General features: G+C 31.4%; 1 protein-coding gene and 1 long non-coding RNA gene across 2 annotated transcripts; one reads left to right on the top strand and one right to left on the bottom strand.

The window, feature by feature from the left end:
• Positions 1 to 11194: 11194 nt before the first annotated feature.
• Positions 11195 to 12898, bottom strand: LOC139514841 (uncharacterized). The gene is made up of 2 exons (XR_011662721.1): positions 12572 to 12898; positions 11195 to 11265 (listed from the first exon to the last, which is right to left on the bottom strand). It is a non-coding gene; the product is annotated as an uncharacterized lncRNA (long non-coding RNA).
• A 20555-nt stretch (positions 12899 to 33453) lies between these two features.
• LOC139516281 (uncharacterized) lies at positions 33454 to 37639 on the top strand. The gene is made up of 3 exons (XM_071306285.1): positions 33454 to 33618; positions 34230 to 34371; positions 36595 to 37639. The coding sequence occupies exons 1-3, from the start codon at positions 33607 to 33609 to the stop codon at positions 37620 to 37622; spliced, it is 1182 nt and encodes a 393-aa protein (XP_071162386.1). The 5' UTR covers positions 33454 to 33606; the 3' UTR covers positions 37623 to 37639.
• Positions 37640 to 70045: the final 32406 nt, after the last annotated feature.

The raw sequence follows: 70045 nt of genomic DNA, 5'->3' as shown, positions 1-70045 counted from the left end.
ACCTATTTTGTCTCTTATATGAATAAAACTATATCAACAAAACCTCACAAAGAATAACGAACACCCAAAAAAATCTAAGAAACAATAAATATCAAGTCCTAACTATATGGGGAAAACTAAGTTCTCTGCCCAATCAGGTGCCGGACAAAACATTCCGGAAATTATTCAATGTATAATAATTAATGATTTGATAGTAGATCTTTGAAAGTTTAAAAAAAATCGTTTCAAAGAATAGTATTCCATAAAAAACTTGTGTATATGAAAAGAGAAATTTCAGTTTTATTAATTCATAGTAGTTACGATACAATTTATACATTAGTATTATTATATGATGTTTGAATACTGTGAAACACGAAAATAATCCCGTTTACAGTACTTTGTACCTTCGTAACTTGTCATAAAAAGGCTTTTATGATAACTATTTCGATTAATGCCAAGAGCATTTGTTTGAATTAAATAAAAAAGAAATATATTATTGAGTGCAGCCTTTGAAAAACAGGTCAAATTGCATGCAACTCGCGATCTCAATTTTTAGTAAAATTTGCTAGCTAAACAATAAAATTTTAAAAAACTGCACATACGACTTTTTGCCGACCAATCTTAAATTCAAGTAAAATAATTTTTGTAAGACTGTGTCAATTTTTAGCCGTGTACTATTAAACTCTTCAAATAATCGACTTTTTTTTATTTCGTCACCGCACTAAAATAATATAATATACCAACAGTTATTAGTACATTTTTTTAATAAAAATTAATATGTAACATTCGTAAAAAGTTATTTCGATCCCTATTATGTTTGACTACCAGCCTTGAAGAGTTGTACTTTTAAAAATCAGTACATTTATACCATTATTTATTAAAAATATTCTATTAGCATATCAAAATTAAAATTGATATGCCATTGAAACCATTGAACCGACACACGAAATTTTTAATCGCAGTGTTCATATCATTACACTTGGGCGCTGGTTTATAGAAATGAAAAGAGAGAATGTCAATAACTTATCACAGCTGAGTTACCAAAGAGAAGCTCGTGCCTGTAGGTTTAGAACTAATGATTTTTATATGACCTAATGTTGTTGCAAAAGTACAACACACGTGTTTATTTTTTTATTTTTACACCGTGAGTTCAAAATGATATTGATCATAGAATAGAAGAGACAACGCCGATATTTGACAAAGTACAGTAAAGAGGTGTGATAATTGGACATGAGATATACATAAAACATATGTATTTTGAAATAAAACATGTACCAATATAGATTGATTTGCATTAAGATGCATTTACAATGTAAGTTATATTAGGCCCCGAAATGACAGATGTAAAACAATTCCAACGAGAAAACTAACGGCTTGATTTATGATGAAAACAATAAACGAAAAACGAATATGATATACAGCAACAAACGGCAAGCACCGAATTACAGACTTGGGACAGACACATACAGACTGTGGCGGGGTTAAACATGTTTACGTCGTGTTTAAAATACATATAATACTAGAACACACCCGCGAAATTGCGGGCATTTATGTTGGATCAGTTCTCATAGTACCAGCTGTCTTCTGATGAAGTACCCAGTTTTGACCAGGCAATAGCAACAAGCCAACATATATAATTTGTCTGGAGCAATGGAAACGCATTAAATATAAGCGGAGAACAACGACATAACACCGAAACGCAACACACACAGAAACGGACCAAGCATCAGACAAAACACCACGAGAATAACAAATATAACATGAAAACCAAATACATGAATTTGGGATAGACAAGTACCGTGCCACGCCTTATCTCAATTTCTCAAAAATAAGAGAAAACACAAACGACTCAACGTTAAAATGCAACACTCACAGAAACGAACATTAATATAACAATGGCCATCTTCCTGACTTGGTACAGGACACTTTTAAAGGGGAATAAAAGTGGTGGGATGAACCTGGTTTTGTGGCATGCCAAACCTCGCACTTTAATGGCAAAGTTAAATATAACATTGAAATGACAACATAATATTACAGGACTACAATACAAATTAATAGAACATATTAGACAAAGAAAAACATGATTAATAGATAACAAAAAGCATCAGGTTTAAAATTCAATACGCCAAAAACGCGCCTTGTCCACACAAGACTTACAAGGGACGCCCAGATATAAAAGATCGAAAGTGTAAAAAGTACAAAGTTGTACAACACTGAAGATCAAAAGTTGAAAAGGTTTCGCCAAATACGGCATTGTTTTTATGCCCGGGATAAGAACATTCTTATTATATAGAACAATTCATGCTATTGCAAACAGTAAATTTTATCAAATGAATATGAAAGAGATATTATGATACATAAAGAAACTGAAGTATTAACTAATTACAGAAAATTAAACCCGAATACATAACGCCCAGATATAAAAGATCGAAAGTGAAAAAGGTACAAAGTTGTACAGCACTGAAGATAAAAAGTTGAAAAGGTTTTGCCAAATACGGCATTGTTTTTATGCCCGGGATAAGAACATCCTTATTATATAGAACAATTCATGCTATTGCAAACAGTAAATTTTAACAAATGAATACGAAAGAGATATACATAATGAAACTGAAGTATTAACTAATTACAGAAAACTAAACCCGAATACATAATGCTATTAAAGTTTAACACAGAATAGACACACCCGAATCAGTCCAGGCGTATGACATTCTTTCAAAGCTTGCTAAAGCTATTTTAGTTCTGCGAAAAAGCAATTCTGACTGTGAGAGAGCATTTTCAATTATAAAGAAATTTACACTGAATTCAGATCAGAACTTGACTATGATATATTATGTGCCATGTTATTATGTACAAATGTAACCAAACTGGCAGTTGTTTTGAATATGTGCAACACAGGCCAGTGTTGAATATAATAAAACTTTGCAGTAGAATATTGTTTTTTATATTAACAAATTTGTATAATGTAACATTATGATTATGAATATTGTTCATATTAAAAGGTCTGCATCTACGTCGCGCGTTTTCACACGCTTTTTGAGATGTCATGTCATCTCATGACATGAATTCTTATTGTCATAGGTTGGCAAGTATGCCATATACCAGCTTCAATAGGTAATTTATGATTTTATGTTCTAAATCTGCAAAATTCTACAAGATTTTTGTTATCTAAAATATCTAGAAAAAACTTCCAAACTAAAATTATCTTTAAATAATGTGTTATTTACAGCTTTAGGTGATTCTTCTAACAATAAGTGCTAATTCTGTTCAAATTGATCTTTAAGGTTTATTCTAACTGTCTAACGCAGCCAATTCAAATTAATAAAAGTTTGTGTATTCCAAATATATATTAAGCCACATTCATTTAGAATATTTTTTATGTGATCTAAGTTACCATAAAATCGATCTCCTTTCACATATGACAATTGAAAACATAAGTTATAATAAACATTTTTTGACAATTTTGACTCTCTTCCAAAACGATGGTTAGCCCAGAATGATATTATTTTATTTTTATGTCAATTTCTAGAGGATATCTTCTAAGTTCACCATATGTCATATACGATGATGTAGAAGATTTTAAATGAAGCAGCAATTAACAAAATTTTAAGTGGACTTTTTCGATTATTTCGATATTGCTGAAATTTACCCCATACTTCGCAACCATACAGTACAATCGGTTTTATCATTTTATCAAATGATTCGAGCTGTTTTTTGATAGCAAGGCCGTGATTTCTGCCTAATTTTGAACCTCATAGAAAGCCTTAGTAGCTTTATTGGCTATCGACTGTTTCGCTCTCTTTTAAGTTCCCACTCCTGGCCAATTCCATCCCTAAATAATTAAAACTATTCACTATTTCTAACTCTATTCCGTTCAAGTTAAAAGTAAGGTTCCTTGGAAGTGTTCCTCTAGAAAAAACCATAATAAGTCAAGTTGCCTTTGGAGATCTGCAGGTTATTTTGCGATTAATACAGACTATCATCAGCATATAAAATTACAAATAATTTCAAATATGTAATACGTTTGAGTTCAATTTCGTTAGAAATCGTTTTCAGTCCATTTAAGTTACAGTTTGATAAATATGACTCAAGGTCGTTCATAAATAAGGCAAATAGAAATGAGGACAAATTTTCACCTTACACCGTTACTACAAGGGAAAAATTCTTACTATATATGAGGTGGTGGAGGGTTTAGGATGAAACATGTTTTCCTGCATTTTTTTTTAGTTGTAATATCTGTCCTGCCTTTTTATTTTTTACTCTATTCGGTCCTGCCGTTTTTTTAATTAGTTTAATATCCTGATTTGTTTACATAAATTGTCATCCTGCCTTTTTTCTGCAAAGTTGCTCATCCTGCCTTTTTTACTCATGTCCTAGCCCCCCCCCCCCTTAAATTCAAATGGTAGCTACCTTAGGGGCCAGCTGAAGCCCGCCTCCAGGTGTGGGATTTTCTCGCTGTGTTGAAGACCCATTAGTGGCATTCGGCTGTTTTCTGCTTTTTGGTCGGGTTGTTGTCTCTTTGACACATTCCTCATTTCCATTATTTATTACTTACAATCATTACAAGAAATACAAGACTTTCTACCAATATACATATTTACAATTATATTATACATGTTACCATTCATATTATTCACTAGCAACTTGTACCATAGTCCATCTCGCCAAACTTTGTAGAAAGCTTTTTCAAAATCAATAAATGCGCAAAACACTTTTTCTTCTTGTTTTTTAGAATTTCAAAAAAGTTAAAACTTATAAACAAATTATCAGTTGTTGAATAGCTCTTACGAAATCCATATTGATTTTCATTCAAGATAAGAAAGTCGTCTAAAACTCAGTTAATCGCTCACTCAAAATTGCAGTAAAAAGTTTCCAAAGACAACTCAGAATTGTTATAAGTCTATAATTTTTTGGGTCCATTTTGTCACCTTTGTTTTTGAAAATCGGTTTAATATTTGCAATAAGCCAACTATCCGGGACAACGCCAGTTACGAAAATAATATTAGATAGTTTGTCGATAATACGATAAAGATTTGTAACAAGTATAACAAAGACGTGCATACAGGACTTAGTTTAGTATATGTGCATGCATTGGTTCAATAATTTCGATAAAATTAAATTTACAAGTTGCTTTTCTTTAAAAAAAGAAATGCAATCGTGAACCTAAATGCCTGTTTGGTATATGAAATCAGATAATTGTTATAAAGATTCATGATTTTACCTCTTTTTATATAAGATGTAGAAATCTGACATGGATTCTGAATGAAACTGCTGTTAGTTTAAACATATTTTATTGTTCAAAACGACAAATGGATCAGACACAAGTTTTATCATCTCCCATCCTCTCTCTCTTTCGATAAATAACATTACAAAAATAAGAGACAACCACTGTGTGTTCCATTCGGAGGTGCTGTTTTAGAAATATGAGGTAGCTTACACGCTAAAGTCGACATGTAAATGTGAAAACAGTCTTGTGTTGTGAAGAAGTTTAATGAATGGATCAATTTTTATAATTATTGTTTTTGTTTTTGTTGCCATTTTGAAAATAGTTCAGAACCCTAAGCTATAAAAAAAAAGAAGATGTGGTATGATTGCTATGTTCTTATTTGTTAAATCCGAATTAATTAAATCCGTTTTGGAGAACCAATTAAACTGGTTTATATGGTTTGGTCACTGGCTATCATATTTAAGATATTTTTTTACACTTGATCTCAATTTATTTATACCCAAAGCAACAAAATCCAATCAGGCTTTTAGAGTTGATACAGTTTGAAACCTCAACTCTATACTTAAATCAAACAAATCTCACTTTTTCATTTCATAACTTGTCCTTCTGTAAATAAGCCAAACTATAATAAAGTTGTTGATTAGTTTGTTCTTTGTTTATGATTGTGTGACAGACAAGAGGGAAGCAGGAATAACAGTGCCAATTCATTATAGCTCATGCCCAGTACGCAATTCGCCGTGTCAGAATCTAATGCATTCTGGGTAATATTTTCAAAAGTGAACACTAACACATGCTTTTTATAAAACTATATATATGTTCATTGTCAAATGGTTGTCCTCGGCTTTGACACATTCTCCATTTTTATTCTCAATTTTATTAGAAATAAGATCTAAAATGTCTAATTTTGTCAAAACAGATACTGCTCAGATGCCTGATATATGAAGATCTTTAAGGGCAGACGTGTTGTGTTATATTTGTATTGTTTTAACCATTTAATTGTGATATATAATTTATTGTAATGCATCGTTTGTCACGATAACATGGGTATTTAACTCACTTACAATACCTTCTAATTAAGAATAGGCTTTAATTTTGAAAAGACATTAACACAATAGTTTAAGTTATAGATACAAACCAAAGACTTTAAAACTGATTCTCCCCTAAACACAAGGCGTTCGGGAGTAAGACTGATCGACTCGGAGTCAGAATGAAGTGTCCGGTAGAGTGGCAGGTCTTCCTGCGGACTGCAACCTTATGATATTGTGGAAGAGTCATATTTGATCGATATATTAAATATGATATAGTTAATAATTAATTTAATTATTTCATTATACTAATTTTAAACGTATTCCTTTATGAAATAGAGATCCTCAACACACACAATTAGCTACATTTTCACTAGTACTTGTAAAAGAAATTGTATATTGAGTAAACATCAACGCTAGGTTTAAACTGGTTGTAGATTGATTAGCCCCTAATTAATTTATGTTTTTATAACACTTAATCTGTAACAAATTATTCAACCTATGCCAACATTTTTTCACACAATTTTATACCTAAATTTCAAAATGTTGGCATACTATTAGGTTGAATGAACCCTGAATATATATACATACAATTTGCCGCTGGGCGTTAAGCAGCCATCCATCAATCCATTTTTAATTTATAGGTATATTGCAATCTCTAATGTAAGTATGTGTTAATAACGTTACATGTATAAGATAGCATCGTGTTTTGATAAACAGTTATAATAAGTAGATATTAAATTATATATATATTGCCCATCCATATTTATGAAAGTCGAATTTAAAGGAAGTCATTTGTCCTCGTAATTGGCTTATTTTCAAAGTGCTGTAAAAAAAAACACACATTGATTTCAATCAATCGAAAAAAAGTGCTTGAGAACGATGTAAACATTTTTAATACTGGTGTACTTTGCATGGTGTTAGTACGTACTTAACGGTACTTTTATTACCTTTATAACGTGTTAACATAAAAAATGAAAACATTTTTCTTATAGTGACTCATAAGTTGAAGTTTCGCCTCCACAATATGCACTTTTCTTGTTGTTAGAAGAATGATGAAATAGTATATGTAATTAAAGTGATATCTAATCTGAAATAAAGGATTTATATAGTAAGACTTATTATCAAAATCATTGCTGAAATGAATTTATTAGAAAAGATCAATAAAGGATGTTCGGTAATGATGTCTTCTTCAATTGATAATGTTAAATATACATGAAAATTTTGGAAAATAAAGATATCTGTGTTTGTTCGTCAGATATATGCAACTAGTTACTGGGAACATTGTTGCTCTGTTATATATGAAATGTATAGTTAACAATGAATGTTCAATTGTATGTAAAGCATAATACAAATAACAAAAAATTCAAATACATCGACAGATTTATATGCGTGATGTTATTTGTAAAAAATGTATAGAGGAGTATATGACGATGGAAAAAATATATTAATGTTTAGCAGAAAAACAGTCGGAGGAGTTACAACAAATCAAGTTAAATTATTGATTGGTTGTTGTTTTTAACTTAACGTCCAGTTGCAAATAGTTCATTCATATTTAGGACGAGAACAACTTGATTAACAATCATAACGCAATAGATAAATGTTACCACGTGAGTCAATCGTGTGAGGGGCTGGAAATTTAGAATATACACTTGAAATTTTTTTTATTAAGGATAGCTGTATATAAATGATTTTCATTTTGATAAATACAAAAAGTTAGCAAAAAGCAGAACTGATATCATTAATACTTTTGTTTAAATTGGTGAAGAGAACTGAAGAACTCATATTTCTCTATTTGTTCACTATTTTCACATTTCCCAACCGATTGTAAACAAAGTTTTCTCCTCACTAGTGAAATAACTGTTCTCGGCAAATCATGCCATGAAAAATGGCGACCATGCCTGATGACGTCACATATAAAGAACATATCTTTTTGCAAACTTTGAAAGAGAAGGATAAAAATCATTAGAGAAACAGATTCCACCACTAAAACTCGTGTATTACGATATTTCTTCACTCTCAACGGTTAAATTTTAGTTATTTAAAAAGCTCGGAAAGCCTCGCGCTTTAAATATTAAAATTTAACTGTCTCGAGTGGAGAAATAACGTAACACATTTGTCAAGTTGTTGTGAAATCTATATTTATAAAAGTACATTTATAATAAATCTGTCACAAATAAACTTTTTAAGAAGTTTCGAGTTATCAATTGGTACATGCATCTGTTGATATCATATGACTTATTTCCATGATATTAAGTTTATCTAAAAGGGATGTTCACAACTATAATATTACGATATAAGTTCAACTATCCCTTTGTCAATTCGCTGTTTCCGAATCTAGAGAAATATGGGAAATTTCATTGTTGAAATACTTGTCATTTGGACTCTGAGGAATAATTGTTTAAATCCTTATCACTTGGACTCTGAGGGATAGTTGTATACATATATTCACTACCTACGGAAACAAAAACAAACGTTTAGATTGGAAAACAATAATCTTTGTGTACATCACTCCACTGTGCAGGTCAGAGTTTTCCATTGATTATCTATTTAAAGGGCATAACAGCTCATCTAGTATTGTTTAACTTTTAAAAAACAGACGGATTTTGATGTCCTATTTATAGGTTGGTATGCTCTTTTTGTTTTTGTTAGTTTTTTTTTAGACTAGTATAGTGAGCACGCGATATCTGTATCTTATTTTACTAATAGACGGATTGAGAGCCTTTGTACACATCGTACATTTAAAAATAATTAATAAGATGAGACAATTACAAAACATTGAAAGCAAATGTGAAAATTTTAGAATGTTTACTCTTCAATGGTCTACACTGAATTCGTAATTAATTTTGCTTTCAACTGGTTTGATTCTAGCGCCACTAGTGTGTCTGATCTAGAAGTATCCTTGTTCCCGGTACTACGTTCCAGGTATTAGCTGATAGCCATACGCTGTCACGAGGTATATTAGTCTCGATAACCCAGACGCATATTTAAATATAGCGTCTGGGGTGATTAACCGGACTGGTCAGATATTTATAGGGGGCGTAACAAATAATTAAATATAGAACATATCTATAAATAGCACTTCCGTTATCCCCATTATATTTAAACAAAAAATAACAGTAAACAGTGTAACGTTCCATTTATATGTGACTATTAAAACTGACATTCTTGTAGCTGATCCTATGTTGCCCAACTTGCAGATGGGCAATGTTAAAAAAAAGAACGATAAAAAAACTGTAATTAGCGGCGATCTTTTTTTCTGAATTTTGTACACATGTATAAGAAAATTAAAGACATGATTTTTTTCGTGGGAAAAATTTGGTTGATTATATCATATAAGGAAACACTGTAGCATGACTGTATAGTGCCCTCCTTATAACAAGTTCTGGATCCGCCACTGGTCGTGTATAGAGGATACCACGCTCTCTGCGCGCTAAGAGAGGGATCCGTAGGTGGAGCGTTGTACATAAAGCAATACAATATACCTTAATTTTCTGGTGAGTTATCATTTCTCGAACATGTATCCCCAACGGGCTATAATTTAGGACCTCATCTTTATAATTATTGTTATTTTTTTTCGTCCTGAACATTACACTATTTACCACAAGACGATAACAAAGCAACTCAAAAGAAAAGTCAATCTATTTTTATATTTTAACGCACCACGTTTAATATTCTCTTATCTTCATGCTATAAACTACCATTTTTCTCTATTTTCATAGTATAGCACACCACTATATATATTCTCTATTCTTTATATTGTATCACATCGTTCTGATCATGCATGAAATATTTGCCATTTTACGTTAAGCAACCAACAGTCGGTATATTGTAGCCACGTTAGTCTGTATTCCTTATTTTGAATTTTTATCCATTTTTCTTAGTTTTGTCTCATTCTTATTTCTGTAAATTCTTGTTATAATTTATGCTTTCCTTTTTATAATAATCTTTCAGATATCTGACGCACTTACCTTACGCGAAAAGCACACATCAAGTTACGTTTATGGAAAGAAAAAACAACTCATACAAATACTAAGATTACAATGTAGAAAACCCTGCTTAACAACTTATCACTGCAGATCAGTGAGATCACACAATGAGTCAACTCAATTTTTATTTACAAAATTAACTGATCTTAAAATTGCTAACGACAGAATAGTCTGAATGTTTCACCAATAATCTATATCGCCTAATCCTTTTGGGAAGAAAACATTTGTGGACCAACCTTCACACAATACCACTTTGCCAGTCTCCGTGTCTATGAAGAAATACAGAAGTTAACCAGTCATTCATGAAACCCAATACTCTTTGAATGCATGTTTTAATCAATCACATGGAAAAGAATTAGATGAAATGGGATTTATCCCATACTGCATAGTAACTTGTACAAAAAATAACTGAAAAGTGTATTCTCCTACTACAAACTATTATAATATCCATCATGACTTTTGTATAAAAGGGCAGCTTCACAAAAACAACAACTTCGAATTCTCCTGTACATGTGAACCTTTATATACAATAAGGAAATTGGTATGATTGCTAATGAGGCAACAACCCAGCAGAGTTCAAATGACATGGATATTCGCAAATATAATCACTGCTCGGCCTCAAATATTAAGAAAACTCCATACCATATAGTTAACTGAGAAGGGTCAGACATGTAAATGAGATACAACGCAAACGTGAAAACTGTTAAATTGTTTATATGATTTTTAATTTGTTAATACAAATCTTAATTCTCCGGCATATCTGACAACAATGTGTTTCTTGATGTTTGTTTTATTTACTTAATATATGTCTGTGTACCTTTTTTCCCTTTGTGGTTGCTATCAAAATAATGTTAACCCAACATTTTTGATACTGTGATTTATTTAAAATGATTGCTGCTTCAGTAATTAAAAAAAAATCTTTGAATCTTTTTTCTTATAAAATTAAAGCTGTTTATGATACAATGAAAATTCTAATATTTATATAGATTTTTTTAATTCTTCACATTTTACACATAACATCTGTGTCCCGAAATCATCATTGGTTTGTCTACAAAATAAAGTAAATGTTAATAAAATCATATTAATGTTTGGTCACCAGCATAGCATATATGAAAAACAAAATGTTTGGAAAAAAACATCATACAGAAATATACATTTAGAAATGTCTTGCTGCAAGCTGAATACCGCTACGGGGTGCGATATTATTTCGCTGTGGTGATGACACGACCCATTGGTGGCATTGGGTTGTTTCCTGCTCTTTTGTCGGGTTGATGTCTCTTTGACATATTCCCTGTCTGTATTTTCTATCAAAATCATGCATGCATTTTTATCATTGTTAAAGGCCACACAGTTGCCTATACTTGCTCTCATCCACCTCATTTGAACTTGGGGTGGATAGTTGTCTCATTGGTATTCATACCGCATGTTCTTGCTTGTATAATGTTGACCTTTTGGTACTTTTATTCTCAATTTTTGTTTAAGTCAACAAGATGTCCTGTTAATCATGTTGATGTCTACTTTTGGTAATGTATGTCATTGGGTTCACCGGTTGCTGCCTCATTGACACCTCCTTTCATTGATGCTGCATCTATTGTTTTACTGTCTTGTTTTGCATAAAAACAAATTTTCAGTGTATTCCTCGTGCCATGGTTTTGTTTCAAGGTTTAGATAGCCAATTGGTATATATTCACTGATAGTATTTGTATTCTTTTATGGACTTTTTTTAGTGTGAAAAAATGCCTCTTAAAAGTGCAAAAAAGTATTTTTCTTTTTTAAGTTGACCAGTCCAGACTTGGTTTACTAACAGTTTATTTAAATTACTTTTCATAACAACGTGTCCCACTCCTTATATGTTTGTATAAGCTAAATGCATTTGTTTAAAAAAAAATCGAGCATAAATCATTTTGACCGTTTGGTGTATGTACAAAATCAGTGGCATCTTCTAGATATACTTTGTTTGTTTTTCTTCTGCTTATGGTTTTGAATTGCGTTCCCTCCTTCAAATGTGAACAACATTGCGCATCTCTCCCCCCCCCTTTTTTTTTACACATATCAAGATGCAAACTCCTTTATACACTACATATAAATACAACAAACTTATGATCTTGGATGAAGTTCATATTTCGGCGTCATATCACTTTTCCATCAAGTATTTTTAAAGTTAACAACCCCAAAATGTATTTATAGCGGACACACGACTGTTCGAGTGGTCCCAGTCAATATAAAAAATGCCATTTATTGTATAATTATTAACTTGCTTACGTAGCACGGACATGCATGAAAGAATATAACTACTTGATGTTTCAGTTTGCATTAAAATTTATGTAACAGTTTGTGTTGTTATGTCATCTTACCAAGGTTTGATGTGCTGTTATTTTCCTTCGCGGTCATGGAAGCCATGCTGTCTGGTGTTTTCCACGACTTCTATGTCGTCACAAAAAAAATATAAATAGCTTTAAACAACAATCGGTACCACTCGGGCTTTTCAATAGTAATATCGTAATATAATTTCTTCCGAAGTCAATAACCAACTTCTTGGTTATTCGTCTTGGACATTATCTTTAAAAACAAGCTAAAAAAGCCGATACTATTCCGAATGTCATAAATTACCATTTTTATATCACTTGTCATCCAGACGCTCTACTTTGAAAAATAAAGCGGCTGGATGATCGAGACTAGAGGTATATTGGTATAATGTGTGTAACATACTGAATATTGCGATCGGGAACCAGTCTAATCTAGAGGCAACTCCCGTCGAGCCTTCTAAAATTCATTTTTTGTTTGTTTATGAGTTTAACGATCTTTAACAGCTACAAATAAAATGCAAAAAAAATCACAGCATAAATAATCACAATGATGAATGTAAATAACAGGCAGCAGTTCAAATAAAAATACGTTTCAGATCAAAGTAAAATGATAAGGGAGCTACCATTTGATTTTTATGGGGGGGGGCTAGGATGAAAATTTTTTGTCCTGCTTTTTTTTTTAGTTGTAATCTCTGTCCTGCCTTTTTATATTTTACTCTATTCGGTCCTGCCTTTTTTTTTACTAGTTTATCCTGACTTTTTTTACACAAATTGTCACCCTGCCTTATTTTTTACAAAGTTGCTCATCCTGCCTTTTTTTTTTTTAACTCAAAACTCCTGTCTTGCCTATTTTTTCAAATTTCACCCCCCCCCCCCCCCCCATAAAAATCAAATGGTAGCTCCCTAAGTTTCGTTCAGTTTCAGATAAACCATAAACAGTACTTTATTTTATCAAAAAGAAAAGTACAAAATATGGAGACTCCATTATGGCAATTGAAGTCATTTAAAAGCTTAAACAATGCTAAAAATGTAAGTATTATAATTATCTAAAGAAGTTCATACACATGGTTAGTCATTGAGAAATATGAAGGTGTAAAGTACTTTTTTAATTTAAAAAAAACATTACTTAGTCTAAATATTAGTAAATGAAAATATGTCCATTAACACGATCAAAGTACAACTATAGAAGGTGACGCCAACGCATATTTTGATATTGAATGACTTGATTTAGAACTTGAGTATACATGTACGTAGGCTTTATTGGTTTGTGTATAAATATATATTACTTCAACTTCATACAATATAATTAAATAAATGGACGATCAAAGACATATGATTATCAAAAATCATTATTAATTTACATTGTACAAACAGATTTATCTTTCAAAATTTAAGGATTTTTTGGCAAAGTAGTGCAGTAGTAGTTCAATAAGTTGGTTAAGGACACAGGCACTTGTCTCAGATTTTTTTTTCATAAATAAGGTTAACAAAAACTTTAAAAGCCTCTCATATAAATCAAAATTAATATGGTTAATGTCATCTGAGGATAATGTTATAATAAAAAAAAGTAAGTTTATTAATGTGTACTTTATTCAAAGAGAGAAATTTAATCCCAGATACAGTTAATTCACCGGTAGTTTGTCCATCTGTATTATATTGTGAACTTATACATATTATTCCTGTAGAAATTATTCTGCTGAGAAAGACTTGATTTTGTTTTATTGTTAAATAATCAATGTAATCAATATGTAATCACTTGTATGAAATTGAACTTAATTGTACTGCTCAAATTATTGGGCGTCATAATTGACAATAAAAAACTTTGTATTGTATTGTATTTGTATAATTATATACCTTAATATAACGGGTGTTGGTAGACGAAATAATTACGGTTGATATAATTGGGGAGGCCTACTTCGAATGATTCCGACAGCAAACATATAATAAGTTAATAGCATTCAAGTTTAAAAACAAGATGATTTGGTATGATTGCCAACGAGACAATTATCCCTTTCATTTATAGTTTTCCTTTCATCTATTATAGTAATACAAACACCAAGAAGACACTGCTATTAGGGGCATTTCACTTACATGATGATTAGTAAATGTGTTTTTCTTTTCAAGAGTTTTCCAACATCAAGACTATAAATATTCTTATAAAAATAAGGACATGTTGTATAATTGCCAATGAGACAACTATCCACCAAAGTTCAAACGAACTTAGATGCATGATTTTATTTATTAGTTGTTAGTGGCTTTGAACTAGCTGTCAGTAACAGCGAGTACTCTCAGATCTGTACTTAGTGTCTTTTTGTTGTTTGGATGTACAAGTATCCGACCACGTCCACTTGTATTTGTACTATTTGTATTTTTATCCATCTGATGAGTTAAGCCTCTTTCAACTGATTTTTATAGTTCGTTCTTATATGAGGGGGGGCAAGGGGGTCCCAATAACAGCAAAACAGCAAATTGATTTGACTTATAACAGATAACAAGGAATTAAAATGGACAAAAACAGATAACAGTAAATAAAATATTAAAATAAGTCGAGTCCTTGACAAATCCAGTATTTCTTATTACGGGTATAATCCTTTGTAATGAATTCCATTTTCTATGAAAATGTTTTTTAGAATTATGTATCTAGATATGTATTTGGTATATTCGTATCCGTCCGTCGTCAACATGTCGGACATTAACTCAAACACTCATTAACCATTTTACATAAAACTTTGGAAAATTGTTTATATCAATTGACGTGAGAAATGGGGTTTTATTCAATAAAAATGGTGTTTTTTTTTCAGTTTTCTGATGATATCTCAAAAATCCTTTCACAAATTTGCAAGGAATTTTGATGAATTGTTTATATCTATTGACATGAACTCCCTTTCAATTTTTATAAATTTTAGATTTTACGTTTCCGAGTTAAGGGGTTTTATTAATTAAAAAGGGGGAATTTTCTAGTTTTCGGACATTAACACAAACACGTTTTCAGCAGTTCTCATGAAACTCTGCTCAATTGTTTATATCTATTGTTGTAAGCGCCCTTTTAATTTTTTTTAATTTTCGATTTTATGTTATTCAGTTAAGGGGTTTATTCATTAAACAAGGGTAAAACTATATGGCACCGACAACTTCGTTGCGGGGCCATAAAAAGATGGTAGTTTCCAGTTTTCGGACAATAACTCAAATTAAAATGTTTTCAGCAGTTCTCATGAAACTTTGATGTATTGTTTATATACAGGTATGTGCAGCTTCGGATTCCAGTACATGGTGGGAACTTTCATTGTACAATGTATTTGGTTCTGCTTTGAAAAGAGCTGAGTCTATACCATATAATATAAAAGGTTAACTGGTTGTAAGGACCTAGTCCTTAATTGAGATCCTTGTTAGATATTCCTGGCCATATGTTTTCCTTTTTGTCTTATTAAGAATTGTTCTAATTTGATATGTTTGTACGGGAAACAAGGAACATTATCCTCATACAAAAGAATAAGATAATTCTAAATAAACGTTCCAAAAAAATGGAATGTATTACAAAGGATAATCATAAGATATACTGGAATATTGTCCTGGACCTCACTTCTGTGATGGGTATATGTTAATGGAATCCTTCTCCGAATATGGGACCAACATATTAGTAATGGTAGACTCAAATGTCCAATGATCTTTAATTTCTACCTAAATTTTGGCTGTCAAAAAAATGCTAACATTCCAATTTTCAATAACAGTTAACAGCAAATACATTATCAAAATAACTGATAAAAAAAAAACTAAAAGCCCAATAACAGCTAACAAAGAATAAGACAATAACAGCTAACAGCAAATATATTTTCAAAATAACAGATAACAAAGAATTAAAATGCCCCATAACAGCATAACAGCTAAACCCCTTGCACCCCCTCTTATATTGTACTGTTACACCACTGTCCCAGGTTAGGGGGAGGGTTGGGATCCCGCTAACAGGTTTAACCCCGCCACATTCTGTATGCATGTGCCTGTCCCAAGTCAGGAGCCTGTAATTCAGTGGTTGTCGTTTGTTTATGTGTTAAATATTTGTTTTTCGTTCATTTTTTTGTACATAAATTAGGCCGGTTTTTTTTTCTCGTTTGAATTTTTTTACATTGTCATTTCGGGGCCTTTTATAGCTAACTGTGCGTTATGGGCTTTGCTCATTGTTGAAGGCAGTACGGTGACCTATAGTTGTTAATTTCTGTGTCATTTGGTCTCTTGTGGAGAGTTGTCTCATTGACAATCATACCACATCTTCTTTTTTATAATGAATGTAAACAATAATTAGAGGCAACCGTACGACCTTCAATAATGAGAAAAACCCATACCGTATAGTCGGCTATAAAAAGCCCCAACATGAAAAATATATAATAATTCAATTGAGAAAACTTACGGCTTAATTACTAACAAAACAATTTACGATAAACAAATATGACAGACATGAACCAACGACAACAACTACAGGCTCCTGACTTGGATTTATTAGTATGCATCAGTATTTCTGTTTAAACTATTTAATGACACAGACTATTTGTCAGATCGTGAATTGTAAATTGTTTCAAGATATTTATCGTGTTCGATATAACAAAACACTTAATGACTGGTTAAAAGGGGAATAGCAAGTTCGTTGTCCCTTCTAAACCAACTATTACTCTCGGTCTTGCCTCCAGCTATAGTCAGCATCTCAAGGACAACAATATTGATATTCCACTCATAACCAGTGCAGTCAATACGTGTATACTTTTACCTATTACGAGTTGTGCAATACATATGTTTGCTTCTTTACTTCTAGTCATACCAACATCAAGACGGTACTGCTATCATAGATAACACTGCCCTTTCTTGGATCTTGATATTTATATCTTTAACGGGGAGCTTAATACCAAAATTTATGATGTAAAGATGATTTTTCATTTCCCTTTGTTAATAAACCATTTCTAGATGTGATGTGCCCTTGTCACCATCTTATGGTGTTTATATATCTCAACTTGTTCGATTCCCGCGTGTATGTAACACCGTATTTGATTTCAACGAAAAAAATCTCTGTATTACAGACACCTTATACGTTCAGGTATTTCACATCCCATTTTTTATTGTAATATTCTATACAAAGCACAAAAATGTCGACATTCACCTCAAAGGTTAACCAAACCTTTAAACAGACTTATTCAGAAAGAATATTATTACGATACTGTTGTCAGTTCATTAAAGATGACATATTTTGGTATTGATATTGATTCGCTCATATGGTCTTTGCATCGGAAATAAACACATTTATTCTAAAACCAGTTGTTGGCATGATACGGGTTATGTTCTTCTCATATATTTAATGATGGTATGATTCTAAACCTCTAACGGGAGGGATTTTGCTTGATTTTCATATGATGAAGACATAATCTCTTAATCAGTTTAATCGAGGTCTGGAGCTTGCATGTCAGTAGCTGCTAGTAGTCCCTTGTTAATTTATGTATCATTGTCATTTTGCTTAGTTTCGTAAGTTACCAACATTGGACTCGGACTTCTTCTAAACTGAGTTTTACTGTGCATATTACTGTGTATTTGTTTATTCTACATTAGCTAGAGGTATAGGGGGAGGGTTGAGATCTCACAAAACATGTTCAAACCCGCAGCATTTTTGCGCTTGTCCCAAGTCAGGAGTCTCTGGCCTTTGTTAGTCTTGTATGATTTTTAATTTTAGTTCATTTATATTTTTCATAGTTTAGTATGACGTCCATTATCACTGAACTAGTACACATTTATGTTTAGAGGCCAGCGGAAGCCCGCTTCTGGATGCGGGATTTTCGCGCTGTGTGGAAGACCCATTGGTGGCCTACGGCTGTTTTCTGCTGTTTGGTCGAGTTTGTTGTCTCTTTGACACATTCCCCATTTCCATTCCCAATTTTATTTTGTCTTTAATACCGTGTGAAGACAGTAGAGTGCCTCCCCGTATATATAATATATATAATATACTAGATAATGGAGTGTGTGTCCGAGCGAGAACTTCTCTAGATTCATTACTTTTGGAATATTTATCTAAAACTCGTATTTCACTATTCAGTCCCATTCTACTATTTAGTATTTGGTCTATGTTTCACTTGACCATTTCTTCATGCATAAGTAGGACAAAAACAAATCAATTCTACGTATTATCAAATAATTACTTGTCTTGGTTCATCATTTTAATCGATATTAAATAAAACCTAATTTTAATATATTTAATTTTATGTATTATTACATAATTAAGCAATAAGTCCCGTGTTCATATTTGCAATTTTTGCCGTGTAAGACGTCACAACAATAACTAACAATACAAAAATAAACGGAAAAAAAAATCAAAAACAACTGAACGGATTACGATGAATTCAAACAGGTGGGATATAATATGATCATATGCATGGTGTGAAACGGTTACGATAAATATCATGTCAGTTCGCATTCTAGTGGCCATTTTCGAAATTCCATACAGCTGCAAGATTTGAAAATTCGAGTATACAAAAATGAAAGCAAGCACTTCGATATTACAATATTTTCACATAAGTCATAGAAAAGGTTCTACATGCAAATGTAATTTTATTGAATTTTACGAGCACATATCTATTTCTAACATAGCTTCTTGTTTTATTTTTTTCTTCAGTATTTTCCGTGTCTCCCTTAAATGTTACCATAGAGCCATTGTTTAAGATTTTTCAGTACCATGCTAATTTAGGGTATTTTAAATTTTTGACAGACAAATGAACTATGAAAACAAATGTTACTACTGAAATGTGATTTTTTTAAAGATTTGTTTAAGCCTTCAATGTTAAGGAAACGCTAAATTTTTCATCAATTTCCATTAAGTTGTCCATGTCTCCCCAAAATGTTACCACGTCCAAATTGAACGTTTTTTGCAAGGAACGTCAATGTAATTATTCGTATTATATATATTTTATTTTCCATAGACTAAAAGTTCTGTTTAATGATAATATATTTTTTCCGGAGAGAGTTTTCAAAAAAAATTCTAAAATGTAATAAATCAACAAGAAATTTTACTTCCATCAAAGTTTTGTAAACCATGTGCTGATCTTAAAGGCGTCGAAGTTTTTGATAAATGATAAGTTTTCTTTAATACTGAACCTTCCGACTTTGGGACCTATAGTAAAAGATATGTTTCTGCTAGTACGAATGGTTGTTGCATACACTAACAGTTATTTCCACGCATCCGACAAACTGATGCATGTGAAAAATACTCATCCTATTTCAAGGACATAGATCACTTTTTAATCTTAATAAAATGAGCAATTTCAAACTGCCGTTTCCTTTCCAAAGGCTGAGGATGAAATTGAAATTATAGATTAAGTAAAAAGAGGATACATATAGTAGCTGTTGCTGCCATTGACCCGAACGAGAATTTTTTTTCATTATAATCTTCTCGAAGGACACATATTTGGCATGTTGGTAGTACGGATAGAAACACCCTAAAATTAGTTCAATAAGTTAAGATTATGAGGAAATAAATAAAATCGAGAATGGAAAGATTATTCATCAAAAATGTATAATTAGTCATGTTTACAGTCTATAATTTTTTAGTGCAAAGCTTTAACGTTTTGTACAGAAGTCGGTTAAAATAAATGAAAAGTACGTCGATTAACGTTACCATTACTAAACCGAACACTGTGCGTAACGTCTTTTAAAAATTGGTTTTTGTCCTCTGTTAGTTTACGTATTTTGTGATGTACTTGATGACGAATAGCTGTTGGCGTCTTTAGCCGTACAGTTTTATCTTTTTACCTTATTCAATTCCTGTGTGCTGGTTCACACTCTGGACACCAGTCTTTGCTCCTTTCAATTTAAATACGGATAACAAAAAGCAAATAATGAAATTAAGAAATGGAAAAACACTAGCAAACTCGTTCAAAGGGTTCTACACGTTTAAATCTTCAAAATCGCTTACCTAAAAATACAACAATTGCTAACATTTTTAATAATAAAAATCGTGGTTACCCTTCTATTGATAAGTGTCATGCCAAAAAATGACTTACATGTCCCCGTCTTTCCACCAAACCAGGATGCGGTATTCAGTACATAGGTGAAACTGGGCGCTATCTATCTAATCGCACGCAAGAACACCTTATCGTTTTAAAAGACCCAATAAATTCAAAAGTATCATTAATCATCACCTTAAGAAGCACACTCATTCTATTAAATATTAAACAGTTCAACCTTTAGAAGTAGTCAATAAGCAGCCTGGGGAATCTCATTCAAAGTTTGTACGATCACGGAAAATAATAGAATTAAATTGGATTAAAAAATACAGACAGTTTATCCTCTCGGTCTTAATGATAATATCATGGGAATTGGTAATATATCTAGAACCGATTCTGTTAACATTTTGGATATAGTTTCTAAAACTATGCGTAAAATCCGTTCTCATGGGTGTAGGATAAATCGCAATCAGAGAAAATTTCGTACCAACAATACAAATATTTCGGACCTAATTACCATTTCAAAAAACAACGGCAGACATTATCTGTTAACCGAGCTCTGTTCTTTACCTGTTAAGAGGGTTCGCGGGTCTAAATCATTTATATAGGATTTCTCTATAAATGAACTTTATCTTATAGTTATTAAAAAAATAAAATAAAAAAGTGGGGTCACCGTTCATTTGCGCTCACAATCTGCCTTTGAAAGAAGCATACATTTTTGTAAAGGTGTTTTTTTTTCTGTTGAAATAATAGGAGAAATAAAGGTAATATCGAAATAAAAAAAAGAAATTTATTACAGAAATCGCTAAAATTTTACAATAATTTAGTTTAAGTACAGCTTATATGGAAATTATATTAAAAAAGATAGGTCACCGATGAGTTGAAAAAGATATTTCAATTTTAGAGCCAAAAAATGGCATTTTTCCACCAAAGGGAGATAATTTGGAACTTTTTCAATGATGTTTACATTTTGAAAGTCATCTGGGGCCAACACGAATTGATTGTTTTGAATGATTTCTGTACCATATGATAAAGTAACAACTACAAAAGGAAATAAATAAAATTTATAATGAAAAACAACTGTTTGATTTTTTTCTGAAATTTTTATACCCTCGAGCCTCCTTAATAAGTTACATGATTTAAACACAAATGATCGCAGTAAACTGCGTACATATAGATTATTTAAACAAGAATATTATATAAAACATTATTTAAGTGTTCATATGCCAGGAAAATATAAAAGCGCCTTTGATAAATTTCGATATGGTGTGGCGCCGATTAGAATTGAAACAGGCAGATATGAAGGGGTTTTAAGTGAAAATAGATGTTGTTTTAATGATTCATGTATGCAACGGAAACTCATTGAAGATGAGAAATATGTTTTACTCAAATGCCCTTTATATTCACATGCAAGACAAGAGGATTTTACTAGAGCAGTTTCTTTTAATATTGATTTTTTAGACTTAAATGATGATGAAAAATTTATATTTTTATTTACAAATGAAAATTTGTGCTTTTATTCTGCCAACATCTGCCATGATATTTTAATTCAAAGGAGGAATGTTTTATATAGATAAAAAATGTTTTGTATTTTTATCGAGCTGTCCTTTTTTATGTAAAAGTCTCTCATAACTCTTTTGAGAGTGGCTCTCGAATGTTTTTAAGATTGTTTTGTACTTTTAATTAAAACATGTTGTATATATTGTATTTATGTTTGTATTGTACATATAGAGAGGTGAGACTATAATAAAATATTTGATTTGATTTGATTTGAATACATAAAATTTTAGAGGATTGCAACACAATTCTATATTGCAGTCCTACATGTAAGTATGAAATCGTCCAAATTATACTTGCATATTGTTATTCTAAACTGTTTCCCAAAATTAGTCGCCCTGAAGATCACAAAAACATTTTATTAAAATCAAAGGAATTTGTTTTTTTGTCCCGGCTGATAAGGCTGCTTATAATACGGTATCATTATTGTTTGACGTAAGGTTGGTTGGAATTGGTTCGGTAGTTTCAGAAGACATGTCAAAAGCAATCGAGTAAGGACCGAGAAGCAAGTCACTCGAGAAAAAATCGATAATTCGTCGAGTAGAGATCGAGATTGATCGGGAAAGGATCGTGTAGAGATCGAGATTGGTCGGAATACAACGTAAATTTTGTTGTATTCCGATACACTATCCTTTCCCGATCAATTCGACCGCTACTCGACGGATTCTCGATCTCTTCTCGAGTGACTTGCTTCTCGGTCCTTACTCGATTGTTATTGACATGTCAAAAACTCTCGGGTAGATGGTCAGATCGATGAAGAGTAGGGTAGACTATCCCGAACATCTTTGTCGATTGAGTCAGACCAGTCTCCCGATCACATAATTTGTCTTGATCGGGCTTGATCGAGTTGATCTGATCGGCAGTGTGAACATAGCTTTATACAAACACTAAAAAAATCAAAGCACTTCTAAATCAAAACTCGATCGACATGCAATTTATGAACACATCTATCACATAAACTTTTATAATTATTTCAAATTTATAACTTAGCAATTTGCGTTTTGTTTACATGATCATAGACTTAGTTTAATGAAATAAAATAGCGAAACGATATTGTATTTTTAAAAAGAGGTACATTTTGTACATGTATCTATGATTTTGTCTACAAAGTGGATGTGATATTGCCTAAAGTATTCGGCAAATTAAATTTTAATAGTTGATCATCAGTGCTGCAGACGTTATGGAATTGTGATGACGTACCTATTATTTTGAAACAATTGACTTAACATTCGGAGCCAAATATGGTATTATTCGAACTTACATATACTCCTTTGTATGGTTGTTCACTAACCGAAAGGCAAATCTGTCTCCACTGAAGCTTTAAGGTATAAAAACTGAAAGAATAGGGTTACTATTGTTATGAGACTGTAATTATTATGATTATTTATCTTGGCATAATTTGTTTTTGGAGGCCTTATAAAATGTTTACATAATTGGGTTGTGACTTGTATAAAATGGCAAGGTCTGCAGGTCGGCAGTCGGCACTTATTTATCTATGTTTGTTTAAAAGTAAAGTCGGCAGGTCGGCAGTCGGCACTTATTCATCTATGTTTTCTTAAAAGTAAGGTCGACAGACGGCACTTATTCATCGATGTTTTCTTAAAAGTAAGACTTATTCATCTATGTTTTCTTAAAAGTAAGGTCGGCAGTCGGCACTTATTCATTTATGTATGTATATCACGCTTAATTAACAGGTTTGCATGTCTGCAGTCGGCCTTTAATGTGCTATAAAAATAATACATCTTGTATGTTTTATAACAAAACATCTCGATAGTCGGTACTTATACGAATACTAGTTAATTTGGTAAAATGGTTAATAGTTGGCAGTTATCTATCTATAATACTAAAATTACGAGGTCCAATTTGTCAGCCGTCATCACGTAAAAACGACGAATCAAAGAATTCAACTGTATATACAACTAATATAGTACAAAGGTGTAGATTAAAAATTACACCACTCCAGGCCCTTTTGTTTTCCACGTAATTAATATTGCCAATAATTAGGAAGTTCCGGGTCGAGTCCGATACCGATACCAATAGTATAATCACCTGTTACCTATTACCTTATCTGTACGTTCCGCATCTGACAGGCGCACCACCAAACGGTGTATTCAGGATTAATATGCTATATACACGGGTCATAATCACAGGGTTGACACTACTAAATTGTCAAATTATTACCTATTGTAGTATTTTAATCCGTAAGACTTTCTAAGATAATAATACGAATACTAAAAATCTGGACTAAAAATTAGTTTCAATTTGTTAGCGGGCACGACGTAAAACAGCGAATCAAAGAATTCAACTTAATTTATAAAAAACATAGGACAATGCTGTTGATTAAAAAATACTCCATTCCAGGACCTTTTGTTTTCCAAATAATTAATATTACCAATAATTGATAAGTTCCAGTTGACGGGTTCAAACAGAAAGATTTGAAAGCAGAGACAATTGTGTATCTTATAATCGGCATGACTTTATCAGATGACAGTACTAATACTAAAATAAGGCTTGCGCATAGTTATATACTTTAATTCAGTCACGGACCCGCGATATCACGGGTGTGTTCTAGTACTATTAAACGAGAAGACCTCATTTTTGGTGTCGCTTCACTTCTTTCCACAATAAATTAATCAACACGCCTCTGTGTCCTATAGGTACAGTGCATAGTCGCATTTGTCATCCATTCACATGATTATTCAGATTGAGTTATTTTAAGAGAAAAACGAGAAAAAATGTATCCGGGTATTGTCCCGTCATTGTACGAAATTTTAAGTCAGATTAGACTTCCGGTTTGCGTTTTTCTGTATACTTTGAACATACATATACTACGAATAAAGTGTATTTTCAGAATTTTATCTGCTATCATTGATAAGTTTACTATCCACGGCAGTCTTAGAGTTTATTAAATAGAGAGGGTCTGTATCAATGATCACCATGGATCGATTAGTAAACTTAGAATTGAAAGTAAATACGCTTTATTTATATAGTAATGAATGTTCATAATATACAGATAAGCGCTAAAATTATTCATGTGAACCTTCTGAAATTCTCCAGTCATTAAATCTTTTACAAAATTCATTGATTACCAAAAAGAAAAGAAGATGTGGTATGATTGCCATGTTTAGACAACTCTCCACAAGAGACCAAAATGACACAGAAATTAACAATTATAGGTTACCTTAAGGCCTTCAACAAAGAGCAAAGCCCATACTCAGCTTCAAAAGGCCCCGAAATGACAATGTAAAACAATGCAAACGATAAAAATAGCGGCCTTATTTATGTACAAAAAATGAACGAAAAACAAATTTGTAACACATAAACAAACGACAACCACTGAATTACAGGCTCCTTACTTAAATAAATGTTCATAACATACTAAATGTATGTTCAAATTGAAATTGATAGAAAACCAAAAATTGGGAACTTTGGAAATAAAGGTGGAGGGTAAAAAAAAACATTTTCCTGTCCACAATAACCTATGACTTATGATACTTTTGCTGAAATTCTCCAGTCATTCTGGTGTTCCAACAACACTTTACATACTGATACTTTAAACTACGCTCTGAATGCCCGCGATTTCGCTGGTGTGTTCTAGTATAAATTATATTTGAACAGGTCAAAAATTAGTATGTAAACTTAATAATCAATTCAGGAGTCTGCACTTATATGTATATAGTTTGCACTTTATTTGCGTAAATTATTAACCAAAATCAGGTATTTGTGTGAGTTTGTTTGTTTTATGCTATTGCATTATTATATAATTTGTGTTGTAAAATATCAAGTTTCTGGTAGTAAAACACGTCACAGTCTGTAACAGGTATTTGTCTGAGTTGGTATGTTTTATTTTATTGCATTATAATATCACAGTCTGGCTTGTAAAATAGGTATACAATTATTGACATTATTCGGTATGCATATGGGCTCTAAATTAGAGGGATTTGATAAATTGACGCAAGAGGAATTAGTGTTGCTTTCTAAACATCTAAAAATAGATTTTTAGAATATCTATGAGAAAACAAATTATAAAAAATTGGTATTAGACAAAGTACTTGATGTAGACTTTTTTTGTGAAGAGGATCTTGAACTTAAGGTAAAAAATGTTGATGCTATCAGATCAAAACAGCTTGAATTAGAACATGACTTTAAATTAAAACAAGTGGAAAACGAAGTTAAATTAAATTAAAACATAGGAAATAGAAGATGAATTTAAATTATGATAGGCAGAACTTGAAATGAAGGAAAGGTTAGAGATGGAGAAAAAGAAAAAAAAAAGAAGATGAATTTGAATTAAAACAGGCAGAACTTGAAATGAGGGAAAGGTTAGAGATGGAGAAAAGAAAATTAAAAATGGTCAAAGTCAGAACATTTTCAGGTAGCAAAAAATATACGTTTGGTTCCCAGATTTTCTGAAAAAAAGGAGAGTTGATAAATATTTTCAACAGTTTGAGAATTTGAAATGGCCAAATCCTTATTTAACTACCTTGCTGCGAAGTGTTTTTGAGGGCAAAGCCAAAAGACTTTTTTGATATACATACATTACAATATATCAAAACAAAATGCCATACTAGTATATACTTTCCCTAAAACGTACAAATTAAATAAAATATAAATACAAGGGTAAACAAAATGAAAACAACTCTTTAAAAACCTCAGGCATCCCAATCGCACTTCTTAACCCGCCTGCACATGGACTTCCAAAGGCAAAACCGCGAAGGCTAGATGTACAAATACCGAGCCACGTCAAGAGTCACACGACCAAAAGAAACATGATAGTATAAAGACAAAAAAGGGGAAAACTGTAAAGTAAATAAAATGATACATAAGTTCAGTGCTTAGAATCTATAACAGTAGACACCGATGAAAAGAGAAATCGTCTCGTGTGTCATGGATTCTGGTACTGAGGTGACCGCTGTAGATAAATATGAGGTATATGTCTAGAAATCATTAGTTCATGAGGATATATTAATGGGATCCAATCAAATCAATGTTTGAATTGTTAAGGGAAAGAACATCATTAATGTACCTGAATGTGAAATTAAATGACCTAGCTTCTTTTGTCTTCTAGTTTTAACATGTGTCTGAAGGAACTCTGATTCGTTTGAAAATAAGAAAAGGTCGACCCGGAGAGGCGCACAGTTTGCGGTTCCCATTTGAATATCGATAACCTGCTGGGAAATTTTACCTTCAAATTCATCAAACATGTTGTCAATGAAAACTAGTGCATACTAATCACTTGTTTTTCGGTGTAGCATATTTTATTTTCTGGTTTATTTTTAACAAAATATGCCGAATTATATTACTAAACAATAACTTTGTAGCGTATGATACATTTTTCATGGAGAAAAGCAAATGTGATGAGCAATCCTTCCGTTTAAAGGTACAAAATAAACAAATGAAATAAACTAGATATGTTTTTTACGTATATAACTATCGTGGAAATGGATTACCATAAAAGCTATTTAATGCCTACTTCCGTCACGTTCTTTTGTGAAAATAAAATCATTAATTCCGAACTAAGTATTTAAAAAGGCCACTTGGAATATTTAACCGAGAACGAAAATCACCATATAATGTATTGTTATACTAGTATTCATTAGATACAATTTTAAGTTAAAATAGATATTTACACAAAATACGCATTGAGTATAGTCAATATTGTACATAACATTATACTTTGCATAGATAAAGTTATATTTTAGTATAAAACAAATCTATAACACTTTTACCCAATTGTAGCAATTCAAAACTAATGGTTTCATTATGATTGTAACCTGTATTAACAAAGACAATTTCATCGGGATATATCAATAACTACAATCAAAACTTTGAACATAAAAATGATTTCCGCGGATTAAAAGTTTTTTTTTAGCCAGAGTGCTAAAGAATTTACCATACAACTTTCCTTCATATTACTTTATGTTTTGTATTCAAACAGTTAATAGGAAAAAAAAAAGATATAGGGTATCCATCCATGACACAAAAGCAGTTTATGCACAACACGGAGCAAAAAACTCTCACTTCACTGCAGGTTTAAAACGGCTCCTAGCACCGGTTAGATTACTGAAACAAACCTACAAATCAAGTAATGAATATAAAGAAAATACTGTTATATCGGCTATTCATCTTCCAATCTTCAACCGGGAATTACACCTCTCGTTTAGCTCATCTTTTTGTCAAGATGGATAACTTGCACACAATTTCGATGAAAGGAATTTTGTTAAGATTTTGATTAATTTTTGAATTTTTTTTCATTTGAATGAATGGTATTTTTTGGCGGATATTCTGTTTTAATCCATTGGCGCTAATTTCATGAGGAATTCTGTAATATAAAAGTATATATGTTGTGTACAAGTTATCATTTCGTACACATTATAATGTGTAAAATATAAAAGTACAAATTATAATTTGTATTTTCAGTTTCTACAAATTATAATTTGTATAAAAAGTGCCTGCACACATTATAATTTGTACAAAAAAGGCTTATTCAACTTGTACACCAGTAATTTATATAGATGTGATTTTTTTCAATATGCTTAGCGGACAAATAAATGAAGAAGAAAAAATATGACCTTTGAACAATTTACCGCATATTCATCAAGGTATGAATTAAAACTTCAAAAAAACAAAATTATTAAAGTTTTTTTTAGGAATTAAACTTTTTTTTAAATACAATCTAGCCCATTCATGTAAATTCAATGCAATTTTAAGTTCTTATTGATTCATTTATATTGCCTTGAGGTTAAAATTGAACTCCTGTTCACTGGTCTTTCGAATGGACATTTGCAAAAGTAAAAGTTATAGTGTTCAATAAAATGGTCAGTATTGTTGATCAACAGAATAAATTCTAGCACGAAGTTCAGCAATTTACTGAGAATAACACATCAAAGCTCAACCATCTTTATACTAAGGACAAATTGCATTTATAAAGTTAAAGATGGAAAAAGGCATTAAAGAAAAGACAGACATTTGCTTAAGATATGTGATGTCGTTCAAGTTGCTGATATTGATAAGCTCATGAAAAAGGAGGATATGGGGAGTTATTTTCGTTGTATATGACAAATATAGAAGGGGGCCTGAAACCGAATGTTAAAAAAATCAATTCCACATCCTGAAAGGATCAATCTTGTTTTACTCGAACTTCAAAAGACCCAGGGAGTCCCAACAAGGTCTGTCTGTTATGTATTATATTATGATTTAGAACAACAAAAAAATCAAATGTATTATAGCATGCATGATTTCATACAGAATATTGCAGTCACTCCTTGTCGCATCAACCTGACATCATAACTCTGTATGATCGCAGGAAATACAAATATTATTAAAAGAACTTTAAGTCACCATACAAACGATCATATGAACTACACTATTTCACAGATCTTCTTTTATTTATAATATTTGAACCATCATATCGTTATTCAGGCTCATAATTAGGTCTCCATAAAACTAACAAAGAACTCAAAAAACATTTTGCTAACGTTAGCCGGGAAGCAATACGCATATTTATAACCAACCTGCAGTGTATCCTGGCACAGAAACGTACTGAAATATCAAAATTGTTGTTAAACCTATAATTTCTGTTGACTTCAACTGTAGAGGGCAGCTTAACCTTATAGACCTTCGATATGTTCCTAACAATGAATTCAAGTGGATAGTGCACTATCAAGATCATCTGACCAAATTTTGCGTTCTTAGGGCTCTGAAATATAAGAGAGCTCCTGGAGTTGCTTATCAATTACTTGACATTTTTCTTCCATTTGGTGTACCACATATCCTCCAAAGTGATAATGGGAGAATGTTCACTGCACAAATAATCACTGAACTAAATTTGTTATGGTCAGAATTAGTAATAGTTCTTCGGCGACCAAGACATCCGCAAAGTCAAGGGTCTGTAGAACGAGCAAACGCAGACATTAAAGAAATGCTTATATCAAGGATGCATGATAATGACAAACGACAGTGGTCTGAAGGCTTGCGCTTTGTACAATTTCAGAAAAATCGATCACATCACAGGGTAATTAATCAATCGCCTAATCATGCTCTGTTTAGTTCTGACCCAAAGATATGTTTGTCTTCATTTTTTATGCCCAAGAAACTTTTGCCAAATCTTGAATCTGAGGACGATTTGTTCGAAGAGGTTTCATAGGAGAACAGTAAAATTGATGGCACAGATGAAAACACAGATGTTGAATCGGTAGAATCAGAAAGAGAACCTAACGATTTTGTGACTGATAGTGAAACTGGACTAACTAGTACAACTATTGAAGTTGTATCAGAGGAAGTCGAAACCCAAATCATTCGTGCAAGAAAACGCGCATTGTCTGGCAAACAAAACCAAGCCGATGTTCTTAAAAGAAGTACAAAACAGAAATAGAGCGAGTTATATGTTAGACACAATGTTATCATCCTTATTCCGCAGAATGACCGATCACCGACCGATCCGAGTAATATACATGCTGTTAATTGTTGTGGAAGTATAACATTTTGGTTATCGTGTAGGGACAATAGCTGGTAATTTATCAGGAGTCTTAAGCAGAAAACAACAAGAATCTATCAATGCTTATCTCTCATGCAAATGTAAAAGCGGTTGTAACAATTTCAAGTGTAAATGCAAAAAGCAGAATGTATTTTGTAATTCGAGGTGTGATGGTTTGCTCACCTGCACCAACAAATAAGATCATTGTATATTATCAAATAGCATTATAAATAGAGTTGTCAGTGTGTTTCATATTGATTCATAATTAAAATTAAAATGATTTATAATCATTTGATTTGAAAACTGATTCTCTGTAAAATATTGTACATGTTATCAGTAAAATTAATCCGTATTTTGTACAAATTATAATGAGTACAGGCACTTTTATATAAACTATAATTTGTATAAACTGAAAATTCACATTATAATATGTACGTTTTTATTGTACACATTATAATTTGTACAAAATGATAAGTTACATAATTATATAATTCTATCATTGAAAATGTAGATTAAAAATACATAAAATCAGTTTCTTCCGTGGTGTATTGTTTTGAAGATATGTGAAATTTATTTTGTTTATTACTTTTTTTTTTATTTGATTGAGTCCGGTCGCATTTTAGCTTTAGAAACCAGTGGTTGCATTTTTAACGTATTTGACTAATATCATTCAAAGGGTTTTCACTGAAAACCCATTTAAGAAAACACTTTTAGACCTAGGAAAAAGGGGTCAAATAAAAATATCTTTATTTACCAATATAATGGACGAATTTCTTTTCGAAAAAGTAGCGAAACAACTTTACACAAAGTTTAGGTACCGGGGAGGGTGCCAGATATTCTAATAAACCATTGGGTTTTCACACTTATTTTCGTTCTGTGATGTATATGTTGTGTGAGTAAAAAATTAAAACAACACGTTATTCATTTCATGCGTCCGAAGCGCTTTTCTGGATTTACCTTCATCAGGAAAGCTCAAAGCTGTATATTTGAAAGTCAAGGATGAATAAAACCGAAACAGTTGAAGAGTTAAATAACTTAAGAAGACCTAAAAAATAGCCAAATTCATCTAAGGCCAACTTGCCACAGATTGACCGGTCCGAGAATCAAGTGCGAAGAACTTATACTTATTTAAATGGTTCACAGCAGCTGTATCCCATCAAAAGATAAAACTAAGTGATCAGTGAAAAAAAATCAATAGGTTTACGTATTCATTCTTTATTCTTTTGTTTGAGGATTCAAAGGCAGGAATCGAACACACTTTTGTTTTTGATTTCTTAAATGGAAAAAGAACTAGTGCAAATATATAAGGTCTTTTAAATTTTCCGTAAAGTAAGCACATTATGCTTTGAAAAATAGACGATACTTCATTGCAGTTTAAACATATAATTCTAAAAAAGTAACGTTAACATCACTGCCACGAATTGATTCATGTGCTATACAAAGAAAAAGAAACAATTGGTATCATCAATAGTTAACATCTATTATTATGGGTATAATGAGCCGTATGATCTTATAATCACTGTTTGGTGCATGTAGACATACATTTTGGTCCAACGTACTTAATGAGCAAATGGAGACGTTTAATATACAGTTGAAATATCTTTTATTCATTTTGGTTGTCGATCAACAAAAACTGTCAGTATTTTGTAATGGTAAGTACTTTAAATAATAAATGAAATTCTTAGCAATTTTTATTTCATTTGATGATAATTCGTTTTGCATCTCCTTAACCAGGGACTGTTCTTCCAAATCAATATGCTGTTTATTTATACCATTTCTTTCAACAGAGTTCTAACTTTTCTTCATACAGTTTATTTAAACCTTCAAATATATAGGATTTGTTAATCTATACAAGTTTAAATTTATTTCAAATATTGAATTCAAGAAACAAAATAAATTTCCTCTTCAGGAGTATACAGACATATTTATATTTGTCTCATTTTCTATAAATATGTATTCAAAATTTAAATATAATTCGTCTCTAATTTAGCCCAACAATGTTAGATCATCAAATTTCCGTTACGGAATTTTTGTTCTTCCCTCAGCGGGATTCGAACCCTTGCGTCCGTGACATCGTGGTAACACCGCCTGCACCATGTCCAGCGCCCTAGACCACTCGACCACCTAGGCTACATAAGCATACAGCTTTCGGTGGTCGATGTAATGCCTTTCCTCGTCGGCTTTATCTATGGCTGTAACACAGTACATGATGTATAATGGAAGGTAGATGGTGTACTTTTCAGATCAGCTATTATGTCTGTCGTAAAGGATGATTCAAAATTTAGATATATATACATTTATATTTTCTGTTTAAATACATATTTTTATGTTTGAAAATATAGTTAAATAAAATGATCTTACTTCCTGAGTAAATTTTTATTGTAGGGACAGTTGTAGCAAGATAAATGTCCTTCGTTTTACATTTTGACAGTTTTTGATTATAAATTTATTTACTTTAATCTAGTTACTTATATTCAAAACAGTAAACAATTATATTTATTGTAACTAGAAGTTGTAATCAAAATCAAAAGAGGGTGTAAGAGAATTTTTCTTATTGTATATGCAATCATAACAGACACTGGAGTCTCTCAGTATTTATTTACCATTTGATCTGTTTGTCGAATTGTTAACATTTGGAATAATATCAGATATCTATAGTTTGTAAATTCAAACTATAAATGACATTTGAAATATTATAAAATATCTATAATTTGTAATTCAAACTATAATTAAGTCTGAAACACTTGCAAACAAACTCAACATTTTTTTTGCATTTAACAACAAAATTGATTTAACTTGAATATTAAATTTCATAGTAAACTAATAGTTGTGCATCAAACCTTCTCAGTATTCACTTTTTTTACTCTTCAACTCAGTTAACGCATTGTTCTGTATGATATTACCCCATGTGATTCAGAATAAACAGTTTCCTGTTATCTTTTCAAGAAAAACTATACGCCGGATGTTTTGAGGATCAACCAGATAGAACATTACCATACGGCAACACAGCTTACAAAGGCCAATTGACCAACGATCTATGTCTATGGCATTGTTGTTCATTTCTAAATGATGCAACATTCATGGGAACGGAGGTACATATTAATATTACGCCATTTGAATATAAGCATGGATTTAACTTTTGCTATTTTTCAAATTGCTATTTTAAAATATCAAGAATTGATATTAACGACAATAATATGAAAATAACGTTTATTAGTGTTTAGGACACTGTTGACCGATCACAATGTTGTATTGTATTGCTTTAAAGATAATGCTGACACATGTTGTATAATTCTGAAATTGCTGTTTGGAATGTTACGATTATGCTTTGGGAATAGGCAAACATATATGTACAATGCAACAAGTTCTGCCTTGTTGTCTAAAATATAACAATACTGTTTTAAAGGGACATTAGCTGTCAAATTCATGTTCACCGCTTTGACTTAAAAATTCTCATATTTGATTTATAACATACTAAAACGTATATCCAAATTATAAAATTTATAAATTATAAACACGAACATATAATTACATTGTACGAAATGTTCTTTTTAAAGATCATTCGGAAGGTTGTTTTAATAAATATACCTACAAAATTTGTGGTTCATTGTGAAAATTGAACATTGGTAAACTGCTGTCACTTTAATTGACGTGGTACTAGTGTATTATGTTATATATCAGTTTGCAACTCTCTTTTTTATAGGAAGGGTTCCAGTGTTATTGTAGCAATTTGACTAACACGGTAACGTTTGTACCACGAGCTCATGAGTCCTGTGATATACCATGTGATGGAAATTTAAATGAAATGTGTGGAGGTGTATGGAGTTTGAGTATATACAGAATAGGTAATTTTGTTTATAAATACAAATGCACGATCAAATAAGTAAACAAACAAACAAATCAATATATCAGGGATAACAATAAAAAGGTTTTTTAGTTCTAAATATAACCGGACATGAGTTGACGAAAGTTTGATATGTTATCATAAATAAAAATATTGCCAAACAAATATAAATATAAAAATACAAAACAATGCATTTTAAACATTTCACATTAGATAAAATATGAAGAGAGAACATGTATATCTTTTTCCAACTGAAATAACTTTAGATATTAAGTTGCAGATATATGAATAAAACATTTGAAATTACACGAACTTCAAACTGTATGAGTTGACCGTGGACGACAGGGTAAGCATGTCTTGCTATGCTTGTTGCAATACAGACCTGTCGATCATATATATCAAGTTATATAGAATAAAAGATATGTTTAAGGAATGATCTTTTCAATATCATTTCCATGCGTAAAATACCGAGCACATATACTGCATGTATCAATAATATGCGATGTACCGGCTGTCCTCTCTAGGAGTTTAAACGCATTTAATGGAGCTTTTATATACGACTTGACTATTTTATTAATTTTAATTGACAAAGAAGAATGTATGATAAGACCAATTTTGGCCACTGCAATTCGAAAATAAGTATTATAAATCTACCAAATAGCACCCTTCTGTTATAATAAGACATTAATGTGTCGGATATTAATATTTATATTTTTAAATTGTTTCTTACATGTATATAAACTTATAATAGATACCAGGATTCAAATTGGTATTAGATTTTTAAATTTCTTATATCTAGTGCAAAACAGCAAAACTTGCAGAATAGTTTGACCTCGTTTTGACATTTCTTTCTGAAAATTTAGATATGAAGAAGAGCTTTAACCTGAAATATGTTTGATTCAATATTCATATATATATATATATATATATATATATATTGACCAAAGACTATGATTGAAATGGCCATTTCATATCAAATAAGTGAATGTTGACATGTTAATGATGTCTAACGCACATTACATGTGACCTTTCTGCGCTAAATTTGTTTATTAAAGATTTGTTTTTTTAATTTTAATTTTTTTTCATTTAGCAATGAAATTAACATTATTTTGAAATAAAAGTGACGGTACCAATTTTATTACACATTATAGGCATTTCGATAATTTTCGTCTCTTCAGGGATGATCGAAGCCAAAATATTCAAAAAACAATTGAATACTTGAATATGTTGACTATACTTGAAATGTGCATGGTCAAATAATGGCTCTTATCATATTTTCCTTACATTCTCCTTTGAGAGGATAAGTAATGTTTGTTAAAGAATGCACATGTATGCAACCATGTTAATTCATTGAAAATAAAGTCTTTTTTAAAATATTTTTTCTTTACCGCATTGATTCAAGTTTCACAAAATATAAATATTTCAACAGGCTTTTCATCCTTATTTGAGTTTAACTGACTGCTTCTGATTCATTTGTCAAGTTTGGCAAAATTTCATTGAAAATATTAATAAATGATCATGCGAGATGAACATCAATGGAACAGCAACCTAACAAAAAAAAATGAACATACAAAACAAAATTCTGTCTTCACAAATAGACTGATATTCAAAAAATATGTCACGCTCTCAATTGTAACTACAAAACGTATACATTTACCATAGGATATAACAAATCAACAAAAGCACACAATTCTGCAAATAGCAACACATTGTGACATGAAATAAGAAAAAAAATAATAATTCACTTATTAAGTGTATGGCTTGGTAAAGATACATAAAATAAAATTATATTTTCAGCAACTTTTTATTAAACTTATACAAACAAGGCATCAGGTATCATGTTTGTTACAGATATATGAGTATAACATTCGAGAGTACAAAAAAAATCAAAGTTCACAAGTTAAGCTTGGACGACAGGGTGTATGCACCCACCTCCTTCGTTACTTGTCCTGTTTAAGGACCCAATTTCGTCGAAGGTATTTTGTTTTTGTTATTTTTATACGTGTGTGCATCAATATTCAATTGAGCATTTTTTTAATATGAAATAAATTTTAAATAGCAAAGCCCTTCAAATGATACAAGCAAAACGTATATTCCGGGAAACATATTTTTGCATTTAAATTGGAAAAGAAACGAACTATCCTCAAGCAGAATTGTGTGTTTTTATAAATTGTTTTGAAATTAATTTATAAAAAATATTAATGTTCGTTCCTTTTGTATTTAGGATGTTCTGATACACGAGAGGCAGTCTATCCACTAACTACAAATGAAATATATACAGTAACCCCTAATGAACAACCAGATGCAGATTCAACAACTTATCCAGAAATCACAGGTGGCACACCAACAGTGACTCCTGAAATTACAACTTCGTCTTATATCGGAACTGATTCATTGACCACTTTCAACGAATACACGAAAAATCCTTTGCTGACATCTACGTCTACATTTTTAACTATTTCACCAACCACTGGCGACATCATAACGACAATCTATCCACCAAAAACAAAAACAATATTCACAGTGACCCCTAATGTGCAACAAGATGCAGAACTAACAACCTATCAGGAGAACGCAGATAGCATTCCAACAGTTACTCCTGAAGTTACAGCTAGGTCTGATATTGGCACTGATTCATTAACAACTAACATCGAATCCACAGAAAAACCCGTAAAGACATCTACGTCTACATTTTCAACTATTTCACCAACCACAGCCGACAAAATAACGACAATCTATCCACCAAAAACAAAAACAATATTCACAGTGACCCCTAATGTGCAACAAGATGCAGAACTAACAACTTATCAGGAGAACGCAGATAGCACTCCATCAGTTACTCCTGAAGTTACAGCTAGGTCTGATATTGGCACTGATTCATTAACCACTAACATCGAATCAACAGAAAAACCTGTAATGACATTCACGTCTACATTTTCAACTTTTTCACCGATCACAGGCAATATAACATCAGAAGTTGAAAGAAACGTGTCTTATTGCTCATGTACAAACTGTGTGTACAAAAATCAGACCTTTAAGACAGAATCAGAACTAGAGAAAATATTAGTAAATTTGAGGAAATTATTATTAATAAACAAGAAAGACACGAACATGTTCAAAAGAACAAAACAATCCGCATTTGATCCCCGACAATCTTCAAGATATCTTGGTATAGGTGGCGTCATTGTCATTTCACTTCCTGTTATGTTTATTGTTAGTATTGATGTTTTAAAGTTTTTGAATGTTGCTTAGATAGCTAATCGGTTACGAACAACTAATAAATTGCTATAATCTTGAATCAATTTTAGTTTGTTTGTTTGTTTTGCAAAGTACTAGTACTTGTATGGGATTTGGTGAACAAATGTACACGGTTTCTTTCTTCTTCTCCCTTTCGTAAAGCTTTTATAGTGCACGATCGAAGAAGTATAGTGTAAAGAACTTTCTTAAACAGGATTTGCAAATTTCGAAAATTACAGAATTGGCAGCATTTGCTTAGCAGAGAATTGTTTGGAATTAAATAAGTTGATACAACCTCTAGTCTCTATATGATAAGAAAATATGCTTTTATTAAAGCGAACAAATATCACTTTGGTGTTTTTAATAACTCTCGTTTGTCGATTTTCTTTATATTGTTTTTCTTTTTCGGACCAAAATTATGAAAGCAAAGATACCTAAATACTATACTTGAAGAACTACATGACATTGTGAATGTCTGAAGGATACCCTTTTATTTCATTTTTATAAGTTCAACGCCAGCGACTTATCTTCCAGTTGATACGATATTCCAGGGCTTGTATTTCCTATCATTATTTCCTTGATAGAGGGTTGCTGCTCACAAGGAACCAAGAGTTCCAAGTGGTGAAGATGAAATCATCCCTTCGTAAGTTTTATGGACGCCATCACGAGTTGGTTGACCGTTATGGAATATCCGTTTCACAGACGTTAGCGGATATGTCCCTAATGTCGTAACTACAATACCATCCCCTTATCCCGAATGTGACCTACCGAATTAGACTTACTACCGTGTTTGTACAAACATGAGCAACACGACGGGTGCCACATGTGGAGAAGGGTCTGCTTACCCTTTCCGGGGCATCTGAGATCAATCCCAGCTTTTGGTGGGGTTCGTGTTTTTCAGTCTTTATATTTCTATGTTGTGTGTTGTGTACTTTGGTTTGTCTGTTGGTTTTTTTCTTTTTTTAGCCATGGCGTTGTCAGTTTATTTTTTTGACTTATGTGTTTGAATATTCCTCTGGTATCTTTCGCCTCTCTTTTGCTGAATATAAATTTGAAATCATAAAATCAGGGTTAAGATACAAAAACACAATAAAAAAAAACTGCTAGTCATATCAAAAACAGCAACACATGGATAAACTGAAATGCCAAAGGTAATTTGGACCTGGTCTCATATTTCAATTGGCGTTGCTGTATATTAGTCGTAAAAATTTAGTTCTCAATTGACCCTTCACTGTTGACTTCATGCTTACGTTTTTGTTGATTTTTCCTGATTGACAGACTTTGCTTTCTTAATAAAGTGTCATTGGAATTTGAACACAACAGTTCTTTTAATGAGTCCTATATATTATATATACTATTTTAACTACCTTAACTAAAATGGAGTTGTATTAAGGTTTTCTATATCAAACGTCTAATTTCAAGTTAAAATCTAATGTAAAGCTACTCACGAACTGAAACATATTTTGTTTAGAAAGAGCCGTTTTAATGAATCCTTCCAAAAACATATTGATAAAACAAAAAAACCTTTAAACCAATCAATATTAAATTTATATAATATATATGCAACTATTAGATTCAACACGTATTTATTGTTAGTTAGTTAGGAGCACATAATCCTAACATTTTGTAGTACTGCACCTGATATACATATAATTTGGCAAGGACGGTATCTTCGGTCATGTTTGCAGCCTAGATATAATTATCATATAATCGAAAATCTAATATATATAACGTTTAAAGTTTATTTTACAAAGGGACAAACAGGATAGTTAACCGGATGGAATCAGATCATTGCATTAGAATAAAGCATTCCTTAAACAAGTTAAAGTATAGTTCTCATTAGGTGTTAGCCAAGAAAACTCGCTACGACAATAACTCAATTTGATAAATGCAAATCAAAAGTACTCCAGTATATACATTAGACAGATAAGACCATGTGGCCAAAAAACATATGTCACCAGTCATGCATCTGACGCAGTACTATAAAATGTATATTAAAAATCCGAATGTAAAAAGTGTTACAATGCAAATAAACTATGCATATACTTGATTGCTTCGCTGCTTGTGCTGGTTTGAGAGTGAATCTAGATAAAACTGAAGCCATATTGCAATCTCCGTACAGCGCTCTTTTCCTTACCGTATACTTAGTACACTACAATACAATGACATATTTAGTGTAGTGATACGAAGTAAGTACGGAACGGATGTGAGCTATGCGCCGGAGATTGGCCATATTGGTGGTTCAAGAATAGACAGTAATGAAATACTGTAAACAAATAAGACATTATCATGGAATACATCATGAAAGTTTAAACTGTTTTAGATACGTATCAATCTCTTAATCTCTTATATATACGCGTCTGGCGTATATATAAAATTTAGTCCTGGTATCTATGATGAGTTTATTTAAATGAGGATACAACTTTAGAAAACTATACAGAAAAAAATTAAAAGCATGAAAATCCTTCTCAATTAATAGGCATACAGGAATTATACAATTATTGGCAAAACCATTGTTATCAAAACTTTGGCTCTCCCCTTTTTGGTAAAGGGTCTGGTAGTACTTCTAAATCAACCATTTCCATTTTAGGTTATGGAAGTTATACAGTTTTCATCAAATTTTTATGGGATGGAAAGACAAAACAAAATGAAAGGTTATTAACAAAGAATTATGAAGAAGGAGTTTAAAATTCCCACATATAAAAAAATTTAGTATGTCCATCAAAATGTCATGGCGATATAAATTGCTAGAACTTGAATCTGTCCCCACGAGAAGACTTTATTATTAAGAAATATAGAAAAATATAGGGGTAATAAAATCTTGCACCTGATGAGAGTGGGGTTTGAAACTATTTCAAAAAAGTTAAATCCTTTTTGGAGAGACATTTCCTTAATTTGTTAAATTGAAGGCCAGACAAGATGAAAAATGAAAACAATGTCACAAACATCTTGAGTCAACCAATTTGGTTGGATATTAATTTTAAAAGATGTGGAAAGTTATTTACCTACGAAAATTCCTGTAATGAGGGAATATTTTAAAAAATTGATCTAATCTCAGATGGAAAAAAAACCCATACTGATATTTGAACAGCTTAAATCTCAGAATACAGTTAAAACCATTTTTTTTTAATATTATGGTCTTTTTAGTGCAATCCCAGGTAACTGGAAAAAAATGATTTCAGAGCACAGTAGATAAGGTATAGAACCATTAATTCGGGCCCAGTCTGAAAAAACTCTTTTAGGTCATTTTTTAGTAACAACAAACAAAAGAACTATGTCAATTGGACCTGCTTTGATACTATAACTGCCCTTGAATTTTTGCTAGATAACATTTTTGTTCTCATTCCGTATATCGTTAGGTTATCGGAATTCCCATGGGGACTAACTATGCACCACTTATTGCGAACCTGTTTCTGTATTGTTATGAGTTACAATTTATGACTAAAATCAGCAAAGACCCATCGAAACAACATCTGATTCAAAAATTTAATAACCCTTTTAGATATGTAGATATATATTGGCTCTCAATAACAACGACTTCAGTATGAACACGAAAGAGATTTATCCTGCCGAACTGACTTTAAATAAAGCTAATACTAACAATGAACAATGCCCTTTCCTGGATCTTGATATCTATTTCTTTAACGGGAAGCTTAATACCAATTTTATGATACAAGAGATGATTTTTCATTTCTTATTGTTAATTATTCATTTTTAGATGGTGACGTTCCCTTGTCAACATGTTATGGTGTTTATATATCTCAACTTGTTCGATTCGCTCGTGTATGTAACAACATATGTGATTTCTACGAAATAGAAATCTATGTTTTACTGAAAATTTTTTACACCAGGGTTTTCGATATCACAAACGTGTCAAACATTTACTAAATTTTATCATCGGTACAAGGACATCATTCTTCGTAAATATAAATCAACATGCAGACATATTATACGTTCAGGTATTTCACATCCAATATTTTTTGGTAATATTCTTTACAAAGCACTAAAATGTCGGCATTCACCTCAAAAGCTAACCAAACCTTTAAACAGACTTAGTTACGATACTGTTGTCAGGTCATTAAGGATTGCATATTTTGGTATTAATATTGATTCACTCAAAGGGTCTTTGCATCGGAAATAAACACATTTATTCCAAAACCAGTTGTTGGCATGATACGGGTTATGTTCTTCTCATATATTTTATAACGGTATGATACTAAACCCCTAACGGGAGGGATTGTACTTAATTTTCATATGATGAAGACATAATATTTCAATCAGTTTAATTGAGGTCTGGGGCTGGCATGTCAGTAACTGCTAGTAGTCCTTTGTTAATTTAGGTATCATTGTCATTTTGCTTAGTTTCTTTTGTTACCTATTCTGACATCGGACTCGGACTTCTTTTAAACTGAGTTTTACTGTGCTTATTGCTATGTGTTTCTTTATTCTACATTGGCTAGAGGTATAGGGGGAGTGTTGAGATCTCACAAAACATGTTTAACCCCGCCGCATTTTTGCGCCTGTCCCAAGTCAGGAGCCTCTGGCCTTAGTTAGTCTTGTATTTTTTTTTAATTTTAGTTCATTTATATCTTTTGGAGTTTAGTGTGACGTCCATTTTTACTGATCATGAACTAGTACACAATTTTATTTAGGGTCCAGCTGAGGACCACCTCCGGGTGCGGGATTGTCGCGCTACGTTGAAGACTCATTGGTGGCCTTCGGCTGTTGTCTGCTCTTTAGTCGGGTTGTTGTCTCTTTGACATATTCCCCATTTCCATTCTCAATTTTATTATATAGCTGAGAACAATAAATTCCGATAATTATCAAGAATGTTTGTTTTTGTTTCAATCAGGTCGAAAAGTCTATCGGTTTCTCCTGTGGTGTATTGTTATGAAAATGAGAAGCAATGGCGGACAACTAGATATAATTAGATTGGTTCACAGCAGCTACATCCCATTAAAAAATTGAAGAAGAAAAAAAAAAAAACGCGTTTAATAATTTCATGCGTCCAAAGCGCTTTTCTGGATTTATCTTAATCAGGAACGCTCAAAGCCAAACATTTGAAAATCGATGATGTATAAGTACCGACACGAACAGCTATATGACAAAAAATACCTAAAAAATAGCCAAATATATCTAAGGTCAACTTTGCATGGGGGAAATGATAAATGATAAAAATCGCTAATAATTGAAAAGACAACCAACAGCTTTCTGTATCAACAGTTTGAATGGGCGAAATAGTCTATAAAGCAACATTGTTTACAAACCCTGTATATTTGTCTCCATTTGTTTTTGTTTGTTTCGAGATTTCAAAAGAAAAATCGAACACACTTTCGTTTTTGTTTTTCATTTTTTATTTCTAAAATGGAAATAGAACTAATGCAAATATCACAGAGCCTTTTTAGTTATCGTAACATAAAACACATTGTTCCTAAAACAATAGACGATACGTTAGTTTTAAAAATATGATTCTGACAAAGTAACGTTTACATTATTGCCACGAATTGATTCAGGTGATATACAAAGAAAAAGAAACAATTGGTATAATCAATAGTTAACAACTATTAGTATGGTTATAATGATCCGTATGATCCTATAATCACTGTTTGGTGAATGTAGCAACCTAAATTTATTTTGGTCCAACGTACATAATGAGCAAATGGAGACGTTTAATATACAGTTAAAATATATTTTTGTCATTTTGATAGTCGATCAACAAAAACTGTCAGTATTTTGTAATGGTAAGTACTTTAAATAATAAATGAAGGTCTTTACAATATTTTTTTCATTCGATGATAACTCGATTTGCATCTCCCTAACCAGGGACTGTTCTTCCAAATCAATATTTTTTTTCTTCATACAGTACCTTTCGTACAACAGAGTTTTATTCTATTTATTTTTTATACATTTTATTTGAGCAATCTAAATTGGTAAATTTTTTAAACTTTTGATTCAGCTTATAGAACTTAAAATATTAAGTTCAAGAAAACAATTCCTTTTCAGGAGAATACAGACTTGTAGTATATTTATCTTTTTTTTTTGTATTATCTATTCAAATTTTAGATATATATAGTATATAAGTAAACTTTCAAAGTGGGGACAGTTGTAACAAAAGTGTTGCCCTTATTTTACAGTGTTTGTCACAAATTTTAATACTTTTGAATTACCAAAAACACATATTCAAAGCAGTGAAACAAATATGTTATTGTAATGAAAAGTTGTAATCATATTCAAAAGAAGATTAAACTGACTTCTAATGTGTTGCATATGCAAAAGTAATTGAAACTTGATATTTTCTAAATTCGGAGTCTCTAAGGTGGTTTTTTTACCATTTGATCTCCTTATCGTAAATATTATAAACTATCTACTGTTATTTTTTCAAGAAAAAAATTATATTGGATGTTTTATGGACCGACACGATAGAACTTTACCATACGGCCAGGCAGATTACAAAGGACAATTGACCAATGATTTATGTCTATCACATTGCTGTTCATTTCTGGATGACGCTACATATATGGGAACGGAGGTATATCTTAACACTAAACTATTTTGATTTGAGCATTAATTTATCTTTTGTGCTTTGTATATAAAAATGACGTTACAAAATGACTATGGAAACTAGGAATTCATAATTGAAGATACAACCTTTTAAATCTATGACGGTAAAATATGAATTGGATATTTGAGTTCTATTTCAAAATCTGCACTGTAAATATGACTGTCAATACCTATATTTTTCAAAACAAATTTCACACAAATTTATTCATTATTTATTATAATTATAAATTCATTTTTCCTTATTATGATTGCAGTGTGTAATGCAAAACAAACAGTTCCATATCTTTTCCTGTCCTCTTAAACTTAAATATTAATAAGCCGATTTTAATAGAGAATTTTAGGTTTTTGACGTACTTTAACGTAATTTACCTTAACATTTCAAATAAATGTTTATTGTTATCTTTGTCATTGTAAAATTGTATTTTTCTCCATTTCTCCAATCGTTCAAATATATTTTAAAATAGCGTATTCCACGAAAGAGAGAGTTTTCACTTATATTTGAACATACTAAAAGGCAAACTTTGTTCGCAGGGAAAACGGGTATGTTCTAAATGATATACTTTCAACAATCTTTCTTTTCAACTCATTTATCAATATTGCGTGCCGCGTTCAAAGAATATACGGGAATATGACTTATCTGAACGTTTTTCTTCTAAAAAGAATAAAGTTAATCAAAGTTTAATGACACAAGTTCAGTAATTAAGGTAAATATATACCTGAAGATTGTAATGTTTTTTTCTAATATTTAGGCAAATTAAAATACCCCGATTATTTGATTATCAGATCGTTTTGGAGATGATTATTGGATTGCCATTAAGGGATTTTGTAAATATTTGTAAGATTACCAAACATGATTCATTGGGGTCTCATTGATAACTCAATTAAATTCTTTGTTAAAATGAATGATCTGTGTCATGTGTTGGGCATTAAAAATAATCTATCAAGAAAAGCAGTTAAAAAACTTTTACCTCGGGAAGTTCATTATGGCAACTGAAAACAGAACATCTCGCGGTGAGATAAATTTGCCATGTTTAAAATCCCTTGAAGGATGCAGTTAAAAAGTGTCAACAAAGGTGTTACGGACCGACGGACAGGCAGAAGGATTGAAGGTAGCATTGTGTTACTATTACCCTTCGAAGCATTGCTGGTGAAAGATAATTACTTTAAAAAAAAGCTGTCGCGGGAAGAGAAAAGTCGACGAGTCGACAAAAAAAGTTTCCAAGGCGACATGAAAGTAATCCAAGGCGAGATACGGTAACAACTAGCTTTTTGGCTATGATTATTTCGACTCCAAAATGCATATCCATTCGGCACTCCAAACATTAACAATAAAACGCACTAAACTAGCATCAACAATAAACACACGCATTCGGCTTATAATATAAAATACACCTTTTTTGTTTTTCTAAATTATACATAGCAGCGTTCCTCAATTGGCTTTATTTTTTCTTTCTTTCTAAATTCAATGGACTCACACTTTAACTTCAACGTTTTTGCTTTCTAAATCCTTTAGCACACCAATTATATTTTTCTTTCCAAAACGGCGGCATCCTCTCAATCTTTAGCATTAAATATACGGGTTTAGGCTGTCCTCCTGTACCATTGCGTTCTACAGTGTTTTTTTTTGTGTTTTTTTTTATATAACTAACTTAAAACAACAAAAAATATTTACTTTTGGCTTATTATTTTCGTTATTTATAACTTTTAATTATTTTTCTTTTGTTCATGTTTGGTTATTAAAATTTTCTTTTTTGTTTTTAAAAATATTACTTAGACCAAAGCCCGGCAAAGGGCCGACCATGCAGACCTATTTATGTATAGTCAGATAGTTAAGCTCCCCTTCGTCAGTATGATAGAATACCGACCATGCAGATATATTTGTATTTAGGTATAGTTCGGTCGTTAGATTCCCTCAGTCCCGAGAAGACGGATACAAATCATAAAAAGGAATGAAAATATTGACTTTCAAGTTACGAAAACGTTTGTGGTAAATTATTTTTTATATAAATGTGTTATTTTCTAACTCTTGTTCAAATTTTACTTTTGTTCATTTGGAGGAATGTCCATGTTTTTGATTAGAAAGCAACCCTTTGATTTTTAAGTCAGGGTGTGCTTGGATAAATTTGTTTTATTTCTAACTTTTTTTCGGCGAAATTTCGATTAAACAATTTTTTTCCTCGCTTGCCCACACGATTTTTTTTATTCCGAATCATCTTATGTTGAGGCCAATATTTGTATTCTGCCTTTTGATTTTGAAAATGTGCCCATACAAAATTTGATTCACCATAAACTTGAATCCTGTCTGTTTATTTTAAATTTGATCTACCCCCCCCCCCCCCCCCCCCCCCTTTTCCAAAAAATGAAATGGTTGATGCATATGGTTTATTCTAATATATATGATTGTATAAGGAAAACCTTATGTTTAACGAATGAACTTGTTTAATTTGTTATTTAGGCACCGATCAATTTAATTATTCGGGGATGGGTGGGGGGAATAAGGATTTTGATGCGGAACGGAAATTGTTTTGACAAGCTCCGCGGGCCAGATTTTTTTTATATAAAAAAAATTTGTTTTGAAAATTATCTCATGGTCAAAATGTGGGCCATTTCTTTTTAAAACTCAAGGTGCTTGCCAACTGTGAAATTAATTTAATTTCAGTCAAAATCAGGTCCAGAAATACCATCAACCCCCTCCCCTCCCGGAAACCCGTGCCTGATACATGAATATTATTTTAGAATTAAAATACTATCAAAACTATTATAACTATCCAACTGAAATGCTGAAACCGTCGAAGGGAGACAACCACAATTTACATTATGATTTATAATAGCAAAGACTAAGTTATTTGCGTTAACGTACGTAAGTTTCGTTTGAAACTTAAAATTCTCTAATGGGACTTCATTCTATTGCAGTTCATTTTAAAATCTGACCAAATTACAACTTTTATTAATCGAAATGTACAACTGTTCAGCAATCTTAACTAACTGTTGTAGAAACCCTCAGTAAAATCATGAACTCAGGCTCATAGAGTTGAAATGCATGTTTTAAGAATTAATAGTTTTCAATAGTTTTATTTGTGCTTGAAGGCGTAAACCTTTTGAAGAAAGCAATAAAATAGTAAACACGTAAGCACAGCCACGCTTTTACTTTCTGTTTATTTCATATAAATTAACATTTTTATATATATAAAATGTTAATATGTATTCGAAACATTTATATGGTGTGTCTACCCCAGGCATAGATTGTCTCAGCCCAATTTCGGATTTTTTGGTTTAAATGCTCAGAAACTTCGAATTTGATTTGGCTTTCATTCTGTGTTGATTTTACAGCCACTGATTAGTCTTATGTTGACAAAATACGCGTTCCAATTGGACTTGTGTCTGTGATGGATTTATATACCATAAAAAACTTATGAAAAAACATACAAATTTCATTAACATTAACTAGATCATGAATGACATTAACGGTACCAATTTTACTGCATCCTATGCGCATTTCGAAACGATTTGAATTTGAGTTGAATTCAAAATGTCGAATTGATTGACGTGTAATTCAAACATTACATTTGGTTTGTTCTAAATATACATACCGGTACACACTGTTTTAATTTGTCTTGACAAGAATGCGCAGTCATGTTTTAAGGGACACACAAATCTCGTTTGTATACTTTTATTTTTACTTTTAGAGTTTTCCGGGGTTTTTTTTGCCATGGTGTTTTATTTTTCGACTAATGAGTCCTTTTGGTATCTTTCGTCTCTCTTTTATAGACGCATCATATAATTGTTATTTAGTGTTTGAGTAATTTGCTCGACGATGAAATTATGTCATTGAAAAATCAGCACAACATGCTTTAACCAAGAAAAAGCCCAAAAAACAAACAAAAAGTAAATGATAAATTAACTAATGTTATTTTTTATAGGCAGGATTTCAGTGTTACTGCAGCAATGTGAATAACACAGATGCGTTTGTTTTGCCCAGATTTGATGATTCTTGTGATAGTCCCTGTGATGGAAATTCAAGTGAAATTTGTGGAGGTGGATGGCGGTTGAGTATATATAGAATAGGTCAATTTATATATCTACTTATGCAAGATAAAATAAGTACTAGTAGACAAAGAAATTAATAAATCAATCAAAGATCAAGATAAAAAGGTTTATTTCTTCAAAATATAGCCTAAAATAAGTTTTGGAAAGTTATCATATCAAAATCATTCAAACCAATATGAATTTATATTGTAAGCAATTCACACTGTATAACATATGAAGGGAGAATATCGTGTATAATTGAAACAACTTCAGGTATGTGAGTAAAACAATTAAAATTACACGAACTTTAAACTGTATGATTTCAGTGTGGACGCCAGGGTAAGCATTTCATGCTATGCTTGTCGCAGTAAAACGATCATTTAAATGAGTTATATAAAATGAAATATATATTTTTAGTAGTAATATACTTTATCAATATAAAAAATAAAAACAACACGTTATATATTTTATGCGTTCGAAGCGCTTTTCTGAATTTATAAAGAGTGTCATGAATTGTATGAGTAACGAGCACATATACTATCAATACCATGCGCCTATACGCCTTCGGTTGCATGTTTGAACATATACAAATGAGCTTTTTATTCATGACTCAAATCTTGTATTATTTTCATATGACAAAGGAAAATGTATCTTATGACCAATTTTGGTCATTATAACTCGAAAATAAAAAAAGTAATATAAATCTACAAAATAACATGATTTAGATGTTCTTAAGATATTAGTGTGTCGGACATAAGTATATATATAAAGGTATTTTTATTGGCTTGAATACATTTAATACTTTTACAATTTTGGGTACAAACATAGCTCATATCATACACATCACACATCTTCCTTTGATCGAATAAGTAATGTTTATTTTAAAATAATGTAAATTTAGCGACCCTAGAATTCATTGAAAATACACTATTTTAAAAATATTTTTCTGTATCGCATTAATCAAACTTAAATATAAATGTTTACTCATATTTTTTTATCCTAACTTGACTATAACTGACTGCTTCTTATTCATTTGTCAATTTTTACAAAATTTTATGGAAATTATCAATAAATGATCATGTCGAAAGTACGTCAGTAAAACAGCAACCGAACCACAAAAAATTACAATAAAAGACAAATACCGCTTTCATCAATGCACATACAGATGTTCAAGGAATATGTCAAGCTCTCAATGTCACAAGCATAATAAATAAATTAAACATAGGTTATAACAAATCAGCCAACAGCACATAATTCTGCACATAACTAAATATTAAAATATGAAATGAGACATTGACATACAAGCTTTATGACTTGGTAAAGGTTCATGAATGTGCTGCGGGGTAAAAGTTTTTTTTTGTAGAAACCACCTACCTTTTCATATTGATCAATGTAAAAGCAATAGTTACATAAGATGAAATACTATTCAAGCAACATATTTTGTAACTACTAGTAATACAAACAAGCTTAAGAAACCATTTATAACGTTACAGATTTATGAGTATAACATTCGGGATTTCAACAACTTCAAAGTGCACAAGTTTAGCTTGGGCGACAGGGTATGCATCCCTTCCCATGCTTGTCCTGTTTAAATACTTCATTTGTTCGAAGATCTTGTCTTTTATTATTTGTATGTGTGTGTGCATCAGAGTTCACTTGGTCAGTTTTTAGGATGATAAGAATTTTAAATAGCAAAGCCTTTGAAATGATACAAAGCAAAACGTATGTAATTCCGGGAAACAGATTTATGCATTAAAATTGGAAAAACAACAAAGTACTCCTGAATATATTTATTTGAAATGAATAGAAACGATAATACTGTCTGTTTTTTTTTAATATTAAGGATGTTCTGATAGCACAGAGGCAATCTCTCCACTAACAGCCAACGAAATATATACAGTGACCCAATATGTATATCCAAATACAGAAATGACAACTTATCCAGAAAACAAAGATAGCACACCATCATGGACACCTGAAATTGCAACTAGGTTGTCTATTGGAACAGATTCAATTACCACTAACATCGAATCCACAGAAAAACCCGTAAAGACATCTACGTCTACATTTTCAACTATTTCACCAACCACTGGCGACATCATAACGACAATCTATCCACCAAAAACAAAAACAATATTCACAGTGACCCCTAATGTACCACAAGATGCAGAACTAACAACCTATCAGGAGAACGCAGATAGCACTCCATCAGTTACTCCTGAAGTTACAGCTAGGTCTGATATTGGAACTGATTCATTAACCACTAACAACAAATCCACGGAAAAACCTGTAATGACATTCACGTCTACATTTTCAACTTTTTCACCGATCACAGGCAATATAATATCAGAAGTTGAAGGAAACGTGTCTTATTGCTCATGTACAAACTGTGTGTCCAAAAATCAGACCTTTAAGACAGAATCGGAACTAGAAAAAAGACTAGTAAATTTGAGGAATTTAATTTCAATAAACAAGAAAGACACGAACCTGTACAAAAGAACAAAACAATCCGCAAATGATCCTCGAAAATCTTCTAGATACCTTGGTGTAGGTGGCGTTATTGTCGTGTCACTTCCGGTTATTTTTATTGTTAGTATTGATATTTTAAAGATTTTAAATGTTGCTTAGATAGCTAAAAGATTACAAACAATTTATTGCTAATTTCTCAACAAATTTCGAAAATGTAAAATTTGGCAGCTATTGTTGAGCAGTGCATTGTTTGGAATAAATAAGTTCCCACACCTGGTAGTTTCTATAGGATGTATAAAGACATGTTCTCATATCAGTTATTTCACATACAGCGGCGAAGTATAAAATAAAACTCTAATGGTATCGAGTTAACACAATATCATGTTTGTCCTTTGTGATCTGCTGTTTGACCTTACACTGTTTATTTCTTCTGATGTCTTTTTTTTCTTCGAAAATGAAATAAGAATTCTTTTTTTAGTGCGTCTGAATCGCTTTTTGTTTTACTAAACTTCATCAGGAAAAGTCAAATTATTAATTAAAAGCAAAAGATATATAGATACATGATTGCTTGATGATCTATATGAATTGTGATTTTTGAATATCCCAATGATCACTTTTGCCTCAATTTTCATGTGTTCTATGCTTGACTATCAATTTGCTCAATTTCTTATTGACAAGACAGTTCACTGTGTCAAACTGAAAAATATGTATGTTATTTTTTTTTAATATCTGGCCACTTTTTGCTACATACAATTTGAAATTATAAATGGAGGAAAGATATCAAGGGATTACTCAAAAACAATAAGTATAATAAAAACCAACAACACAATGGAAAATGTAATTCAAAGAGTAATTTGGCCTCATTAACTCATATTTCAAGTGGTGTTGTAGTTTTTCTGCCGTTAAGTTTATTTCTTAATTGACCAACTTGTTAATTTTTCAACTACGTTTTAATTCTTTGATTTTCCTTGATTGACAAATTAGATTTATCAATAAACTGTAACTGGAATTTAAACAAACATGTTTTTCATTTATTTTAAAATGTCAGTATACAGAAATATTACAAGGTATAGTTATTTCATATGTTGTCACAGATATTTAAAAAAAACATATTGCATGTCATATGAGGCACTAAACAAGTCCTACCATCCGAACAACCAAGAAAAAAAACTTCAAATCAATTTAAATTTACATTTTTTTAATGGTTTTTTTTTTGTCGTTAACAGATATTCTATGTATGATTCCAATGATAAAGTCATAGTGATGCAAATTATCCTAACATATCGGTCTGAAGCATATTTCAGTTTTCTCTTTCAGATTTTTTCACACCATCTATATTCAAATAAGTCTTTTTTTTTATTACAAGCTTTCGATTTTCAAGGAATTGCCCCCCCCCCCCCCCCCGAACTTATATTGACAATAACAAAAAAATGTTTCACCGAAAATAGTTTGGTATATTTCAGTATAATATATAAACACTTGTTTAAAACTTTTTGCACTATGAGTTTTTGATAGGCTCATCATCGTAGAATTTTGTAGAACTGCACCAGATGCACCATTCGACACTTAATGTCTTTACAGTCATGCTCACAGCCTAAATATTTGCAAATCTAAAGCCTAATATATACAACGTTAAAATTTAATATTCAAAACGGACCCAAAGGAGAGTCAACCTGGATAAAATTAGATTGCTGCATCATCATAACCATTCCGTAAACACGTCAATGTATAATTGTCCTAAGGTATTAGCCAGGACAATTTGCTCTGACAATAACTCAATTTAGAGAATTAAATAAAATATACCCCACTAGTCACATAGTGACCATGCGCCAATTAAACAAATGTAAAAGAAATACCGACACTACTAATTGCAAAAAGAAAAAAGACGATACCAAGCACAAAAAGTTAAACAAACAACTCATATAAACTTAAATTGAAAATAAACAGAGTTTATGTCAAAATACATCTTGGTCAGAAAAGTTGGTTCCATGTAATCATGAGAAAAAGGGACTTACTGATATACATAAATCTGGTAGTGTCTATATTTCAATTTCTGCTGTTAAGCTCAGATTACGTTTCACGAAAAAGTTCAATTCAATCTTAGATAAAGACAATAGTAGTATACCGCTGCTCAAAAGTCATAAATCGATTGCCATGATTGCAGGAAAACAAATCCGGGTTACAAACTATAACCGAGGGCAACACATCAACTATAAGAGGAAAACAAAGGAACAACAGGATCATCGAAGTGCAACAAAAACAAAACAAACGACAATGCAACATACATTCAAACGAACTGTTTGATAACAACTGCCATATTCCTGACTTGGTACAGGACATTTAAAAAAAATGGTGGGTTGAACCTGTTTGTTTGGCTAGCCAAACCTCACGCTTTATGGCAGTGATAAATATGCCGCTAAAATGACATTAAAGCTGTTGCTTAAATGTAAAGAATGTAAACCGATACATAAACGATTTTTTTTTATTTCATGTACAAAGAAGCTAAATGCAAAGTTGCTTGCACATTATTTAAGGCCGTACGGTGACATATAGGTGCTTTCAATCACGTTATTTTGGATAAGTTGGATAGTTACATCATTGGCAATCATACCACATCTGCTTATCTTTATCTTCAATAAAGAAAATACACTATTATGGACGCAATTACATATCAAACATGAATATTAAAGGTAAACGAAATAAATCACAAAATAACAAAAAAATCAATAATATATATCGCTTTATACATTTTAGAAGTAAGATAGATTTATGGAAAATAAGATAAACTGACCAAGTGTCCATTTATAATTTTTATATTGGGCATTTTGGTGGCTTATAAAACACGAGAAACAATACTATTTTTTAAACTTCGTATCGTTTCTTTGTCTTTCAAAAAAAAGAAAATCTATTGACTGTGTACACACAAAAAAACAAATGTTATTGTTTTGGCTTACTCTGCATTCCATCAAGCAATTATTCAAGAAGCATTTACACTACTTTTAAGGAATGACTGTAATAATTGTTTTGTCTATGAAGAAACAACATAAAAAATGTGGTGCAAACTGAATAATATTTTTAAGTGTACACCACATTTTAAAATTACAGTCATTCCGTATAATTTAATTCTAAATTCAATTTTAAGCCAGAGTAAATCATGAAAAAACGTTGATGACGTCACGGTCACTAGACAAATTATGTTTATGAGCTGATAGAAAAAAACACTGTCAGCCAATCAGAAGACGCGTTACATCCAAAATTAAATTATTTCAGTATATATTCACTTATTTTGTTTTCAAACAGACTTTCTCCTATGGAAACAAAATTTGAAAAGCTGGAAAAGAACTGGTCATTGTGTTGAATTCAATACACTACTATCGTTCGAAATTAGTATTGATTGTTATGTCTTTCGACAATCTCCATTTATCAAAATTTGTTCTACTACAAGCGTTAAATACCGTATAAATATAGAAAAATAATACCGACAACAGGTAGTTGACGAAATGACCAGAACAAAATGGCCTCACAACAAATATCGAATAACTTGACCATACCATAAACGATAGCGTCATTTTGCTAATTTTCAGATATAACATTTTGCTAAAAAACGTTAGAAATTCTTGCTTATTAGGTTATATCCGTCATGTTACACTTGTACAAATCGAAGGATGAGCCATACTGAGAAATTTAGGATCATTTATTTGTATTCGTCGTTGTAATAATGTCCCTTGTCTACACATCAGGCATTATTAAATTTAAAATCGTATGTAATATTTAAATTCTCATATCCTTTCACATACTGATTAGGAAAATAAAAACCTGTCTCATGATTAAGGACAGAAAATACTATAACCGATTAAAACAACTAAACAACACGAGCCTTTGTGTCACTCATTCCGTGTATAATCAGTAAATCAGTCATATTCGGTAATGCTATAATGTCGACTCCGACACAATGATTAAGAACCTTAAATATAGTGGTGTTTTTTACACTGGGTACCGAACTAGTCTTGTCACCGGGTTTGTACTAACATCAGCAACACGACTGATGACCTTTGTAGTAGCTTCATGAAGCAGGACCAAATATGATATCATTTTCTTGTAATGTTTGAAGTCAAAGGCTCATTGAAAGTAGAACTGATAAAAAGGTAAGTCAACTAAAACAAAACTAAATTGTTACTTAAGATAACTCATGTCAAAGTACAATTACTTACATGACTATGATACCCATGTGACTGCAAAACTTTCCATAAAATTGTCAAAGTTCCATAGCTCGAAATAGAACAACCATACAAAACTTATATGAGGCTCCCACAGGGTACCCCCCTCAGGTCGCAAGGTCGCTTTTAAATTCGTCGAGACGTCGTTTTTAAGGGAAATGTACAGGTCGCAGGTCGTTTTTCCCAACACAATAGGACGGAAGTCTGTCGGAGGTCGTTTTTTTCTAAATTTTACAGGTCGCAGGTCGTTTTAAGAAGGCCCTCAGGTCAGAAGTCGCCTCTAAAAAGCCCAGAGGTCGCAGGTCGTTTTTAACCCTGCGGGAGCCTCTTATATATGATATGTAATTCTTTTTATTTACACACATACATCAATTAAAACTTCTCTGTCTTCAGAAAGAGATGAAGAGGAGGAATGTATTATTTTGATAACATTTCAAATGACTATTATTTGCGCATTTCCAAAATTAATGTGACCTTATGCATGCTCTAGACCAAAATATTTTTAAATCAAGTACGATAACCTTATACCAACTGTTACTGTCACGCGAACAAGGAATCACAGCAAGTTTCAGTAAAACAATATAACTTAATGTATTTTTTTGTCAGCGTCATAGTCATGTTATGTTGATGAAATTTTAAAGAGCGATGCCCATTATTGGGCAAAAGAATAGTTGCTGGAAAGCAACTCAAATTCAATCAGAAACCATTCTATTTTTTTTACAGAAAAGCCTTAAGATTATCATAACATATCAATGCAAGATGACCAAATGACATATTATAGTTGTTGCTTACGTCTACGTATTTTTGAATTTGTTTGTCTAATTGAATTCGCCTAATGGTTTCATATCCAATATTCTTTATCCAACCATAATGTATTTGACGTTTTTTGCAACTGCTCACATTGGATCCGTTGAGTTAACAGTACATTACTGTAACCTTTGGTATCGAACTAAATTCAATAGACCACTTTCGATAACCGTCTTTCACCGGAAAAGTTCGTCAATTGTGCGCTCCTTAATGACGTTATTTAAGAAATAGAAGTTCCCATCTTCTTGACCGTCATTCTGAAAGAAAAATTATGTCGACTTTGATTGTAATTTCATAATTACCATTGATAAAATAAAAAGAATCATTTCAAATCATTATGTGAGGTCGTCCATAAAAAAAAATAAAAAAGTATTTACATGAATAAATAAAAAATCAATCAACAAAATGTTAAATTCTAAAGAATTGTCTTATATAAATCAATTTACAAAAATTGTCATTTTGGCTGCTTTAACTGCACTATGTTCATGCATTTATACAATGAACATAATTCATCTACGACAAGCAATATTTCAAAAACTATTATATAACAACTAAAATAACAAAAAAATCGATCTCCAGGAAAATTCAAAACGGGAAGTCTCTTAACAAATGGCAAAATCAGAAGCTCAAACACATAACACGAATGGATAACAACTGCCATACTTCTGACTTGGTACAGACATATATATATATAATAGACGTTGTTATGATTTTGCTGACTGGCCGAGGTAAGAAATCTTATAGGAATACGTAATTTTCAAGTAACTCAATATTGACTTAAAATCTATTTTACATCACTATCTTGCTCAATCTAGCTGATCATTTAAATAAACTAGTTTATCCTAAAATCCTATGACACAATGCGCTAAATTTAAACCAAAATTCCATCATTTTGCAGTGAAAATGTTAAAATGAAACATACCAAAAAAAGGAAATGTGCAAATCCAAAAATGAAATTGACTTTTTCGGTTAGAGTATTGTTTGCAACGCAAATTATGGATTTGAAAATGCTTAACCCCTTTAAATAAAGATATACCTATTTTGGGGAAAGAAAAATGATTTCCTCTTTAGTTTTACCATATAACATATTTCATTGTAGCCTTTTTATATACGTGTCCTCCCTGTTTAATGAATATGTTAACCAATCTGCTTTATTATGAAACTTAAACAGAACCTAATTTTCAAAATCCAAAAGTAGCCTCTGAAGAAAAGCTTAATTAAAAAAAAAAAATTGTGAACAATTTCTTTATAATTTGACTTTGCTTTCAACAGTCAACATTACACTTTTACAATTACAGCAGCAATCGTAGTAGAGACACACGCATATTTATTTCACCAGTTTGCGTCCGTTCTCGTCGTCGTATGTGTTTTTAAATATCTTTTATGACACCATTGAACAATCTTAAAGGCATAGTACTACGTTTCTGCTTTTTTCTGCCATCTAAACAACTTTGTCAACATCGCCAACATAAAAATAAAACCAGATAAAATGCACCAATTATCAAAAATCTTGAAAACTTTAGTAGAGTGAAAATAATGGACAGTTGCAAAAATCTTCAGAATCATAGCCAATATTATATTATACATGCTTCCATTTTTGTTTGTGTTTTCTCATCAAACCCATTTTGTATACATACATTAAATACTGATAAATCTTTGACCTTATTTATCAAACTACTATCTCTACTATTATATATTCAAAGTGTTTGGTGGATGTGATAACCAGTATAAAACACCATTGTATTCAAGGTTCTTAATCATTGTGTCGAAGTCACTACTATAGCATCACCAAATACGTCTGATTTATTAATTCGTAGTATTTATTCATTAATTTTGAAAAATGAATAGCTTTCATAATCCGTTTGTAAAAGGAATTGAGAATTTAAATATTACATTAGATTTTGAATATCTTAATGCCTAATTGGTAAACAAGAGACATTCCAATAGCAAACACAAACAAATGATCTTTAACTCCCCAATATGACTCATACTTAGATTTATACAAGAGCAACACGACGGGTATAATCTGATTATCAAGAATGGAAGGGTCAAGGTAATCTACTCGCAAAAAGTAATACAAGCTTTTACGAAATTGAAAACCGTACTAGAGTTAAGCCCTTTTCAACTGATTTTTATAGTTTGTTCGTGTGTTGTACTGTTGCAGCACTGTCCCATGCTTGGGGAAGGTTGGAGCACTTCCAACTAGTTGAAACCAGCCACATTTTGAATGTTTCCGTCCCAATTCAGGAACCTGTAATTCAGTGGTTGTCGTTTCTTGCTACATATCACATTCTTTTTGTTCATTATTTTGTACGTTAATTATGTTGTTAGTTTTCTCGTTAGAATTGTGTTACATTTGTTATTTCGGGGCCTTTTATGCTGACTATGCGGAATGGATTTTACTCATTGTTGAAGGATGTACCGTAACCTATAGTTGTTAATTTCTGTGTCATTTAGTCTATTGTGGAGAGTTGATTTATTGGCAATCATACCACATCTACTTATTTTTATTGACAATACCGTGTCGTTGTTCACCTCTTATGATTGGTGCGTTTCCCTCAGTTCTAGTTTGTTACCCCGATTTTGTTTTTTGTCCATGGATTTATGAGTTTGAACAGCGGTATACTACTGTTGCCTTTATTTAAGTATGTCAGGAAATACGTTTTCCTTATAATTACACGGTACCAACTTTACTGCACCAGATCCATTTCGACATACACACCGGGATGAGGGCATTGTAGAAAAAAAGAAGATGAAATATAATATAATTTTAAACGCTACAGAGGCATAATCTCGAAATGATGGCAAATAAGTAGTGGGGTTATAAACTGCTAATCACTCCAAAGCACTTTAATTTACCCCAGTAGAATTGCTTATTTCCATTTCAGTTTCTATGAGTTGTTTTGTGAATTTTTTTTTGTTTTCATCTTTTTTCTTCTAGCTATTGTAGTGTCCGTCTTTCTGTAACTTTTGTTTTATTTGACCATGGTCTCTTCTGTCTTATGTTAATTATGGGGTATATTTGATTACGTTTTCAAGTTGAGTTATTGTTGGAGCAAGCTGTCTTGGCTAACATCTAATGAACATTGTACATTAACTTGTTAAAGGAATGTTTCATTATGATGCAGTGAGCTGATTCCATCCGATGTACAAGAGAAATGGTCTCGTTTGTCATAGATTCTGTTTCGGTTGAAACTGATGTAGACAAATGCGAGGTATATGTCTAGAAATCACTATTTCAGGAGGATATATATATATATTAATCCAAAATCGGTCTTATCATGCATTCTTCTTTGTCATATAATGATAATGCAAGATTTACGGTGGTACATAACACTACTACAGGGATATAACTCTTAAAAAAATCTGCTGAACGTTTTAATCAAGTCCCATTGTTGAAGAAATATTAAGCTTCTCAATTATTACAATTTGTGTTTGTCAAACTGCTATATATCCAATGATTTTTTCCCGATAAGGTGTGTGGTTGAAGTGTTTTCAAATTTTTATAGTTTTGTCAAATTTTTATGAAATTTAAACGGGCCAAAATAATTTTCGTCAAGGTGTTTGGTACCATCTCAAGTCATACATACAAAGCTCAATAAAATGTGTTCAAGACTCAAATCGCATGCATATATGCGTTACATCGCATAGTTTTGATAGTATATTTGCTTGTTGTATCATTCAATAAATTGAAATTCATTATAATGATAAGGTATATCACAACTTTTAATATTTCTTTCATTCTATATACCTAATTTATATGATAGACAGTTCTGCATTTGGTATAACCTTTTTGGAAGATTGAGTCCTCAATGCCTTTCAACTTCATAATTTATTTGGTCTTTTTAAATATTTTGATTCGAGCGTCACGTATGGGTCTTTTACGATGATGACTGACTGATAGTGGAATTAACTATTTGTGGATTCTTCTAAATTCTATATACAACTTTTGGATTATTTTCAATCTCGGTCTATTTCTGATATTTATTCTTACATACTTTTGATTTATTAACCTTACATGCTAACATTGCCTATGTAAATTTTAAAATAGTTTGCATGCACATTGAACGACAAATTTATGTGACGTATAAAAAACAATTCTGACGTCAGACACACAAATCAAAGAATGTGTTTGTAGATAGATGTTTTTGTGTTTTGTTAAATTGTCCCTTTTAAAATTGTTATACGATGATGACTGATGTACCCATATTTTGACTATTTTATTTATTGTGTCTTTTTAGTATACGCAGTAATGTAAATATAACGGAATTTGACGAGACTGTCATCAAAGTGAGAGGGTCAGCGCTATAAAACCAGGTTTAATCCAACCATTTTCTACATTTGAAAATGCCTTTACCAAGTCAGGAATATGACAGTTCTTGTCCATTCGTTTTTGATGCGTTTTGCCATGTGATTATGGACTTACCGAATTGATTTTGCTTTAAGTTCAGTATCTTTTCTGGCGTAGACAGTTTTAATCCTGGTATTTATGTTGATTGTATTTACTGCGACAAGCATAGCGAGATATGCTTACCATGCCATTTACGCTAAAACGTACAATTTGAAGTTCTTGTAATTTCAAAAGTTGTACTCATATACCTGAAGTTGTTTGAAAACGATATTGTCCCTTCATTTATTATATAAAGTGAATTGCGTACAACGTAAATTAAAATTTGTTTGAATGATACAAAATAACAAATCATACTTTTTAAAAAATTATTTTAGGCTATATTTTCAAAATGAATCTTTTTAATTTTTATCCTTGATTGATTTAGTAATTTGTTTGTTTACTTTATCTTGCATATGTAGTTATATAAATTGACCTATTTTATATATGCTCAACCGCCATCCACCTCCACAAAATTCACTTGAATTTCTATCACAGGGACTATCACAAGTATCTTCAAATCTAAGCACAACAAACGTTACTGTGTTAGTCAAATTGCTAAAATAACACTTAAAATCCTGCCTATAAAAATAACATCAGATTTATCATTTCCTTTTTGTTTATGTTTTGCCTTTCCTCGGGTAGAGCATGTTGTACTGATATTTTTTTTCAATGCCATATTTCTTTTTCTAGCAAATTACACAAATTCTTAATAAAAATTATTTGACGCCTATAATAAAGACAGATGAAAGATATCAAAAGACTCTATAGTCGCAAAAAATTACAACGCCATGGCAGAAAACGCAATTCAACAAATCGATGAACAATGTTATCGAGAAGAGATTTATTTTTGTACCACTTAAAATAATGACTGCGAATACTTGTCAAGACAAAAACAAAATGAAACACTGTGTATGTTCCGGACCATATGAGTATTTGGACCATACGCGTATGGTCATGACCATATGCGTATACTCATATGGTCGGACCATATGAGTATAATACTCGTTTGGTTATTAACGGGCCGGACCATATGAGTATTTAGACCATTTATGTATTTTTTTTCAAATAACATTATAAACGTTTCAATAATACAAAAACTTTATATAGAAAAAAAAAATGATGGTTACATGACAGTTTGTTAATTTTATAATTCAAAAATTACGTAAAAAATAAATATTGATGCCATAGTTAGTTTCATCGCTAGTTATATTCTTGCATGTAGGCTTGGGGCGACAATAATAATAATAAAATTCTTTATTTAGAGACATTTACTACCACACGGTATAATGGCTGTTTTGCATTTACGAGTCTTGGTAGTGCACGATCCTTTTCAGTTACACCTTTTGTTTGCGAGTGAAAGGCTAGTCTTTTTGGAGCTGCGTACATTGATACCGAGGTCTGGCCATTCTGATCTCTAAGGTGTTTTTACGGAGCTCTTACTAGATCTCAAATATCGCAAAATGACTGCAATACACCATATTCACAAGACATTTAAAAACACTTTGCTACTTTCCAGTAACTTCTTGCACGGTAACAGTTCATTAAGACATTTTTGGAATTTAATTATTTAAGGCCATTCACCTGTTATAACAAATCGGCAATGGTCATCGGTAATGAACATCGGTTTAATGTGTTTATTATAGTTTTGACATGTAAGTAAAATAAACTTTGTGAAACTTCTAATTTTTATTTAGCTAATCTTTTTATCATAATATAATAATAAAATTACCTATATGATAGCGTCTTTTTAATGAACGGTCATGCCTATGAAGAGTTTAGAAGTATTAAAAGTAAGCTGTAACATAATTTTAATTACCGCGACCATACGCGTACGGTCGTACCATATGCGTATGGTCGGACCATATGAGTATATACCCATATGGTCATGACCATACGTGTATGGTCCAAATACTCATATGGTCCTGAACATGTATGCATATTTGAAACAAATCAAATTTAATGATTGAATTAAATAATTAGCACGACATTTTAAATTCAACTCAAAATCCAAATAGTTTGGAAATGCGCATACGATGCAGTTCAATTGGTACCGATAAGATTGTGCCTGATCTTGTTTATGTTGATAATAATAATTTTAAATGTTGTTTTTTCTGAAGGTTTTTTTTCTGCTATCAAAGATGTAATGGCCAATTGGGACGTCAGACGCGTATTTCGTCAACATAGACTAACATAGACAAAAATGGAAATGCGGCTGAAACAAATTATGCCGGGGTAGACACACCATAATATTTCGAATACAAATTAAAATTTGATAAAAAATAAACAGAAAGTAAAAGCGTGACTGTCTCACGTGTTTCCTACTTTGTCGCTTTAGAAGTTCATGAACCGTATGTGTACTCTGTCGCTTCAAAACATATACAAACATAATTACGAAATTCAATAAAAAGTAAAATCACAAAAATACGTAACTCCGAGGAAAATTCAAAACAGAACGTCCTTCATCAAATGGCAAAATCAAAGGCTCGAACACATCAAACGAATGCCAGCCATTAATATTTTGATTTCGTATCTAGGGCAATAACTCGTAGAACCAATATAAATTATATCGAGGCGCAATAGCATACAACGTCTTAGGGGCATGGCGCCAAATTGTTTTTTCAAGAAAGGACAGGGCGTTAAGAACAAACAGCAGTGCGTCATACCACACCAAAACCTCCTGTAGGGAAACATAATTAGAACATGCATTACAACGCGGTCTATAAGCCTGAATTCATGATTTACTCTTGAACATATAAGAATCAAACTAGTATTTGGTCAGATAGACCTTCGGCATTTATATAATAGTACAGTCATCTTTCAATACATGGATAAATGATTAACTTTACGCGTAGGTATCTAGAATTATTCATTTGTATAGATTAACATTCAAATCTACCTACACTCACAATCTAATGTAATGTTTTGTATTGACGATTAATTGAATAACAGTATGTTTCGTAAATAGATTTTTGATGGTTATATTAGGAACTTCTCGTAAATAGACACACTCAAACAAGCCATCCATGTTGATTTCGCAAATAAATATCTTTATACTTTGATGACAAATTTGAATCTTTTAAAGTGAAAATGATTGATGAAATATTGGCAGCATATAATGAAAACAGTTTTAAAATTGGTCATGCAATTCATTAAGCGTTTAAGTACGGAAGTATGGGAGGTAACTATTCGTTTCATTTGTATACGCATACTTTTAACAAACGGTCTATCTTGTGAGGATCAAACGGGGTTGTTTGAAGAAATTATTAATGTTTTGGTTTTTCTTTTTCTTTTGATGTTTTAATAAATTGTTATAAACGTATGCTCGTACTCACATATAAATAACGATCTAAGTAAGTAAGTGGAACTTTATTTTGATTCGGCAAATTTAAGAAATAATTAATGGAAGCTATACCTTATTGTAGTTTTAACATGGGTTAGCATTATATTTGTCATTATTTTTGCCCGAGCGATAGTGAAACATTTGTCAGGGGACGGTTACATATAATAGATGTTTGTATCTTCGTCCGGTGTATTTAAAAAAAAACAACAACGTTAGGTTGTTTCATTAACAAGCTTTTTCATAAGGTTTATTTTTATAATGAGACTTGTTATTATGTTTCTAGTGAGGTTCAATTTTATTAACTGACGATTATTTTGAAAACCTGATAAAAACGATTGGTGTCAATTTTTTAACAGGAACTTCTTACGTTTCTGCCTACCTGGTTTAATTCTCAGATGTAAAGAATTGCATGTTGCCTAATCTAAACTTTGTTTGTGTATAGCGTGGGCATGGACTTATGTTTGTCTATTCCTTTTTTTTTATGTATTGCTGTCCTAATTTAATTCATAAATTTGCCAATGTCATGCACCCACTTCCCTCCACCATCCCCCGAAAAAAAACTAAAACAAATAAGCAGGGATCGTCTTCTTTTTTATGATCATTTAAGGATGCAAATAGATCTAAAAGAGGGACGAAGGATACCAAAGGGACAGTCAAACTCATAAATCGAAAATAAACTGACAACGCCATGGCTAAAAATGAAAAAGACAAACAGACACACAATATATAGTACACATCACACAACATAGAAAACACGAACCCCTCCACAAACTAGGGGTGATCTCAGGTGCTCCGGTAGTTCCAGTCAATTGATTAAGGGACATTGTAAGTGCATCGTAATGCAAATCATTCCAAATTTTTATGTAGGCTTAATTTCAAAAGGTATTTTTATAATATTTCTCTCATGTCCAAATAAATTAACACACCTCTTTACTACACTTTGATATATCTCGGCGGATATCTGTATACTCCATACAATTTTGAATTCACGATGAAAAAGATTAGACACGTAGATAATTTTATAAGGTTATTAAGTGATTTAAAAATCATTAGTCCTAACCTTTAAGCACTAGCATCTTTTTGGTAACTCAGCTAGATTTGTACGTCATCAACATGCTCTCTTTCCATTTCTATCAACCTGCGCCCACATGTAAGGATATGAATACTCTATGCGATTTAAAATCCCGTGCCACGTCATTGGTTTTAATGTCATATACAAGTCAATTTAGTGAATTTTTAATGTTCTTAAGTAAAGGAATATGTATTGTTCTGCTATATATTTTTCCTATTGTAATGTAGAGTTTGAAATTTGTTTGGAATAAAAAAAAAAAAAGGCTTTATGCAATTGTGCTATATAAACAACCAATTAGCCCGGGTCGCATACCCTTTTATTTTAGCAGCCGCACTTGACCAGGGAAAAAATAAAAAGAACTAGACTAAGTGTAGTAATTTTTTATAGCAATTACGTTCAGGAACGCATTATGTTTGTTCAACTTAAGAAGCCGACAGTTTTTACTATTAGCGACATTCAGAAGAAAAAAAAATTAACTGAATATCGAAGAGATCAATGAATTATATATATATATATATATATACATTTATTTACGAAATCAGTTACAGAGTTCAAGTATCTAACGGGTTTAAATTAGTTTATAAAACATTGGAAGTCGTACTCCTTTTCTCCTCTTATTTGTATTTAAAATATCCACATTTCTGTGTCAAGGAGACATATAACTTGTATCAAAGCAACATTTAAAATTAAGTCAAATTAATGTTAAACGCGACTTTCATTCCATTCCGTCTATGGTGGATTTTTTTAAAATTCTAAAATCGAAACACTTCATAGAGAGGAACCGCGGGGCGGAAATTTACAAAATAGAATTAAAAATAATATAGATAATTTTTACGGTTAGTGAATAATTGATGACCAACTATTACATTTTTATAACTTTTGTCAGTAATTATGTGAATATGATAATTGAAAGCGACTTTAAAAAAGAAGAAGAGAACAAATCAGATAAATTATAAATAGTTACCTTTAAAACAAATTTGATTATATCAGAAAGTCATTTGCCATTTGATCATTTTTAACTAATTGAACATATATTTTACTAAAACTTATTCGGATCTGTTAAGTCACGTTTGCAATAATGTCTGAAAATGATAAAAAGAACAAAAATCAATAAGAATTTGTCAGCGCAAAAATCAAAATATTGTGTATAACTCTTATCAATGAACAATGCAAAATTGTACATCCGCGAAAAATAACCCGCTATACGGTATGTTTCACTTTTGAAGTAAACTTACACTATTTTATTTCAATACGAGAAAACACTCCTATTGAATAACAGGTCGGAAATGCAAAAGTCACTTAATTTAAGATATCAAATCCTGGTATCAATTTATCGTAGAACATGTAGAAAATCCGTCCGTTCCAAATAAATCTTGATTTAACCTACTGATTTGAAATATAGCCGTCCTACACTTAGACTCCCGTAGCTATTGAAAAGGACAATTTTTTTTTAACCTGCTCATATTCAGAATCTTGCTGTTCTTAACTCTGAACTCACTGCTACTGAAATTTGATTCATTTGACATCTTGCCTTCTTACACTCATTTGAAATATCGCCGTCAAACACTCATAACTCTCGCAGCTACGTATATTGAAAAAAAAAGACCAAAGTTCTTAACCTGCTTATTTAAAAAAATATTGCCGTTAAACACTCATAACTCTCGCAGCTACGCATATTGAAAAAAGGCCAAAATTGTTAACCTGTTCATTTGAAATATCGTCGTCAAAAACACTCATGACTCTAGCAGCTACATATATTGAAAAAAAGACCAACATTGTTAACCTGCTCATTTGAAATATCGCCGTCAAACACTCATACCTCAAGCAGCTAAGTATATTAAAAAAGACCAAATTGTTAACCTGCTTATTCGAAATCTTGCCTTCCTGACACTCGTAACTACTGAAAGAAGGACTAAATGAATCAACATGGCAGTGCTTATATAAAATTCTGCCATCCTTAAGTCTGAAAACTCACAGCTTCTTATAAGACGATAACATAATTTAACCTACTCATTGATATACAATATGTATTGCCGTTCGTATTTTTATTTGGCTGTATTTTCACGTACATGTATTGCCGCATAGCAACACTTTAAACAGAAAATAACATCTTCTAGTGCAATGAAGATATCAAATGTCATAACAAAAGGCGAAAAGAGAAGCGTACTTATGACTCTTTAACCTATCCTGTATGTTTGTTTTGTTTACACATTGGTGTCAATATGATGGAATTTTATTCGACTCTCACATAGGTGAGAGGTATCTATAACACCAGGTTATATCCGCAATTTTGTACATAAGAAAATGCCTATATCAAGTAAGGAGTATGATAGCTGTGTTTCCTTTAGTTTGACATGTTTGATGTTTGAGCTTTTAATTTTGCCATCTGATTATGGATTTTCCGTTTTGAATTTTTCTGCGAGTTCGGTATTTTGTAAATTTACGTTTTGAAATTACATCAAATTATAAATGTGCTTTGTTGATTGAATTTCATGTAGATACATCATATACATCTAATGGTATCAAAAAAAGTTTACAAATTCACCTAGCCAATGACACCGTTAAAAGTTTCTGAAGTGTATCAATAATATATATATATATATAGATAGATATATTGAACTATTGATAAGATATTAAAAGTCTTTGGGTCAATAATACGATTATATTCATATTAATAACGTGACATATTCCGAAAAAATATATTTGATTTATTTCAACACTAGCCTTTTGAATTAAAAAATGAAAATATATATTTCGCTTCTTAGTGTATATTTCTTTCATTCGGTGCTTGGTTTTAGAAGATTAGATTATAGAGATGGAGAATTCACTAATAGGATAGTATTCACAACATCACGAGAAGACGATCCAAATCTATGGTTTAATAAGGAACATCCAGGATTTGAGTGTATTGATCAGGTAGGATACACTAACTGTTAGACAGAGAACATCAATAAAAGAATTTAGAGTTCCTTTGAGAGTTTTGTAAAGATATTGTAGTAGGACTTTTATGATAGAAAGGAATTGTCCTAATCCTGATGATTTTAATGAAATAAGTAATTAATAAAGTTTAGTTTTCATCGTAGGTTATACAAATTCAACGAAAAGTTAGAGGAAAAGAAATATTCGTTTGTTTTAACGAGGTCTAATGTAATCTTAGCTTATACTTATGTTGTTAGTCGCAAACTCAACATAAATTGGGAGATACTTATTAAACAAATTCCTCTAGATAGTAGCTTATGTCCATATTTGGTAAAAAAATAGAATGGTTTATGAATCTAATAAATGTTTTAAAAACTTCAACTGCAGACTATGTAATGTAAACTGGAAGAAAAACTATGTCAATTTATAAGAAATATTCCTAAAAACAAGGAACACATATTTACAAAATTTCCCTCCCTTTAGAAACTAGCTTTTGGTCGTAAACAAGCTTCTGTCCAAGTTTGGTAGAAATCCAGGTTACTGCAAGAGGAGAGGCATGTTTTATTTTCGATACGTTATTTGATTTTAAATTGTTTAAGCAATTATTCGAGTTAAAATTAAAAAAAAAGTTTCAATTTGTTTCCATTGAAAATTAATGGAAATTAATAAAATCCACATTGAGTTAAAATACAAAATTATCTTGTCCCTATACACAGGCAGAATTTTCTCATGTGAATTTTATATGAATCTCACCTGAAATTTATATGGAAAATTGCAAACGATATTACCCTCAAACAAGTTTATACATAAAACTTATGTGAATATGATTATGTGAATTTCACGTGAATTGAGATTCACATTGATTCCAGGAGAAATTTTTAACATCATTTTCCATGAAAAAACAAAAAAGGGTATTTTTCATGATTTTTTATAAAGCATAAATTGTTGCGTGCATTTATTCTTAGTAAATTTACGGGTGATACACGTAAAATACGGATCCGTCGACAGGTACATTGAATATGACGCTACTCTATAATGACTATATGAAAATAATATAGCAGTGTATATGATTACTTTATTGCTTTTCTATCAAAAATTTGAAAAAAAAACCTTTTTTTTAATAAACAGAACAAGTCACATTTTAGAATATGTTTGTTGTTTCGGATTTCAAACAAAATCTTAAGTGTTTCGTTTTCTGTTACAAAATGTATTCCCTATTATCACTGTTTTTATGAATCGCTGTACTATTTTTTTTCTTTTTTATTCCCAAAACCTGAACATATTGCTCTCAGACGTGTAAGTATTTTTTTTAGAGCACGACTAATCTTCTTTATAACTGTAGAAATGGTTGCTATCTCTGTTTTTGATTATGTCGCTTGTCAATCTTATCAATAGAATAAATTTATTTGCGACGTGACGAAAATCACTCATAACTATCGAATTACCATGGACCTATGCACAGCTATTTTTATCGACAATATGAACACATGATTACCAAATTATCATACAAGACTGCACATAATTTTAACACTTATTTTGTTGACCAATATCACAATAAATTGTTAATTATTGTTGGATAATAAAAGGATAACCAATTTTACTTGAATCTAACGAAGTGTAAAGGTTAATTTGTGATTGACTTTAAATTGTTATTTATCAAAGATAACTTCATCTAGATATAATCTGTTGAGTATGATTTTTCAAGTCGTACTGCGTTGAGGTACAACATGTCAAATCTATTTTCAAGTCTTATTGCGTCTCGATACATGTTGAGAGTGTTTTAAAATCTAACTTTCTCTAGATCAACCTTTTGACATGGTTGAGTTTGATTTATCAAATATTACTGCGTTTAGATACAACATGTTAAAGTTATTTTCAAATGTTACTGCGTCTAGATATATGTTGTCTTGAGAGTATTTTGAAGTCTAACTGTGTCTTGATAAATGTCGACGGTACTATTTTTAAATCTTACTGCGTCTAGATAAAACATTTTGAGGTTCCTTTCATTTCATTTTAATAAATAATCGCGTTTAGAAACACCGTGTTGATGTTGATTTTCAAATCTGACTGCGTCTAGATCAAACATTTTGAGGTTTATTTCAATTATCACTGCATCTAGAAACAACATGATAAGGGTAATTTTAAAATCTTAATGCGTTAAGAAAAGCCATGTTGAAGTTAATTTTCTATCTAGGTTGCTGCGTCTAGATACAACATGTTGAGAGTATTTTCAAATCTTACTGCGTCTAGATAAAACATGTTAAAGTTATTTTTAAATGTTACTGCGTCTAGTTACAATATATAGATGTGATTATCAAATCTAACAGCGTCTTGATACAACATGTTAAGAGTATTTTCAAATCTTACTACGTCTAGATTACACGTGTTAAAGTTATTTTAAAAGTTATTTTTAAATGTTACTGCGTCTAGTTACAATATATAGATATGATTTTCAAATCTAACAGCGTCTTGATACAACATGTTGAGAGTATTTACAAATCTTACTACGTCTAGATTACACGTGTTGAAGTTATTTTAAAATCTTACTGCGTCTAGATACAACATGGTGAGGTTAATATGAAAATCTTTCTGCGTCTAGAAACAATACGTTAAGGGTTTTTTTCAAATCTTTTTTGC

The sequence above is a fragment of the Mytilus edulis genome, chromosome 3 (assembly GCF_963676685.1).
Source record: "Mytilus edulis chromosome 3, xbMytEdul2.2, whole genome shotgun sequence".
NCBI lineage: Eukaryota > Metazoa > Mollusca > Bivalvia > Mytilida > Mytilidae > Mytilus > Mytilus edulis.
Note: the sequence above shows the minus strand (reverse complement) of the source record. Positions and strands in the feature narration are given on the sequence as shown.

Bases quoted from the DNA above. Each gene is read 5' to 3' on its own strand.
- LOC139516281 (XM_071306285.1), top strand. The intron at 34,372-36,594 runs GTAATTTTGTTT...TTTTGTATTTAG, and splicing joins TTTGAGTATATACAGAATAG to GATGTTCTGATACACGAGAG.